Source organism: Oncorhynchus masou, chromosome 24 (genome assembly GCF_036934945.1).
Source record: "Oncorhynchus masou masou isolate Uvic2021 chromosome 24, UVic_Omas_1.1, whole genome shotgun sequence".
NCBI classification, from domain to species: Eukaryota; Metazoa; Chordata; class Actinopteri; order Salmoniformes; family Salmonidae; genus Oncorhynchus; species Oncorhynchus masou.
The window spans coordinates 39,860,244-39,929,142 of NC_088235.1; the positions used below are offsets into that span (position 1 = coordinate 39,860,244).

At 42.6% G+C, this 68,899-nt stretch overlaps 2 protein-coding genes across 2 annotated transcripts; both read right to left on the reverse strand.

Moving 5' to 3' along the window:
- Positions 1-15,733: 15,733 nt before the first annotated feature.
- Positions 15,734-34,702, reverse strand: LOC135512166 (SMC5-SMC6 complex localization factor protein 2-like). The gene is made up of 16 exons (XM_064933887.1): positions 34,647-34,702; positions 34,015-34,052; positions 31,157-31,692; positions 30,008-30,065; positions 29,370-29,532; positions 24,110-25,703; positions 23,644-23,723; positions 23,272-23,394; positions 22,924-23,091; positions 22,703-22,805; positions 22,294-22,523; positions 21,947-22,211; positions 20,452-20,775; positions 19,967-20,131; positions 19,745-19,813; positions 15,734-18,111 (listed from the first exon to the last, which is right to left on the reverse strand). Exons 3-16 carry the CDS (start codon positions 31,616-31,618, stop codon positions 17,515-17,517), a joined length of 4,401 nt encoding a protein of 1,466 aa, XP_064789959.1. The 5' UTR covers positions 31,619-31,692; positions 34,015-34,052; positions 34,647-34,702; the 3' UTR covers positions 15,734-17,514.
- A 3,301-nt stretch (positions 34,703-38,003) lies between these two features.
- Positions 38,004-53,045, reverse strand: LOC135512167 (phosphoglycerate mutase 1-like). The gene is made up of 4 exons (XM_064933888.1): positions 52,774-53,045; positions 51,030-51,304; positions 44,203-44,383; positions 38,004-39,521 (listed from the first exon to the last, which is right to left on the reverse strand). The coding sequence occupies exons 1-4, from the start codon at positions 52,910-52,912 to the stop codon at positions 39,352-39,354; spliced, it is 765 nt and encodes a 254-aa protein (XP_064789960.1). The 5' UTR covers positions 52,913-53,045; the 3' UTR covers positions 38,004-39,351.
- Between the last annotated feature and the right edge of the window lie 15,854 nt (positions 53,046-68,899).

Genomic DNA, 68,899 nt, shown 5'->3' on the forward strand with positions numbered 1-68,899 from the left:
CCGAACGCTGTTTGAACAACGAGAGAGACCAACTCCGGCGGCAGTCGTGACCCCCACATTGCGTGGACAACATTCCTTTACTCCACTAAATGAACCAAACAATATTTGCCAGTCTTCCAGTCTCAGGCCATGACCATGAGCAACTGATCTTCCATCAGGGAGACAATAGGCCTACTTTGGCCCTTGGCTCTTTAAGTATATCATGGATACCCCCTAAGAAGGATGTGCATCTATGTTATCAGGTTCATCGCACCAGCAACATCAGCAGATTCTTCAGGCGGTTAAAAACAAGATGCGTGTTGCAGATATTTTGTTAACTGTATAATAGAAAATGCATGATGCTCTTTTCATGGGGAGCTGGCCTAGGGAACAATGTCCTTACTAGGCTTAACAGGGTACTTCTAAAGTCACTGATCTGGATAAGCTCTGAACACTCCCCAGGTTAGTTTGTTAAATGAAGGCTCCAGCTATAAAAGCTGGAGTTATTTTATAGCTGGAGCTATAAAATACTTATTACCTTTTGTTTATCAATCAGCTGTGAGCCTTTCTGGGTAAGTCTCTAAGAGCTATGTACACCTACAATATTTTTCAGTGACACCAACCATGACGCAGGGCTCAAGTAGCTTGTTAGCTACAGGGATGGTGGTCTTCAGACGTCTGGCCAGAAGGCGTTGCGCTGGGCTGCTGTTTTCGGTGGGTGTGTTCCTCCACTGTAAGATGGCTCTCCAGGGGTTGTTCCTGTTACGCAAAGCCTTGCGTAACAGTTTTTTTGCAATCTTGACAACTGACTCTGCCTTGCCTTTTGCCTTTGGGTGCCTTGAAGAGGAGGTCATGTGGTCAAACTCCCATTCTGAGGCAAAACACTTGAACTGTGCAGTGAATTGTGGGCCATTGTCCGTGATGACCTTGTCAGCGGTTTATGTCCGTCTCTGCAGACAAGTCAGGGAGCAGTTCAATTTCCCAAAACTCAGAGTAGTGTTCAACGATGAGAAGTTAGTCCTTTTGTCTGTGGCTGCATCAATCCATGCTGACGATTTGCCAGGCCCTTGTGGGAAGTTTGTTCGACATCATGGTTTCCTTTTCCTGATCATGAGCGTACTCATTGCATGTGGTACAGCTGCTGACAAAGTCTTTAATTTCTGCTTGCATGTTTGGTGAGTATAATGTTTGTGTGCCTGGCGGTGGCATGCGTCACATCCAACGTGACTGCAGTGTATGCGAGTAAGCATCTCTGTACGTAGTGATTTGGGGATCATGACCTTCTGACCTCTGAACAAGATGCCATTTTGTTCACTGATCTCATCTTGAAAGGTCCAGTATTCTCTCAATGTGGAAGGTGTCTCCTCTTTCAGGTATGGCCAACCTGTGAGAACCATGGACTTCAGTGACTGTAGGTTTTCGTCCTTGTCAGTGTGTTGCCTGATCTAAGCTAGGCGGTGATCTGTGACTTTTAAGTAGTCCACCTGATTGATCTGTTGAACATCTTGTGTTTCCTGCTGTAGCGAACAGATGGCATGCCGCTGATAGGCAGTGCTTCTGCCTGTACATTGTTCTGTTGCCCTGCTTAGTGTGTTGCTGATGTACATCTCTGGTCCTGGCTTGTAGACGACCTTCAGGCTGTAGTTTTGTAGAGTCAGGAGCATGCTTTGAAGCCTATTGGGCACGTTGAGGAGAGGTTTACTGAATATGGCAATGAGTGGTTTGTGGTCAGTTTCAGCGGTGACCAGCTCTCGACCATATAAATAGTGATGGAAGTGCTGGTAGGAGTGAGTGCTCTCGAGGCAAATGCAACGGGCTGGCCTTCCTGCATAAGGCAGCATCCAAGTCCACTTTGGCTGGAGTCGCTCTGGATTATGACAGGATTTATAACGTTGTAGTAGCGCAACACTGGCATGGATGAAGCTAGAGATTTCATCTCCTGCACCGCTGCCTCGTGTTTGGGTAGCCAGTGCCATGGTATGTTTTTGTCCAGCAGCCAGCGCAGAGGCTCATAGACTGCTGATAGGTGTGGCATGAACTTTGCAAGATAGTTTGCAAAGCCGATGAGACACAGCACTCCTTTTGCATCAGACGGATTTGGCATGTCGAGGATCGCTCTGATCTGGGTCCAGCTTCAGGCCTTTGGCTGAGAGAATGTGGTCATGGAAGTGGGCGTCTTTCATCTTGAACTGATTGGCAGTGCTCCATCAGTGCTCGGAGCTTCACATCGTGGTCACGTTCTGCTTCTTTGTCTGTGTCACCACAGCCTACGATCAGGACATCATCAGCTATGGGTTCAATGCCCTTAAGTCCAGCGAGTAACACATGCTGCTGGCGTTGGTATACCTCAGGTGCCACAGACACACCAAACGGGATTTTGAGCCAGCGTTTCCGACACCAGGGTGTCCAGAAGGTAGTCATGAAGCTGCTATCTTCGTCCAGCTTGCATTGCAGGAATGCATCTCGGGTGTCCATCAATGGGAAAATCCTGGCCTTGGGAAGCTTGTAGAGGACTTCCTCCAGTGTCGGTATGATGTTGTGGGAGTATTTCAGTGCTTGGTTCAAATGCTTTGGGTCGATGCAGACCCTCATCTTCTCTGGCTTTTTCACTATGACCATATTTCTGATCCAGTCAGTCAGTTCAGTCCAGTCACAGATGTCATGTGTCCATCAGCCTCATACTTGTCCCGCTGGGCCTTCATAGCTGGGCCTTCATTGCAATGGGCACATTGCGAGGAGCACACTGGACTGCAGTGACGCTCTCATCCAATTCAAAGTGTACCTCCCCAGGTACTGATTCAACAGACCTGTTGAATACATTGTCATATCTGCTGAGTAGTTGTTCTTTGGACAGGGGTCCATGCTGGACATGCTCCACGATTTGCAGGTAATTTGGTACAGTGCACTGCATCAGTCACAGGCGTGTACATGTAGAGCCTGAGAAGAGAGGATGTTGACTGGATGTTGACAGACACAAATGTCAAGTTCAATAGCAAGTCCCTACATACGGGGTCCAGGGAACAGCCCAGCTAGTCGATTACCTATCAACTAGACTTCATACCAACCTTTATCTTTGTAGTGACTGGGTGTATTGATACACCATCCAAAGTGTAATTAATAACTTCACCATGCTCAAAGGAATATTCAATGTCTGTTTTTTCCATCTACCAATAGGTGCCCTTCTTTGCAAGGCATTTGGAAAACCCCCCTGGTCTTTGTAATTGAATCTGCATTTTAAATTCACCGCTCAACCGAGGGACCTTACAGATAATTGTATGTGTGGGGTACAGAGATGAGGTAGTCATCTCTGACTTGCTAAGCAAATGTTTACTCCTTAACTTATTTAGGCTTGCCATAACAAAGTGGTTGAATACTTGACTCAAGACATTTCAGATTTACATTTTAACCTGATTTGTAAAAAATTCTAAAAACATCTTTCCACTTTGACATTATAGGCCAGTGACAAACAACAACATGTGGAAAAAGTCAAGGGGTGTGAATACTTTCTGAAGGCCCTGTACATGCTCCTGCATTGTTGCATTATTCAAGAGTAGTATGGTTTGGTGGCATTATTTAATAGTGTAATATGTTTTTGAAGAAACGTTTCATTGTTGAATAGTTTGTGCTTATTGTAATATTTATGGTCAGTTTGAGCTGCGGAGTAAGAATGTTGCGTTACCAGGCACAACGAAAGGTAAGGCAAAGATGAAATGTGAATTGAAATGTAGAAATCACTTTCAACACCCCACTCCTCAGATTCCTTCATATCTCGTATTGGGAATGAGGCCAGAGATTTCTACATTTCAATTCAAATTACAACCTTGTCTTACCTTTTTTTGTGGCTGGCAACGCAACAGTATTGGTCCGCAGCTCAAATTGACCGTAAATATTACAGAATACAATGAGGATTTTATATTTGTATTTATTGAGGATTCCCATTAGCCGCTGACAAAGCAGCAGATACTCTTCATGGGGTCCAAACACATTAAGGCACTTACATCACACATAAAACAAAAGATAAAACAGTACATCATATAACATTATTACACCACTAAATATCTACAATATAAAATGTATAATACCACCATACAACAATAGTACAATGTACAGTATGTGTGTGTAGAGTGCGTGTGCTAGCATGTGTGCATTATGCCTGTCTGTACCTATGCGTGTGTCTCTTCACAGTCCCCGCTGTTTCATAAGGTGTATTTTTATCTGTTTTTTAAAATCTGATTCTACTGCTTGCATCAGTTACCTGATGTGGAATAGAGTTCCATGTAGTCAGGGCTCTACTTAGTACTATGTGCCTCCCATAGTCTGTTCTGGACTTGGGGATTGTGAAGAGACCTCTGTTTGTATTGTGGGTTATGCATGGGTGTCCGAGCTGTGTAAGGTGATGGTAAGGTGTCACGACTCCAACCGAAGGTGGCTGTCCTTCACGTTCGGGTGGCGCTCGGCGGCCTACTCGCTACCACTGATTCTTTCCTCCCCCTCCTTATGTGTTTATTGAGTACACCTGTTTTGTGTTGGGTATAATTAGGGAGGCTTTATTAGTCAGCCGGCCCGCCTGGTTCTTTGGGCGGGATTAATTATTGTGACCTTCTGTTTGGTAGTAGAGGAACATGTTTGTTCCTGGTCATGTATTTTTGGTTGTGAGCACACTGTTGCGTTTTGGTGCATTAAAGAGCACAGCATCGCACTCTCTGTGTCCTGCGTCTGACTCCACACCCACGACACCCGGAGCATTACATAAGGATTAACTGAGCTGGGCTTGGGTCATTGATAAGTCATTGTCTCAATGCAGAATTGAAATGTGTGGGCAGAGTCCATTAGCCAAGATGATTTGGATGGACTCTGTCATTCATGTCTGTTTCCAAAAGGTGTCAAAGTTGTCTATAAAAGTGATTCCAACAGAGCTAATGTTATCTTTTATCCATGTTTAATGCCAGTGGCATTAAATCCCCTTGGCATTTTTCCTATTTTGTTGCCTTACAACCTGGAATTAAAAAATATTTTGGGGGGGTTGGTATCATTTGATTTACACAACATGCCTACCAATTTGAAGATATTTTTTCTTGTGAAACAAACAAGAAATAAGACAAAAACAGAACTTGAGCATGCATAACTATTCATCCTCCCAAAGTCAATACTTTGTAGAACCACCTTTTGCAGCAATTACATCTGCAAGTATATTGGGGTATGTCTCTATACGCTTGGCCATCAAGCCACTGGAATTTTTGCCCATTCTTCAAGGCAAAACTGCTCCAGTTCCTTCATATTGGGTGGGTTCCGCTGGTGTACAGCAATCTTGAAGTCATACTACAGATTCTTAATTGGATTGAGGTCTGGGCTTTGACTAGGCCATTCCAACACATTTAAATGTTTCCCCTTTTACCACTCAAGTGTTGCTTTAGCAGTATGCTTCGGGTCATTGTCCTGCTGGAAGGTGAACCTCTGTCCCAGTCACAAATCTGGAAGACTGAAACAGGTTTCCCTCAATAATGTCCCTGTATTTTGCACCATCCATCATTCCTTCAATTCTGACCAGTTTCCCAGTCCCTGCCAATGAAAAACATCCCCACCGCATGATGCTGTCACCACCATGCTTCACTGTAGGGATGGTATTCTCAGGGTATTCTCAGGGTGAATATTTGCTTGTTTTTTCTTTCAGCAATTGCTTTTTTTTCTGGCCTCCCTTCCCTAAAGCCCAGCTCTGTGGAGTGTACGGCTTAAAGTGGTCCTGTGGACAGATACACCAATCTCCGCTGTGGACCTTTGCAGCTCCTTCAGGGTTATCTTTGGTCTCTTTGTTGCCTCTCTGATTAATGCCATCCTTGCCTTGTCTGTGAGTTTTGGTGGGCAGCCCTCTCTTGGCTGGTTTGCTGTGATGCTATATTCTTTCCATTTTTTAAATAATGGATTTAATGGTGCTCTGTGGGATGTTTAAATTTTCAGATATTTTTTTATAACCCAACCCCAATCTGTAATTCTCCACAACTTTTTTCCTGACCTGTTTGGAGATCTCCTTGGTCTTCATGTTGCCCCTTGCTTAGTGGTGTTGCAGACTCTGGGGCCTTTCAGAACAGGTGTATATATACTGAGATCATGTGACAGATCATGTGACACTTAGATTGCACACAGGTGGACTTCATTTAACTAATTATGTGTCTTCTGAAGGTAATTGGTTGCACCAGATCTTATTTAGGGGCTTCATAGCAAAAGGGGTGAATACATATGTATGCACCAGTTTTCAGTTTTTTATTTTTTTTATTTTTTGAAACAAGTTATTTTTTTCGTTTCACTTTGCCAATTTGGACTATTTTATGTATTTCCATTTCATGAAATCCAAATAAAAATCCATTTAAATTACAGGTTGTAGTGCAATAAAATACGAAAAACTCCAAAGGGGATGAATACTTTTGCAAGGCACTGTATTATACACACTTTTGCAAGGCACTGTATTATACAATACAGAGGCACATGGGGTGAGGGTTTGGAGGGAGTTGAATATGGAGGTTAGGAGTTGGGCTGGTAAGGCCTCCAGGTGTGATATGAAAGATGTGGTGGTCTGGAAGGGAGATACAAAAGGAAAAACATTAGGACACATCAACATAAAGGTGCAGACATGACAAAGTTGTGAAATAGTGCTCAGAGAGAAGCATGCTGCTTGTATGGGGAACAGAGGTTTGAAAAAGGCAAGAGAGGTGATGAAGGGAGTAGGAACAGGTATGAAGGGAAAGGGGATGCCTAGTCAGTTGCACAACTGAATTAATTCAACAAAAATGTGTCTTCCGCATTTAACCCAACTCCTCTGAATCAGAGAGGTGCGGGGGGCTGCCTTAATCAATGTCCACTTCATCAGCACCCAAGGAGCAGTTGTTTTGGGGGGGTTAACTGCCTTGCTCAAGGGCAGAACGGCAGACTTTTCGACCTTGCCAGCTTGGGGATTCAAACCAGTAACCTTTTGTTTACTGGCACAGTGCACTTAACTGCTTGGCATGGCCTATGGTAATTGGAAGCAATTGGAGTCCTGTAGGGCTGCCATGACCCTTCACAACAAGACTGACACTCAAATTTCTGGTAAAAAGTCTTTAAAACTAGTATAAAAAAAGACATTTTAGCTGTGAAATTTCTCAGCTAATACATGTTTTACTGTGACAGTGTTGGCTCAACAAGATAATACACTGCCCTGCTTAGAGGGGGGTAGCTGTCGGGCTAGTGGCATGCCTCCAGAGGTAGTGGTCGAGACTTGAGAAGTTTGCAAGTTACATTGCAGTAATAATGTGTAGCCGAGGGTATTTTTGTGAAATGTCTAGTCAGTGTGAAGACCCTCTTAATTGCGTAGTGATGAGTATTACTTTCATTTCTTTTCAATTGGTTATCTAGTGGACCACATGCCACATCGAGATTAGAAAAGGGTTGGTCACTAAAATAAAAAAATATGGAGGCAAGGTCTATGTGAATCAGAGTATGTGAGTGGAGCTGAGAGGTCTGAAATCCCGCTCATCACTCACTGAGTGATGCTTGCTGCTCCCAGCACCATGTCCTTTCCAACAGCTCCACTAAAAACCACTCTTCACTCAGGAAAAAAAACTGCCACTCCAAATTAGCTCCATTAATTAAAATCTCAATTTAGCCAACACACATCTATTTTTTGACTACCTGGACCTAACATTTGGTTTTGTACTGAAGTATTGAAACCAAACCATACGAATTGAATTTAAAAAGTATTTTAATAAAAAATATGAAAAGGTGACTAACAAGCACTCATCATTTCAAATAACCTACATGTAATATTATACAGCATATACAGTGGGGCAAAAAAGTATTTAGTCAACCACCAATTGTGCAAGTTCTCCCACTTAAAAAGATGAGATAGGCCTGTAATTTTCATCATAGGTACACTTCAACTATGACAGACAAAATTAGAAAAAAAATCCAGAAAATCACATTGTAGGATTTTTAATGAATTTATTTGCAAATTATGGTGGAAAATAAGTATTTGGTCACCTACAAACAAGCAAGATTTCTGGCTCTCACAGACCTGTAACTTCTTCTTTAAGAGGCTCCTCTGTCCTCCACTCATTACCTGGATTAATGGCAACTGTTTGAACTTGTTATTAGTATAAAAGACACCTGTCCACAACCTCAAACAGTCACACTCCAAACTCTACTATGGCCTAGACCAAAGAGCTGTTAAAGGACACCAGAAACAAAATTGTAGACCTGCACCAGGCTGGGAAGATTGAATCTGCAATAGGTAAGCAGCTTGGTTTGAAGAAATCAACTGTGGGAGCAATTATTAGGAAATGGAAGACATACAAGACCACTGATAAAAAATTACAGGCCTCTCATCTTTTTAAGTTGGAGAACTTGCACAAATGGTGGCTGACTAAATACTTTTTTGCCCCACTGTACATGCTAAATAGGTCAGGCGAAGGAAAGAAAATGTATTATTTCAGCCAGGTCACCCTTGATACAAGTCAGTATTCGATGTCCATCCATGTCCGAGGACATTGGGAGATTATACAATAGACTATCATTGATTTTTTTTTCTCCATAGATAGGGTTATTTTGCCTAAAAACCTTTAGGCCTATCAAAACGGGAAAACTCCTTGAAAAGAGGTAACATGTCAGGCATATTGGGCAAAAATCTATGATCAAATCAAATTGTATTTTTCAAATGCTCCAAGTACAACACGGTAGACCTTACCGTGAAATGCTTACTTACAAGCCCTTAACCAACAATGCAGTTTAAGAAAGAGTTAAGAAAATATTTACGAAATAAACTGAAGCAAAAATAGTGAAATAAAATAAAAAGTAAGACAAAAATAACAATAACGAGGCAATATACAAGAGGTACCAGTACCGAGTCAATGTTCGGGGGTACAGGTTAGTCAAGTTATTTTGTTGGTGTCAATGTAAATAGTCCGGGCGGCCATTTGATTAATTGCTCAGCAGTCTTATGGCTTGGGGGTAGAAGTTGTTAAGGAGCCTTTTGGAGTAGACTTGGCGCTCCAGTACCGCTTGCCGTGCAGTAGCAGAAAGAATATTATGACTTAGATGACTGGAGTCTTTGACAATTTTTTGGGCCTTCCTTTGACACCGCATAGTATATAGGTCTAAGATGGTAGGACACTTGGTGCCAGTGATGTACTGGGCCATACGCACCACCCTCTATAGCGCCTTACGGTCAGATGCGAGCAGTTGCTAGGCAGTGATGCAACCGGTCAGGATGCTCTCGATGGTGCAGCTGTAGAACTTTGAGAATCTGGGGACCCATGCCAAATCTTTTCAGTCTCCTGAGGGGAAAAAGGTGTCATGCCCTCTTCACGACTGTCTTGGTGTGTTATGACCATGATAGTTCATTGGTGATTTGGACACCAAAGAACTTGAAACTCTTGACCCGCTCCATTACAGCCCGGGCGATGTTAATGGGGGCCTGTTCGGCCCACCTTTTCCTGCAGTCCACAATCCGCTCCTTTGTCTTGCTCACATTGAGGGAGAGGTTGTTGTCCTGGCACCACACTGCCCGGTCTCTGACCTCCTCCTTATAGGCTGTCTCATCATTGTCAGTGATCAGGCCTACCTAGGCAAACTTAATCATGGTGTTGCGTCGTGTTTGGCCACTCAGTTGTGGGTGAACAGGGAGTACAGGAGGGGACTAAGCACGCACCCCTGAGGAGACCTGGGGTTGAGGATCAGCGTGGCAGATGTGTTGCTGCCTACCCTTACCACCTGGGGGCGGCCCATCAGGAAGTCCAGGATCCAGTTGCAGAGGGAGGTGTTTAGTCCCATGGTCCTTAGCTTAGTGATGAGCTTTGTGGGCACTATGGTATTGAACGCTGAGCTGTAGTCAATGAACAGCATTCTCACATAGGTCTTCCTTTTGTTCAGGTGGGAAAGGGCAGCGTGGAGTGTGATTGAGATTGCATCATCTGTGGATCTGTAAGGGCAGTATGCGAATTGGAGTGGGTCTAGGGTTTCTGGGATGATGGTGTTAATGTGAGCCATGATCAGCCTTTCAAAGCACTTGGTGGCTACAGACGTGAGTGCTACCTTCGCTTCCTTGGGCACAGGGACTATTGTATAGATAATAAAATGAACAAAACTTTTAAGAGATCAGATTTTTTGCCTTTGAAACTCACTCTGCACTCAAATTGGGCTCGCTCCACTCCTCACTACGCTCTACTCACATACTCTGGTGTGAATGAGAGTGAAGGTCGCCCCCATGTTCACTCCGTGTCATGACACCTTGTGAATTGACAAAAGCCTGCTTATAAGAATCCTGATGACCCAACAGTTAGGAATGCTTCTCTCTCTCAGAGATTACTTAGATCAATTTTTACAGGCCACACATTATCTCATCCACCAGACTTCTCTCTGCCATCAACTAGCTGATTTATCCAGAAAAGAAGCTAATCATGTTTCAGTTTGGAGCTGTCTTAACACTACTATCTCCTCTACTCCCTTGGAGGATCTTCAAGGCATATTGCCGTTTTGAATTTCTGCTGACCAAGGTGAATGAAGTGTTAATTTCTTCTTAAAAGAACAAAGGCCCTGGTCTTGATCGGGTTAGGGTTGATTGGGAGTTGTCCAGAGGCACTCATTAAATGAAGGCCAAGCAAGAGGAGAAGGGTCATCCTTCTTGTTTGACCCTAATGTCTCTCTAACACACTCTAACATGTCCTGGGAGAGATGTTTTACAGGAGGCTAGCGGGAAACCTTACTTCAGTAATAACACAGTATCACAGAACACACACAAACGCACAAGGAGAGAAATCCTAGATCACTAATAACACACTACTTCATTCCCTCTCCTGTGGGATGACTGGAGTTATTTTACACAGCATAAGCAAAACAAGAGAGAAAGTTCACATTATACCGACTGAAAATTAGACGATAACCTGTTTATGTCCTGCTGTGTTTGGTTGTTTTTGCACGTTCAGGGAACACTCTTCCTTGGGTTACAGAACAGATCCCTTCTGTGTGGGCTCTCTGTATTCCCCTGGCTGCTGCATTGCTCGCTGATCTATTGCCTCTTATTGTATTAAACACAGGCGCTGGACCACTTAAGATGCTGATGGAGCCCAATCTGACACTGCCAATAGCAGCACTAAGGAACCATCTTCTGTTAAGGAGACTCTCAAGTTGGGCCCTTCACTTAAGATTTCCTTAGTGCTGTTATTGAAACTATCTGTCTGGGCTCTGTCATGATATGTGGTTCTGTATGGCTCAATTGGTAGAGTATGGTGCTTGCAATGCCAGGGTTGTGTGTTTGATTCCTTGGATCACCCATATGTAAAATGTATGTGTGCCTGACTGGAAGTTTCTGTGGATATAACTTTGTGCCCCTGGATTTGTTCAATGTTGTTGAATGTGCTTTAAATATGCTATTGTAATAGCAATGGTTAGAAGGGAGTCGTGGCTTCAGTTACCACAAAAATGTCACCTCAACATTGCTGCATCAACATGCCTTTCACCAAAGCCATACACAGTATTTATTTTATACCTACTTTCAACATTATGAAATCATCTGTCTTTAACTGGTATTAAAAGTTGATATTGCTCAGTCTAATTGTGTGTCTAGTCACTGGCTGATTCCAAATTTCATTCAAAATAATTTATAGGAATTTGAGTCAGTGTTATACAATGCTAAAATCAAAACCATACCGTGATAAAGTTCAGTGAATAATGTGAATTTGGCCTTCATTCATTCCACCTGCAGTAGTGTTCCATGTGGTCTTTGCCCATTTGCTTATGAGTCTATGACTGCGTTTAGACAGCAGCCCAATTCTGATCATTTTTTTTCACTAATTGGTATTTTTGAACAATCACATCAGATCTTTTCAAATCAGATCTTTTTCAGAGCTGATTAGTCAAAAGACGAATTACTGAGAAAAAAATACCTGACTTGGGCTGCCTGTCTAAACGCAGCCCTCGAGATGCCTCTGTATTGGGGTCTGTCTGTATTTTGGTTAAGGACACATTGTCGGTTTTATGTAACAACTGCACCACCATGTGGAAAAGTATGAAATGGCATTTTTAAAATCCTAAAACACGCACACACCAGAAGTTATGGCTTCATAACAGGATGATAGAACTCTTTAAGATGTTGCAGCACAGAGTACAGGAGAGATAGTCAAGGGCCGATAGGAAAGTGCTAATATCACCCCAAAATACCGTCCCGACTGATTATCGGTCGATCTCTAGTTGGCAGCACATTTTACTGTTCCTTATTCTTTACATATAGGTGTGAAGATATGAAAACTATTTCCACTACATAGCAACAGTGCAACCAATGAGGGTGGGGAGGAAGAGAGAATGAATGATGTGTTATTTAGCCGTCAAAGAACAATATTTTAGTTCACACATGCAAGAGTACATGTACACAATCCAAAATTGATCCAATACCTTTATCCTTTCTCGTGAGAACAGCATCTCTACTTCTTAATGTATTCTTACCAGTGACGATCTTAGCATGTAAATCTTGGGTGGGGCAAAATAAAAAAGTGGGATGCATGCCAGAAAATGCACTACACAACACAACACAACACTAAACAATACATTAATTGCACTTTAACGGTGACAAACGGTGCCCACAAACTGTTAGGGCCTACATAAAGCTGTCCCAACATCTTACCGCTGCTACACCTGGCTGTCAGCAGAGCCTTATCTGGCAGCGAAACAGTTAATTCAGTCTAATTTACTGCCTTTTAAAAATACATAGCTGATATGGCTGACTTGCTTAAACCAATGAGGTTTCTAATGAAAATTGAGATGTGCAAAATATGGCATAAGGGGATGACAAGCGGATAAGAGGCAATCCTTAATTTCAATTAAGACATTAATGAGCGTGCTAGGATGGAAGTAACGTTAGTCAATAACTATTTGTTTAGCACTTTTGAAATGTACAGTGACAGGATTCAGAACATGGGCCATTCTAACAGTGTTCTCCCTGTACCCCAAGTCAGAACCGTAAGATAAATAAAGGGGGTATATAAGCAGAAAACGAAAGCTCTTACAATATTAATTTCTCTAAAACAGGTTATAGGCTACAGCAGAACATTCAGAATGGTAGGCAAAATGAAGAGGGGTAAAAAGACCAAATTATTAGGGTGAGGCACATGGGCTACTAACATCTTACTACAGAATATACAGTTGAAGTCGGAAGTTTACATACACTTAGGTTGGAGTCATTAAAACTCATTTTTCATCCACTCCAAATATTTCTTGTTAAAAACTATAGTTTTGGCAAGTTGGTTGGGACATTTACTTTGTGCATGACACAAGTAATTATCCAACAATTGTTTACTGACAGATTATTTCACTTAATCACAATTCCAGTGGGTCAGAAGTTTACATACACTAAATTGACTGAAAATTCCAGAAAATGTCATGGCTTTAAAGGCTTCTTATAGGCTAATTGACATCATTTGAGTCAAATGGAGGTGTCCCTGTGGATGTATTTCAAGGCCTACCTTCAAACTCAGTACCTCTTTGCTTGACATCATGGGAAAATCAAAAGAAATCAGCCAAACGTATAGACCTCCACAAGTCTGGTTCATCCTTGGGAGCAATTTCCAATGGCCTGAAGGTACCACGTTCATCTGTCCAAACAATAGTAAGCAAGTACAAACACCATGGGACCACGCAGCCGTCAACCCGCTCTCTTAGAGTGAGGAACATACTTTGATGCAAAAAAGTGCAAATCAATCCCAGAACAACAGCAAAGGACCTCATGAAAATGCTGGAGGAAACAGGTTCAAAAGTATCTACATCCACAGTAAAACGAGTCCTATATCAACATAACCTGAAAGGCCGCTTACCACTGTTCCAAAACTGCCATAAAAAAGCCAGACTACGGTCTGCAACTGCACATCGGGACAAAGATGGTACTTTCTGGAAAAATATCCTTTGGTCTGATTAAACAAAAATAGAACTGTTTGACCATAATGACCATCGTTATGTTTGGAGGAAGAAGGGGGAGGCTTGCAAGCCGAAGAACACCATCCCAACCGTGAAGCACGGGGGTGGCAGCATCATGTTGTGGTAGTGCTTTGCTGCAGGAGGGACTGGTGCACTTCACAAAATAGATGGCATCATAAGGGTTGAAAATGATGTGGGTATATTGAAGCAACATCTCAAGACATCAGTCAGGAAGTTAAAGCTTGATCGCAAATGGGTCTGCCAAATGGACAATGACCCCAAGCATACTTCCAAAGTTGTGGCAATATGGTTTAAGGACAACAAAGTCGAAGTATTGGAGTGGCCATCACAAAGCCCTGACCTTAATTCTATAGACAATTTGTGGGTAGAACAGAAAAAGTGTGTGCGAGCAAGGAGGCCTACAAACCTGACTCAAGTTACACCAGCTCTGTCAGGAGGAATAGGCCAAAATTCACCCAACATATTGTGGGAAGCTTGTGGAAGGCTACCCGAAACGTTTGACCCAAGTTAAATAATTTAAAGGCATTTCTACCAAATACACTTAATTAGTATGTAAACTTCTGACCCACGGGGAATGTGATTAAAGAAATAAAAAGAAATGTGATTTTCTGGATTTTCTTTTTCTCATTTTGTCTGTCATAGTTGAAGTGTACCTATGATGAAAATTAAAGGCCTCTCATCTTTTTAAGTGGGAGAACTTGCACAATTGGTGGCTGACTAAATACTTTTTTGCCCCACTGTATCTCCCTGGCATATTACATAATTTATGCAGCAGCATACAATACATTTTTGGACTCACCTTGTGTAGTGCTCACTTGAACAGGAAGGTGACGCGGCAGTCCTTGGTGGGAAAATGTTATCAAAGCCTGACATTCTCTGGATTTATGATGCTTTCAAAACAACTGGAGGCTGGATTTACAATTAGTAAATCTAGTTAGTTGACCGTTCAAAACAGATTTTCCCAGTTGGAGCTTGTTTATTCCGTTGTTTTGAACTCACCGAAGTGAAGTCAAGTTTTCGCAGTTCCGAGTTAGTCGTTTTGAGCGTGGCACAAATCATGCTTCATTGACAGCATGGCTAATGTTAAATGTTTATCATTTTACTTTGAAAAGAGCCACTTAATCCCAGATTTGGGACCACACAGCCAGTCACTGATTCCTTCCAAACCACTCGTTGAATTTGCGATTCCCAATTTGTGTAATGTTTATGTCCAATGGCCTTTGAGGACCGATATGTTTTATCTATAACTTCTCTTCATGTGACAAGGATTAGCCAGTAGATTATCAACTTGATTCATGATGATGACTATTAGCTAATATTGTGAAAGTATTTACCTTTATTTAACTAGGCAAGTCAGTTAATAACAGATTCTTAATTTCAATGACGGCCTAGGAACAGTGGGTTAACTGCCTGTTCAGGAGCAGAATGACCTTGTCAGTTTGGGGGTTTGAACTTGCAACCTTCCAGTCACTAGTCCAACACTCTAACCACTAGGCTACCGTGCCACCTTAGTATGTTGACATGATCAGTCCAATCAAAGCTACTTTACATATAACATGATTTAAAGTAATTTTATCTGTGGTCAATGACCTTGAGCCTTCTTGGATGGGCACCTCTAATATAACACCCGAAGGGAGAGAATTTAAGGTCTCCTCTTACACTTGGCAGTGATGTAGTCCCCATGAGTGACAGAACACTGAGCCAATCACGGCGCAACGCTCCGTAATTGAAAGCACTGAACTAGGCTGAAACACCTGCATTTGGAGCTGCCTTACTCAATAAAACAAAAAAGAAAACAAAGGAGACCATGTTAGTATGTGGCTTTATTAACTCTGATATATTATTTTTTACATTGTTTGCAAATTATTATGTGACACATATGAATGCAAAAACAACGTGTTAGATTGTTGAAGAGGGAAAGATTGAAGTGTAGGGTCATTGAGGTTGGATGGGATTTTGGGGATGGGGCCAGGGCCTATATTTTCTCAGAAGTACTGAGTTAGGTAGGAGGATTTTGACATTTGGAGCCAATGTAAACCGTGAACGACCACACACTCCAGTAAAAAGTAGGTAGCAGCATGCACCTTTAATGTTTGTTTGCGGACCGCCATTATCATTACTGAATAAAAATAAACGCAACATGCAACAATTTGAAATCAGTCAATTGAAATTAACATAACATTTTCTGACAAAAGCTCTGGTTGACATAACTGCAATCAGCATGCCAATTGCACACTCCCTCAAAATTTGAGACATCTGTAGCATTGTGTTTTGTGACAAAATTGCATGTTTTAAGATGCCTTTTAGTGTCCCCAGCACAAAGTACACCTGTGTAATGATCATGCTGTTTACTCAGCTTCTTGATATGCCACACCTGTCAGGTGGATTAATTATCTTGGCAAAGGAGAAATGCTCACGAACAGGGATGTAAACATTTGTGCACAAAATTTGAAAGAAATAAGCTTTTTGTACGTATGGAACATTTCTGGGATCTTTTATTTCAGCTCATGAAACATGGGACCAACACTTTACACATTGCATTTATAATTTTTTCTTCAGTATAAGTTGTCGAGTCAAATATACTGTCTACATTTAGCAAAATTGAATATTCTTATACATTTTGGGCAGTTAGCTGGCTAACTCATTGGAACAGCGCCCAGTTAAGGTGTTCTCATTCATAGGTTCGGTTTGCTCCAAGCAGAACTCGGCTAGGCAAAGTGAACGGCTGCGCTCGCATATTCCGTTAGAATACATTCATTTGAAAAACGAGAATAAGGTGGCAATATTACTTTTTGTCACTCTTAAGACGCCATAGCCAGTACATTCCTCAAATTAGTCCGAATGAATCTAAGATAACTCAAATGTGTAATTTATTTTCCAGAGGTCTTAGTTGCGCAACTTTTCATCCAAGATGATCGGTACAGTATATCTCAAGTGAAAAAATGTCCATGAACTAGTAGTCTGCAATTGAATGACAACACACTTCATTGAAGACTCCCTACTGTTGACCAATACAGACGAAGGGGCATAGACTTCGGCTAGCAAACTTCAGCTTGCCACAAGAAAACTTTGGTTGAACAGTCGGGAAAAAAACCTGCCGAATGCTGCTGAACACCAAAATGAACAAAAACGTCAAAAACAATTGTCATATATGCAAACTGTTTAACGTTGGGTGACAAAAAATAACCAGAGGGGTCACAGTCAGCGAACGGTTCTAAAAACAGAAATAACTTCAATCGAGTGCAAATAAAAATAGAAAACAAGTGCAAATAGTAAAATGAATTAATAGAACTGCCTCAGTTTCTGTAGATAGGATTTGTCTTTTGCATTGTGCAACAAAGTGCATGAAAAAAAAACTAATAATGTAACGTTTCTTCACTTGAAGTGATTTACCTGAGAAAAAAACACGCAGACAGTTGGGTTAATGGCACCCTATTCCCTGGTCAAAAGGGAATAGGGCTCCATTTTGGATTCAGCTTTAGTCCACAGTCTAGATGAGTTGGCCTAGACCGGTACAATTATATATGGATGCAGCCGGGTTGTCTTCCGTTGCAGTCTTCTTCTCTGGTTTCTCTCAGTCTCCATTCATTCTTCACCTTTCTCCTCCATCTCTGAATCTTTCTCTAAATTGCCTCTCTCCTCAGTCTCTCCTTCAGTCGGTCCTTTCCTTCCCTCCTCCACTGCTGCTGCTTCCCTTTTTTCTGTGACCCTCTCCTCCATCTTGACTACTGTCCATTTTTCCTCCATCTTTCGTTCCTCACCTGACTCCTCTAACGTAAGTTCCATCCGCTCCTCTTCCAACTCATCCATCTTCAGCAACTTCTCCTCCCCTCCTAGAATCTCCTTCTCCATGGCAAAGTATTTTTCTGGCGTCTCTCCTCTTTCATCCTCCATGGCCAAAGCCTCTTCTGCAATCCTCTCCTCCTCTTCTCCTTTCCCCTCTTCATCCTCCATGGCCAAGTATTTTTCTGGTGTCTCTCCTCTTTCATCCTCCATGGACAAAGCATTTTCTGCAATCCTCTCCTCGTCTTCTCCTTTTCCTTCCACCCCTTCTCCCTCCAACTCCATGACTGTCTCCTCATCCTCTCTCTCCTCTTCTCTCTCCCTGTGGGAGTGTTTGCTCTCCTGGCTGCTGCTCACTGCGTCCTCAGGCAGAGGCTGCCAGTAGTCATACAGTTTACCCTGGAGGCAACAGAAATATTGCATTACTATAAAACACATCACACTGCTATCAAACATGAATTACTACAGCTTACCCTGGAGGGAGGGAACATTATTAGAGCAGTTTCTCTCTGCAATAATAAATACACAGAATTAAACCAAACACAGCTCTGCGATACCATAGTTTACCCTGGCAGTACTTCCCAGCAGTATATAAACTCAGCAAAAAAAGAAATGTCCTCTCACTGTCAAGTATTTTGGCTGCGTTTAATTTCAGCAAACTTAACATGTGTAAATATTTGTACGAACATAAGATACAACAACTGAGACAAACTGACAAGTTCCATAGACATGTGACTAACCTGAAATTGGATAATGTGTCCCTGAACAAAAGGGAGGGGGGGTCAAAATCAAAACTAACAGTCAGTGTCTTGTGTGGCCACCAGCTGCATTAAGTACTACAGCGCATCTCCTTCTCATGGACTGCACCAGATTTGCCAGTTCTTGCTGTGAGATGTTAACCCACTCTTCCACCAAGGCACCTGCAGGTTCCCAGACATTTCTGGGGGGGGAATGGCCCTAGCCCAAAATGAGCAGTATGGCTGGTTGCATTGTCATGCTGGAGGATCATGTCAGGATGAGCCTGCAGAAAGGGTACCACATGAGGGAGGAGGATGTCTTCCCTGTAACGCACAGCGTTGAGATTGCCTGCAATGACAACAAGCTCAGTCCGATGATGCTGTGAAACATCTCTCCATACCATGACAGACCCTCCACTTCGATCCCGCTCCAGAGTACAGGCCTCAGAGTGAAGCTCATTTCTTTGACGATAAACGCGAATCCAACCATCACCCCTGGTGAGACCAAACCGCGACTATTCAGTGAAGAGCACTTTGTGCCTGTCCTGTCTGGTCCAGCGACAGTGGGTTTGTGCCCATAGGCGACGTTGTTGCCAGTGATGTCTGGTGAGGACCTGCCTTACAACAGGCCTACAAGCCCTCAGTCCAGCCTCTCAGCCTATTGCAGACAGTCTGAGCACTGATGGAGGGATTGTATGTTCCTGGTTTAACTCGGGTAGTTGTTGTTGCCGTCCTGTACCTGGTCCGCAGTGTGATGTTTGGATGTACTGATCCTGTGCAGGTGTTGTTACACGTGGTCTGCCACTGCGAGGACGATCAGCTGTCCATCCTGTCTCCCTTTAGCGCTGTCTAAGGCGTCTCACAGTACAGACATTGCAATTTATTTCCCTGGCCACATCGGCAGTCCTCGTGCCTCTTTGCAGCATGCCTAAGGCACGTTCACACATATGAGTAGAGACCCTGGGCATCTTTCTTTTGGTGTTTTTCAGAGTCAGTAGAAAGGCCTCTAATGTCCTAAGTTTCCATAACTGTGACCTTAATTGCCTACCGTCTGTAAACTGTTAGTGTCTTAATGACCGTTCCACAGGTGCATGTTCATTAATTGTTTATGGTTCATTGAACAAGCATGGAAAGCAATGTTTAAACCCTTTACAAATGAAGATTTGTGAAGTTATTTGGATTTTTACAAATTTTCTTTGAAGGACATGGTCCTGAAAAAGGGATGTTACTTTTCTTGCTGAGTTTAGAACACTTCTAGCTATGTCTTTATGTACTGTAGTTATGCCATGGTCTACCTGGAGAGGCCTTGTTCTCTGGACCAGCACCTGCCACTTGGTGTAGATCCTGGCTACAAAGTCTTTCACCTGTAGAGAGGGGGAGGGAGAAAGAAAGAGCGGAGAGAGGAAGTGAGCGAAAGGAGGGGGGGGGGGTTAAGAGCAGTTTAACCAGAGAGATCATATCATTAATGCGGGTTACAGATCCATTGAAATGTCTATATGGAAGGCGTGACCACATACCTTGCTCCTGTATAGCATCTTCTCACTCTCCCTGATGTCACACTTGATGTGTTTCTCCAGCTCAGCACATAGCAACAACAACTGGTTCTTCTGCTCCGGAGGGAAGAACTCAAAGTTGGTGGCTTCGTTAGCCAGGGCCAGGAGGCTGTAGCAGAGGTAGTAAGCCTGAAAACAACATGTTCATTAGGCACCAAACGGAAGTACACTGACTGAACCTGGGAGGGACTACTTGGATTATTGGTCCAATAAAAAAATATTTTTGTTGAAATCACTGTTCATTGTCTGCCCTAATGAACAAAACTTTAGTACTCCTGATTTACATGAACAACAGTGGTGTACTAATTAGGAACCAGACGGAAGCAAACAAACCTAAGCTGGGAGTGACTAGCTGCTGCACTTGTCCAATAAGAAACGTGTTTTGTTGCATAAACATTTTCTGTTGCAAAATGACCCTTATATACCCTGGTAAATAACCCTTTGCTGACCTGCTGGTCCAGAGAGGCACAGTCCTCTTCCTCCTCTTCCCTCTCTCTGTGTGCGTTTTGACTCCTCCTGAAGGAGGTGGCCAGGCCCCGGAGGAGTGAGGATGGGCGCATGCGGGGGAGGTACCGACGCAGGTCTGACAGCTGGAACTCTGTATTGGAGGGCCTGTAAGTGCATCTGATGTTCAGCAGCTTGGAGATGGCCGACACACTGAGGTGTCTCCTGAGTTGCTTGCCGCGTATGTTGTCTGGCAGTAGCTGGACCAACCAGCGCAGGTTGTGGTGATCATCACTCAGGTCAATCAGCGACATGCAGATCCTGGGCAGCTATAGGATGAAACAGGAGATAGATCAACATCAGAAAAAAAACACACAAAAGTGACATGAGTTTACCAAGCGAAGGAAAGAAAGGTCAACCTAGAGAAAGAACAAAATTGTGACATTGTCTTGGTTTAGGAGGGGAATTCCCTTTTCAACCTCATGTATTAAATCACCAGTGTCTACTTTTGTGAAAATTGTGCATGTCTACATTCAGCAGCTAAAAAGGATAAGGTCCTAAACAAGTCCTCGAAGACATGATCATAGAGTAGGATTTTTTTAAATGTCAGCGTCCAAAATCGGTCTTGCCTACTACTTACTGAAACTACATGCTGTGTATCATACAACATAGGCTACTACTTACATCGTACTTTGGAGTTAAATTGAAAGCAGTAAGCAACACATAACATACGAGGCTCATTCATTCTGAGAATGCATCAAATGTGCAATTGCATCTATTCCTGCCATTTGTTCATTTTGGTATAGCATGTCATCCTGTGATTATCAGCTGTTGTCAGCTTACCTTTATTTAACTAAGCAAGTCAGTTAAGAACAAATTCTTATTTACAATGATGGCCTAGGAACAGTGGGTTAACTGCCTGTTCAGGGATAGAAGGGCAGATTTTTACTTTGTCAGCTCAAGGATTCGATCTAGCAACCCTTTGGTTACTGGCCCAACGCTCTAACCACTAGACTACCTGCCACCCCAATCACATGTGGGTCTGGAAATAATTATATTCCTCCATATTGTGCTCCACATTCTATTAGATGAAAAGCCGAAATGAGTATGACATCCTGGAATTTAAAGTACTCAAACATCTAAATTTGACATACGATAAAAACAAATCAATTTTTGCATTCCCAAAATGCCTACTATTTATAACGGAAGTACGAGTATTCAGACATGGCCAGTGATTTTCAAAACCCGCAATGCCTTCCAGCCAGAGGGAGGGCATTTCCCTGCTCCCCATGTAACCACACGTTTATTCAAATGTTTTTACTTTCACCACATCATATTGAACTTTTTCACTTTGGGCTCGCTTAATTAGACGGCGGACACAGGCAAGTCGGAGATTTAGTTTGAAAGGCTGAGGCGGGGACTGAACCCACAATCATCGGGGTTGTACATGACTGTTTTCTACTGGACCACGCAGGAGAAAGAAATGAAAGGTTGACTGACCATGACGTCCCAGTCCCTGATGCTGCTGATCAGGTTGCGAAGTAGAGAGCGGAGGTGCTCAGTGGGCTGGAGGGTGAGCTGTGTGTCCAAGCCCACTCTGCTCACCACCGTCAGGAGTAACAACAGTTCTCCGTCACTGTAGGCCCGCGGGCACAACGACGTACATTGAGACAGGTACTTGATGACGCTATCAAAGTTGTGTTCAGGGAAAGTGCTGAGCTCCTTCTTACTGGACAGGCTCTCTGTGCTGATCTGGAAGCCCTCTCTACACAGACAAACACACAGGTAGTTATTATCAGTCTTTCATCACATTTTTATGAACAAAGTTTATATTGACACATGCTTACAGCAGATCTCCCTCGGTGAAGGGGGGTTGTAGGTTCTCCAGGGGGAACAGGGTGACGAAGGGAACCCCCATGTTCATGAAGACCAGGGTCACGTCTCCAACACTGGGCACCCACACCTCAAAGCGCTCATTCTTATTCAGCATCATGTGTTCCGCAGCGGAGCAGGCAATATCTTTGAGGGCCTTTAGTACCTGATGACAGGTCAGCTTGTCTGAGTGGACTGACACCATCTACAGGAGGGAGGGAAAGATAGATAGTCAAGTCTTTCTGTAATAAGCCATCCTCATTTGATTAACCCCCCTCCCATAAAAACACATTGCATACCACGAGAGAGAGAGAAAGACAGATCCATCCATTGATAGATTTGTTTGAATTAAATGTATTTGTAAAAGGGGGTGTGGAATAGTACCTGGAAGAGCCAACGGGCCACCTGGGGAGGGCAGGGGGAGGAGCGGTAGGCTCTCTGGATCAGCTCAGAACTGACATGGGACCTGAACTGGTCTGGAGTGGACCTGCGAGATACAAAGGGGAGGGAGAAAGAGAAAATGAGGGTGATGGGAGCAAGAGAGGTTAGAACTAAACATTGAACTGCCTCTCTTTCAGCCTGTTCACTCACACAAAAAGTCTTACCAGAGTAGTGTTTTCTGTGCGGTGTCTCGAGGGGAGACGTTACAGTGTCTCAGCTGCAGTGTGTGTTGGCTGAAAAGACGGCCAAAGTTGTCCAGGCTAAACATCGCTTCGCCGGGGTGCAGGTCCCGGATGGCACTGGACACCACCGAGAAACGCTGCAGGAACTCCCTGGGCGGAGAAGAATGTGGAATTGTGGTCATTTCACCCTTTCCCAGTGGTCTCCAAACTGTTGTTGTCGTGCCTCCTCTGTTGTTACTTTTGTTTGTGGAAAATGGCCTCTTCTGTGTTCTTGGTGCTCTCGTACTCTGCATTTAAGTGTGTGTGTGTGTTAAGCGTATGTGCTGTTACCTCTGCTGGTGGGAGATGGCTGCCTCCATGTTCTCTGCGCTCTCATCCTCCTCCTCCTCCTCCGCCAGTCTCAGCAGGTTCTCCTCACAGGACAGACGCAGCTTGGTCTCCATCTCCTTAGACCTCGGGGGAATAACCATGACATTGCACACATTATGACATAGTACGCATACGATATGACATTGCATTGCTTCAACAAGACTTCTGAGACCTCTACATCTCCTTAAACAAGGGGGGTGGGGGGTGGAGACAACAAGGACAGAACAATGTCATGTCACGTTGTCATTTTAAAGCAATGCAGTGATTTTGCCAACACCTTGGCCCACATGGAGAAAATAGCACCTATAATAGTCAGGTGTGATAAAGCAATACCTTTGAATGCTCTCCTTTTCCTTCAGCATCTCGTCCAGGTTGTTCCTGTAACTCGTGGGTTTGGCTTTAGACGTCACAGGCTGCCAGAGAGAACACACAAACGTCATCACCTCATTTAGACCGAGTTCATACTAGTGTAACACACTGTAATATTCTTAGTGACGACTTGGGATATGTAGTCCACTATTTTTCTGCACCTCAAATGAGTAATTTGAATTTTTCTAACCGTCTACTGTAGGTTAACGAAACACAACCACAACGACATGCTAGAAAGTAGCTGCTACATTGTTGCTATACTGCACATTTAAGCCTACTTCAAAACTGGAAAATTACAATGAGTAAATACACATTTAAACAATAATCTTGAGTCCCAAATGGCACCCCATTCCCCACATAGAGCATTACTTTTGACCAGGGTCCATAGGGACACCATTTCGAACACAGCCCTAAGAAAGTAGCATTTTACCAGCTGGCTGTGGTGTCGGGGCCCAACAGGGGTGCTGGGTGCAGTAAAGGTTCCTTTCTCTGGGGTGTCTGGGGGGCGGGCAGTACGGTCCAGGATCTGCTGCAGGGATGGCAGCTCGTCCTCACTGCTGCTGCTGCTGCTGCTGGCCTGTGATAGCTCCAACTCTAGACCCAGATCGAGGCCTAGGCCCAGCTCCACATCCAGAGGGTCCTCCTCCAGAAATATCAGACTTTTCTGGGGATTGTCCATCTTGCTTCTTTTTTCTCCTTCCTCAAGGAATGATGAACTCTTCTGGTCTCCTTCCTTCCTCTTTTCACCCTCCTTTCCTTTTCGGTCCAGTCGTGAGGTGGGAGAAGAGAGGAAGGGAGAGCTGGTGCTGGCTTTGAAGTCTGCAGTCCCCATGTTAAACGACTCGTCCTTACACAAGGATGAGGACTTTGCGGAGGCTGAGAGGGGGATAGTTTTCAGGGCGGAAGACTCATTCTTGAGGTTGGCATACTCGTCCATAGGTGACTCCAAGCCTGCTGAAGGAATACCAGGAGATCTGGGTCCTGCCTCTGTCTTAACAGACTCATCCGCAAACAGTCTCACAGCGGGAAAAGTAGGACTCGTTTTCAGTTTGGACGCGACATCCTCCATCGTAACAGACTCATCCTTAGGGGATGATGGCTTCCCTGAGGAAGTGCAGGTGATGGTCCTGTACGAGGCGGTCTTTAATTTAGTCAAGTCAGTCCCGCACGACTCCAGCCTTAAAAAAGAGGGAGAGTAGATGTTAGGGCCCAGGAGTAGTTTAGAGGGGTCCACTGCCGGTACCTTACAGGGAAAGATATTGGGGCCAGAGATTCGCTCCGAGGGGGAGATTTTGGGGATTTCTCTGGGGCTTGTTACAGAGGTGGGCCGCAGTCTTTTAGAAGCACCACAGACTGTAGCCGACACACCAGACACAAGAACCTTGTGTACAGAGGGCGACCCGTCTCCTCTCTGGGGACTGGAGGAAGAGGTAATCGCTGCTCTCGACAGGCTAGAGGTTATGGGGTCAGGAGTGAAAAGGTCATTCAGGTCATCCGACGTTCCCCGGGGGCGAGTGACGTTTCGGTTCTGTGCCAATCCAAAATGGTGCAGAGAACTAGAGCAGCTGGAGTATGAGCTGTGAGACCTCGAGACAGGTTTGGGGGTTCTTCTGTCGGTGCGACCTGTCGGTTCTCTTCCTCTACTCTCTGGCGCTCTTGCTCTGCCCTCTTTCCCTCTGCTGCATTCTCCTCTACTAGCACTTTTGACAGGCAAGTTCGCTGGGTGGCCGGATTGGAGATTACTACCACTATTAACAGATTGAGGGTTGACAGATTGGTGATTCATTCCACTGTATCTACACTGAGGATTGCTATTCTCCCTCACACTGTTCTTGCATGGTGGTTGTCCTCGGTTAAAGACCTGCCTCACAGGCTTGGGTGTGGGCAGTGGAGAAGTAGGAACAATCTCCATCCCTCTCGCCATCCCTCCCCCCGTCTTCTTAGGGGTGAGACACTCCTTCAAACTCAGAATAGGACCTGAGTTCAGACTGTTTTTCATGAAGACTTTCTTCAGGTAGGATGGGCTGGGGGGGTGGTATTTACAACAGAGCATTTAGCCATCGCAAACCAGACTAAATATACAATATCACAATCAGCAAGATGTACAGCTTTTCAATCATTATTTCAATTGATGATATATTCATTGATTCATGTAAAAAAAAAAAAATTTTTTTTTTTAGAAATGCCTTATGAGCCTAGATAGTACAATTATCTAACCCAAAATATAAGGTTGGCTTACTCCATTGTCTGTCTTTGTGTAGCAATTTTCAGCAAGTACACTTCATGCAAAGTTAACCCTAATAGTAAATTGCCCAATGGGGACAAATCAAGTTTTAAAATGTTTATTTCACCTTTATTTAACCAGGTAGGCCAGTTGAGAACAAGTTCCCATTTACAACTGCAACCTGGCCAAGATAAAGCCAAGCAGTGCGACAAAAACAATAGTTACACAAACAAGCGTACAGTCAATAACACAAAAGAAAAATAGAAAAGTCTATGTAGTGTTTGCAAATGTAGAAGAGTAGAGGGGTAAGGCAATAAATCGGCCATAGAGGCGAAAATAATTACAATTTAGTATTAATACTGGAGTGATAGATGTGCAGATGATGATGTGCAAGTAGAGATACTGGGGTGCAAAATAGAAAGAGGGTAAGTAAATAATATGGGGATGAGGTAGTTGGGTGTGCTATTTACAGATTGGCTGTGTACAGGTACAGTGATCGGTAAGCTGCTCTGACAGCTGATGCTTAAAGATTTTTGCAATTCGTTCCAGTCATTGGCAGCCAAAGGAAGTGTTGGCTTTGGGGATGACCAGTGCAATATACCTACTGGAGCGTGTCCTACATGTGGGTGTTGCTATGGTGACCAGTGAGCTGAGGTAAGGCGGGGCTTCACCTAGCAAAGACTTGTAGATGACCTGGAGCCAGTGGGTTTGGCGATGGATATGTAGTGAGGGCCAGCCAATAAGAGCATACAGGTCGCAGTGGTGGGTAGTATATGGGGCGTTGGTGATAAAATGGATGGCACTGTGATAAGACTACATCCAGTTTGCTGAGTAGAGTGTTGGGGGCCATTTTGTAAATGACATCGCCGAAGTCAAGGATTGGTAGGATAGTCAGTTTTACGAGGGCATGTTTGGCATGTGAGGCTGTGTTGCAAAATAGGAAGCCGATTCTAGATTTAATTTTGGATTGAAGATGCTTAATGTGAGTCTGGAAGGAGAGTTTACAGTCTAACCAGACACCGAGGTATTTGTAGTTGTCCACATATTCTAGGTCAGAACCGTCCAGAGTAGTGATGATAGTCGGGCGGGATAGTGCGGGCAGCAAATCGGTTGAAGAGCATGCACAGTTTTACTAGCATTTAAAAGCAGTTGGAGGCCACGGAAGGAGTGTTGTATGGCATTGAAGATCCTTTGGAGGTTTGTTAACAGTGTCCAATGAAGGGCCAGATGTATACAGAATGGTGTCGTCTGGGTAGAGGATCACCAGCAGCAAGAGCGACATTATTTAGTCACCAATTGTGCAAGTTCTCCCACTTAAAAATATGAGAGGCCTGTAATTTATCATCATAGGTACACTTCAACTATGACAGACAAAATGAGAAAAAAAATCTAGAAAATCACACTGTAGGATTTTTTATGAATTTATTTGCAAATTATAGTGGAAAATAAGTATTTGGTCAATAACAAAAGTTTCTCAATACTTCGTTATATACCCTTTGTTGGCAATGACAGAGGTCAAACGTTTTCTGTAAGTCTTCACAAGGTTTTCACACACTGCTGGTATTTTGGACCATTCCTCCATGCAGATCTCCTCTAGATCAGTGATGTTTTGGGGCTGTTGCTGGGCTACATGGACTTTCAACTCCCTCCAAAGATTTTCTATGGGGTTGAGATCTGGAGACTGGCTAGGCCACTCCAGGACCTTGAAATGCTTCTTACGAAGCCACTCCTTCGTTGCCCGGGTGGTGTGTTTGGGATAATTGTCATGCCGAAAGACCCAGCCACGTTTCATCTTCAATGCCCTTGCTGATGGAAGGAGGTTTTCACTCAAAATCTCACGATACATGGCCCCATTCATTCTTTCCTTTACACGGATCAGTCGTCCCCTGGTCCCTTTGCAGAAAAACAGCCCCAAAGCATGATGTTTCCCGCCCCATGCTTCACAGTAGGTATGGTGTTATTTCAATGCAACTCAGCATTCTTTGTCCTCCAAACACGACGAGTTCAGTTTTTACCAAAAAGTTATATTTTGGTTTCATCTGACCATATGACATTCTCACAATCTTCTTCTGGATCATCCAAATGCTCTCCAGCAGACTTCAGACGGGCCTGGACATGTACTGGCTTAAGCGGGGGGACACGTCTGGCACTGCAGGATTTGAGTCCCTGGCGGCGTAGTGTGTTACTAATGGTAGGCTTTGTTACTTGGTCCCAGCTCTCTGCAGGCAATTCACTAGGTCCCCCCGTGTGGTTCTGGGATTTTTGCTCACCGTTCTCGTGATCATTTTGACCCCACGGGGTGAGATCTTGCGTGGAGCCCCAGATCGAGGGAGATTATCAGTGGTCTTGTATGTCTTCCATTTCCTAATAATTGCTCCCACAGTTGATTTCTTCAAACCAAGCTGCTTACCTATTGCAGATTCAGTCTTCCCAGCCTGGTGCAGGTCTACAATTTTGTTTCTGGTGTCCTTTGACAGCTCTTTGGTCTTGGCCATAGTGGAGTTTGGAGTGTGACTGTTTGAGGTTGTGGACAGGTGTCTTTTATACTGATAAGTTCAAACAGGTGCCATTAATACAGGTAACGAGTGGAGGACAGAGGAGCCTCTTGAAGAAGTTACAGGTCTGTGAGAGCCAGAAGTCTTGCTTGTGTGTAGGTGACCAAATACTGATTTTCCACCATAATTTGCAAATAAATTCATAAAAAATCTTACAATGTGATTTTCTGGATTTCTCTCATTTTGTCTGTCATTGTTGAAGTGTACCCATGATGAAAATTACAGGCCTCTCTCATCCTTTTAAGTGGGAGAACTTGCACAATTGGTGGCTGACTAAATACTTTTTTGCCCCACTGTATATACAGAGAAAAGGAGTCGGCCCGAGAATTGAACCCTGTGGCACCCCCATAGAGACTGCCAGAGGTCCGGACAACAGGCCCTCCGATTTGACACACTGAATTCTATCTGAGAAGTAGTTGGTGAACCAGGCGAGGCAGTCATTTGAGAAGCCAAGGCTATTGAGTCTGCCGATAAGAATGCGGTGATTGACTAGTCGAAAGCCTTGGCCAGGTCGATGAAGATGGCTGCTCAGTACTGTCTTTTATCGATGGCAGTTATGATATTGTTTAGTACCTTGAGCGTGGCTGAGGTTCACCCATGACCAGCTCATAAACCAAATTGCATAGTGGAGATGGTACAGTGGGATTTGAAATAGTCGGTGATCTGTTTATTAACTTGGCTTTCGAAGATTTTAAAGTCAGGGCAAGATGGATATAGGTCTATAACAGTTTGGGTCTAGAGTGTCTCCCCCGTTGAAGAGGGGGATGAGCGTGGCAGCTTTCCAATCTTTGGGGATCACAGACGATAAGAAAGAGGTTGAATAGGCTAGTAAATAGGGGTTGCAACAATTTCAGCTGATCATTTTTTAGAAAGAGAGGGTCCACGTTGTGTTGAATGTCTACCCTTCTCACCTGGGTGTTCCATAGGGTGGGTGACTGGTACAGATAGGGGCTGGGCTTGAGTTTGGCCTATAGTCCTCCGGACGCAGTTTCTTACTGGCCATTTCCTCCCCTTTCGTTCTCTCCTCCAAGTCTGGGTTTCTACCCCTCTTCTGCGACAGGGATTTGGTGTCTTCTGGTGGGAGAAAGCAGCAGCAGCAGCATCAAAAACAACAACTCTAATAGTTCAAAAAGTAAAATACTATAGAATGAGTAAGTGGGTTCTAGAAAGGCCCTTCAATAGATGTGAAAATTACATTTTTTCATAAAACGAGAGGAAAAAGTCACATTACAATAAAATAGAGTCCCACTAGATGACAACTCTATTTTTCCATCAGCTAAGTGCTGCACTTCATGCGAAGTTAGCCAGAATTTACATGGTTTACTACTCAACAAATCATTAGTCAAATGACAGAGGGGCATCAGACACTACTATACTTGTCTGCATCAGCATTGTTTCTGTATAAAAACAACAGTGAAACATCATTTGGAGATGGTTACCCTACTGATTTGTTCATAGACTACATTTACACAGGTTCAGTAATCTATTCAGCAATCTAAGAGGTCTAGGATGTGCTCGTTATTTTACATAAGTTAGGTATAATTTGTACCTGAAGTGAACAGTTTGCTAGTTTGAGTGGTTCCTCTGTAGTCCAGGGAACCACCACTCTGCGGAAAAACAAACATATTAGTCATTTATATTATACAGGGCGACTTAGGTGTGAGTGCGTACATTTTTGTACTGGTCCCCTGTGGGTATCGAACCCACAACCCTGGCGTTGCAAGCACCATGATCTACCAACTGAGCCAATATCAACATCAGTAGATGGGTTTCCCTCCAAATGGTGACAGATTTCATGAAAATATTCTCAAAACTGCATTAAAACCAATAGTCACATTTTTCCAACAGAGATGTTTCCATCCAATTGACTTGTTGCCGATAAAAAGGCTGTGCGTGACGACGTTGTGCACATAAAATATACAAGTTAAATGGGTTTCCATCGCATTTGTCATAACAAATGTTGAGTTATATAGCAAAGGTGCCCACTCTGGTCTTGATAGGTGGTCTCAAACCCAGACTGTGGGGCGGGGCACAGTGTGTCATGAACAGTGCTTGTGCCCATAGAAATAGATGTGGGGTGCTGGATGTTCCCCAATGCTGGAAGGGGGACCTGGGTGAAACATTTTGAGAACCCCGAGCCAACAGCTTGCAGATACAGTGCAGGTAGGTTGCCAACGTGAGATTATTTTTATTTGTCAAACCGTAGCCAAGCATCAAGTCACCAGAATAAGACTTAATATTTATTGGCAAGGAGCACCAAGCTCATCACTGTGCACTTTCACCACCCTGTGAAGTTCATCATAACTTATTTTATCTGTAGCCTAATAAACTGCATGCTTTCCCAAGTCATAGAGGGAGGACCAGACATGTCATTGCCCAACTCCAAATTTACTTCGATATGATGGTTATTACATCAATATTAGTGCATAAAGGAGTTTCCACCTCCATTTCACAAAAAGATGCCACCTTGTATTGCGTATTTTGTTTTATCAACATTTGGAAAGTTTACCGACATGTGCTGTTTCCATCAAGTCTGTCGTGAATATTTTTTTATTCCACATAAAAAAGGTTGGATGGAAACCTTATTATTGAATTGTAATTATTGAACTGTGTAAGGTGAGAGTTTAGATTATGGTCTGTGTGTGTATCTGCTGCTGACACTACGTTTCGGGATCAATATAGATCTTTATCCATCTACCTGCTGTGGATTGACAGTGCTACACATGGTGTGTGACAGTGGACAACCGTTCTTCATTATGGCCTTCCTGTCGTCACCTGCTGTGTACTGGGGGGTAGACTGGAGGGGCAAGCCAGCAGTAAACAGAGCGCTAGAGCTCCCAACATCACTGATGCCTGTTCCCGTACCAACCCTAGGGTTCAAGGTTATACTCCTAGAGGGGTTAGGGGTCACAGGGCTGTGGGAAGGCTGTATCTTCCTGGTGATGGGGTTTGTTAAGTTGGCCTTGCCATCCTTGGCTTCATCCCCACCTCCACCCCCAGAAGCTCGGTGGTGCACCCCTGTCGATTGGGGAGGGTGAGGTCCAGGAGAGGGCTTGGGCCTCACTGGGTCCAGTTCTGGGCTTGTCAAGGGTGGCACTCGTTTTGGCAGGGGATGAGTGTTCAGGTTGGACAGGCATCCGCGGGGCTGAGAGGGTTTCATGGGGGTCACCTGGAGGTAGGAGGCGGCCGAGGAGGGTTTGGGACCAGGCAACCCTAGAGGGATGACATCTTTGACTGCAAACACAGGAGGAAGAACGACACAGGTGTGAGCAAATAAACCAGCAGAGATATAACCCAGCACCATATGGATGAACCATCCCCTCCCAGTGCACCACAAGTTCTCAAAAGAAAAACGTACAGCCCAAAAGCATTTTGTGGCCCACCACTATACGAAGGGCAACAAGATAGCATAAATTGGTTAATAATAACTCAAATCAAGTATTTTCAGAATACAGGGAAAGTGAGCAAGTAATAGTTCTGAGTTTGAGCCCAGAATAATCATATAAGCTATATAGTTTGTTATGGTTATTGTGCCAAGGTGTCAAACAAAATCCACAAAGCCAGAGACAAAGAAACAGACACCACGCAGAAGCAGCCAGGGTTTTGACGCAGTTCAAGGGTTAGTGTAACCATAACACCAAATGACACAACAATGAAGCATTATGCTGTAGCCTGTTATTGCTCCAAGTCACATCCCAATAAAAAAAACAAAGACATCTGTTTCTCACCTGCATTGGGGCAGAGTAGCCTAGTGGTTAGAGTGTTGGACTAGTAACCCGGAAGGTGGCAAGTTCAAATCCCCGAGCTGACAAGGTACAAATCTGTTGTTCTGCCCCTGAACAGGTAGTTAACCCACTGTTCCTAGGCCGTTATTGAAAATAAGAATTTGTTCTTAACTGACTTGCCTAGTTAAATAAAGGTAAAATAAAAGATTATATATACAGCTGAAGTCTGAAATTTACATACACCTTAGCCAAATACATTTAAACTCAGTTTCACAATTCCTGACATTTAATCCTAGTAAAAATTCCCTGTCTTAGGTCAATTAGGATCACCACTTCTTTTTAAGAATGTAAAATGTCAGAATAATAGTAGAGTGATTTATTTCAGCTGTTATTTCATTCATCACATTCCCAGTGGGTCAGAAGTTTACATACACTCAATTAGTATTTGGTAGTATTGCCTTTAAATTGTTTCACTTGGATCAAACGTTTTGTGTCGCCTTCCACAAGCTTCCCACAATAAGTTGGGTGAATTTTGCCACAACTTTGGAAGTATGCTTGGGGTCATTGTCCATTTGGAAGACCCATTTGCAACCAAGCTTTAACTTCCTGACTGATGTCTTGAGATGTTGCTTCAATATATTCACACAATTTTCCATCCTCTTGATGCCACCTATTTTGAGAAGTTCACCAGGCCCTTCTGCAGCAAAGCACCCGAACAACATGAAGCTGTCACCCCCGTGCTTCACGGTTGGGATGGTGTTTTCAGCTTGCAAGCCTCCCCCTTTGTCCAAACATAACAATGGTCATTATGGCCAAACAGTTCTATTTTTGTTTCATTAGACCAGAGGACATTTCTCCAAAAAGTACAATCTTTGTCCCCATGTGCAGTTGCAAACCGTAGTCTGGCTATTTTTATGGCGATTTTGGAGCAGTGGCTTCTTCCTTGCTGAGCAGCCTTTCAGGTTTTGTCGATATAGGACTCGTTTTACTGTGGATATTGATACTTTTGTACCCGTTTCCTCCAGCATCTTCACAAGGTCCTTTGCTGTTGTTCTGGGATTGATTTACACGTTTTGCACCAAAGTACACCATCTCTAGGAGACAGAACGCGTCTCATTCCTGAGCGGTATGACGGCTGCGTGGTCCCATGGTGTTTATACTTGCGTACTATTGTTTGTACAGATGAACGTGGTACTTCCAGCCGTTTGGAAATTGCTCCCAAGGATGAACCAGACTTGTGGAGGTCTACAATTTTTTTCTGAAGTCTTGGCTGATTTCTTTCGATTTTCCCATGATGTCAAGTGAAGAGGCACTGAGTTTGAAGGTAGGCCTTGAAATACAGCCACATCTCCAATTGACTCAAATTACGTCAATTAGCCTATCAGAACCTTCTAAAGCCATGACATAATTTTCTGGAATTTTCCAAGCTGTTTAAAGGCACAGTCAAATGAGTATGTAAACTTCTGGCCCACTGGAATTGTGATACAGTGAATTAATTTGTCTGTAAACAATTGTTGGAAAAATGACTTGTGTCAAGCACAAAGTAAATGTCCTAACTGACTTGCCAAAACTATAGTTTGTTAACAAGACATTTTTGGAGTGGTTAAAAAAACTAGTTTTAATGATTCCAACCTAAGTTTATGTAAACTTCTGACTTCAACTGTAAGTACAATCTCACTCCGTTACATTAGCATGTGACAATGCCTGAGGCAGCCACACAAAGCAGCAGGAACCACAGTTATCTGTGTGTAGTGAAATCATGTGTGTTTGTATATAGATAGGTTGCCTGAGTTCAGTGTTGTTTCATCAGTTATCAAGATCTGAAACTCACCAATACTGCCTTTTGGAGACAAGTAGTCTGCAATTGATCTGTAACAACAGACACAAGTCAGTCAAGAAGTTATTCCCCAAAACATTATGCTGTATTTTAGTCAATTAAACATTGAAAATGGCATACAAGTCATTCATACAATAGAAAGAGCAACATGACCTTGGAAAAATATTTCATTTTTTATTTAACCTTAAACTAGGCAAGTCAGTTAAGAACAAATTCTTATTTAAAATGACGACCTATACTGAAGTAGATGGCTTAAACCTGTCAAACCTGTCTCGCTCACATACTTCTGCATTAACTAGGACACTAATAGTAAGTTGGCTAGTTAGGCCTAATTGACAATAACACATTAAGTCGACAAATCAGTGTCTCACTCGTTAACTTAGTCTTAGCATTTAAAAGAAAATCGTCTACAACGCAACACGTTTGGGTTTTTAGCAACCAAATATTCTGTCGACTTGTAATATATTGCTATCTACTGTAGCTAGCTAGCACTCCACAAGCTAGGTGACGTTAGATAGCTCCCAATGTTAATTAGACTTCCGCCAGGAACATCTAGCAAGCTAGGTTACACATCTGTATGTGAGATGACTAACTTGCAAAGCTAGTAATTACTAGTTATTACTAACAAGTCAAAAAGTTTTGACAAGCTCACAATGGTTAGCTTGGTGGTTAGTTTATGTTGCACAATACCGTCACAGATAGAACAATGAGACAGATGTTTCACCGGATGTATAAATCTGAAGCATCCGGTTGACGTTTCCACTGAGGAAGACCAGTGGGCAGAGTGGGATAAATTGATTTTGGCCGTGCTACAAATGTTATCATCGATGAAACATTTGATCTCGATACAGTTTTTCTCTAGCCAAAACTACCTGTTACGAACATAATGGGCAAAGTTTAGTAGACTTTACCCTTTGCCAAATTGTATAAAAAGTGCGTTGTTTAGGAGTGCACGTTCCAATTGGATTATTGCACACATCAGACTAGGCGTTCCCTAACGGAAATGTGCAACGCCCCAATAGGATCTCGCTAGCTCGTGCTTGGCTCTGCCCACCAGCTTGCTTGTTCTGCCCACTATCATTCATGTGCTCCCATTGGAAAGGACAGTTAGTGGTATATCTTTTGTTAGTTATAAACAATCTTAGGTAGCGTTAGCTAGCATTATTTAGCTAGCTAGCTATATCTTCTGGAACGGAGTTAGTTTCTTACCTCCCATTTCATTCAGATTGTATTTTTCCCATTATGACAGAACAAGTTAACATTTAAATTGACTTCGCTATGTATTTGTTTCCGTATCAGACTATCAATAATGATACTTTACTTCCTTTCACTCTCCCGCCTGCAGTAAAAGTTGTTATGATACCCGCCATTTTCGTTAATTTCCACAATGGGTGGGTCTAAACATGAATGCGGATTGGTTAAAACCGCATTTAAACCAGTGTCTATTCCACAAATGACCACCGGCTAAATCTATTATATGAAAATGCCTATTTACGCTGTTCCATCTGACTGCGCAATCCACTGTCTCATCATCACATCCAGGCCATTTATAAACTTGATCTCCAATGTAAAAACCATTTAGACATTTTCACATTTCGATTTCAAATGCGGAGATTTGTATAAAACTTGCTGTCTGTCTCTTGACATTTGCTACATTGTTTCAATATTTAAATTAGATCTCCAGCTGTTGCATAGTAATGAATGTGTCTGGCAGTCGAAATCATGATTCAGCATAATTTTTATGGATATATACAATGAAATGACGTGACTGTAAATTCGCCGTGGTTGGCTAGCTAACAAAGCAAGGGATAAGAACGTTACCAGCCAGTATGGCAATGGAACATTTAGGACGAACAACTGGGTCTTGTCCATAGATACAGAGCAAGAAGATTTGACTGGGTCGTGTCTCTTGGGTAGCATCCCTAGATTTCTGTCGGGATTATACCTTGTGGAAGGATGCAATATACTGAACAACAATATAAACGCAACAATTTCAAATATTTTGCTGTGTTACAGTTCATATGAGGAAATCAGTCAATTGAAACAAATACCGTAGGCCCTATTCTATGGATTTCACATGACTGGGAGCCAGGCCCAGCCAATCAGAATGCGTTTTTCTCTGACAAAGGGGCTCTATTACAGACAAAAATACTGTTCAGTACCCCACCCTCCCTCTCTGATGATCCCACAGGTGAAGAAGCCGAAACTGTGTGCAGGCTTTTGTTTCAGCCCAGCACTAGCACACGTGATCTGACTAATTCTGTTCATGAACAGTTGATGATTTCAAAACAGGTGTATTAGTGAAAGGCTGTAACAAAACCCTGCACACCCTGTGGCTCTCCAGAGATCACTGTTCTCGGTCCTGGGCTGGCGTGGCTACACGTGGTCTGTGGTTGTGATGCCGATTGGACATACAGGCAAATACTCTAAAATGACTTTGGAGACGGAGACTGCTTATGGTAGGGAAATTAACATGTAATTATCTGGAAACAGCTCTGGTGGACATAACTGCATTCAGCATGCCAATTGTAAGCTCCCTCAAAATGTAAGAAATCTGAAGTATGAAAAACCTGCACATTTTAGAGTGGCCTTTTATTGTCCCCAGTACAGGATGCACCTGTGTAATAATGCTGTTTAATCAGCTTCTTGATATCCAACACCCATCACGTGGATGGATTATTTTGACAAAGGGTAAAATGCTCACAAAACAGGGATGTGTACAAATTTGAGCACAAAATGAGAGAAAGCTTTTTGGGTGCATTGAAAATGTCTGGGATTTTTTAATTCAGCTCATGAAACATGGCACCAGCACGTTGCGTTTATATTTCTGTAGTGGTGGAAAAAGTACCCAATGTCATACTTGAGTAAAAGTAAAGAGATCTTAATAGAAAATGACAAATGTCACCCAGTAAAATTCTGCTTGAGGAAAAGTCTAAAAGTATTTGGTTGAAATAAAATTATAAATAATTTCAAATTCCTTAAATTAAAGCAACCCAGATGGCACAATTTGTTTTGTTTTTAATTTACAGAAAGCCAGGGGCACACTAACACTCAGACACAGTTTACAAACAAAGCATGTGTGTTTAGTGAGTCCACCAGGTCAGCGGCAGTAGGGATGTTCGGTTGATAAGCGCGTGAATTTGACTATTGTCCTATTCTGCTAAGCATTCAAAATGTAATGAGTACTTTTGGGTGTCAAGAAATGTACAGAGTAAAAAGTACAATATTTTAAGGAATGTAGCGAAGTAAAAGTAGTCAAATATAAATAGTAAAGTACAGATACATTTTATTAGTCGCATGCGCCGAACAGGTGTAGACCTTAGTGAAATGCTTACTTATGAGCCCCTAACCAGCAGTGCAGCTTAAAAAAAAACCAGAAAAATACCCCCCCAAAACTACTTAAATAGTACTTAAATATTTTTACACCACTATTTATTTGTGTAGTCTGAATAAATTAATGAAAATGTAAAAATAATTATTTGAATATGTCGGTAACCAGTATAAAAAAAAGTGATAATGCATGGTTTGCCTGCCCTCGACAACACATCCTCCAAACAACGGCTTCTCTGGCATTATCACTTAACTGTGCATGTTCAGTAGCCAAACGTTGTCGAATAGAGCCTATACATGACTCCTTGTTCTACATATCGGAGGTGGTTCTCTTCTACATAACATCGTTGTCTGGACGTTACAAAAGAAACATGGTCCTGCTGAACACGACTGTGGGATGTATTCATTAACTCTTGCAACAGAAACTGAGTGTTTAAGAACCAAACAGAGCGAAAACGAGCAGGGACCCACCTACATTTGTCCAATAGAAACTCTTGTTTTTGTTGCAAAATGTTTTGCAACAGAATCAGAGTAATGAATAAACCCCTGCAGTGAAATTCATACTAAAACAATCATTCGATTTCGATAACATTTCTAAAAGATATAAAATTAAATAAAAATACAATTTAAAAAAAGGTAAACTGACCAAATCATGTTTCTTCCCACACACATTTATTGGTTCAGCACAGGTTTCAGTGCTGTACATCTAAAAAGTACATTGCAATTTTTACATTATTCCAAATTCTTATTTTCAGTCATAAGATTGCCAACAATTTCAAAAGAGAAAGCCTTGGGAATGGGTGGAGAAGGATAAGCGGCATATCCTGTAGGAGCAGGTACCTACACTGCAGTTTCCCCATTTAGAGGGGTCCAGCAGCATACAGGGTAGCAAAAGTAAACTTATAGTAAATTGCATGTTCCACCATGAAGCCTATTCATAGGTTGTGGAATGCTCAAAGTTGCAGATAAAAATGTAATGTTTAGAATCAGCTCGCTTGGACATAGAAGAGTAGAGTTGGTCTGTCGTGTGCAATCTATTTCGTGCTGTGAAATATGAATGTTTAGCCCTGAATGCCACTGATGAAGCAGAAACAGACTGACATAGCAGGTACCAAACATTTGATCCCACTGACAAAACAGTAGCCATGTGCCACAATAGTCACCAGGAAATGGGATGGAAAGACATGTTACACACAGTAGTACTAGACATGTAAACGACACACAGAAGTAGCATCCAAGGCTAGGGGGGCAGAGGAGAAAGGGGTATATAGTCTCTGCCATGGCTCTCGAAGGAGATGGAAACAGTCTTCTAACTACTGATACAGTGGTTCTACAGAGAATTGTACGACCAGAGAGAGCACATTGGAAAATAAAAGAACCAGTACAACCTTACGTGTTTAGTGTAAATAACTGTTTACTTTTAAAGTGCGAATATTCTTCTAACATTAAATATATACTATTTTTTAGCGAGACTAGGAAGTATGGTAACGCAGGACTAAATATTTTCAAATAAATTAGGCTTCATCATCACATTCGTAATCTCAATGATCCATTGTTAAACAGGGAAACAGACACAATAAGCCAGTGGAATGATGACGGATTTGATAGTGTAGTCAGTTGTCCCCATAGAAGTGGCTTGGTCAATATTAATCTATACTAATTTATTAGTTACTTTATAATCCACATTTGTTAGACTTTCTATGCACAGTAGGGTTGAATACGAACACATTCTTAGTAGCTATGTTTCTTGGACTGCAAGCACAGTGTGTGTGTGAGCTCCTTTGAGGTCTGTAGTATTACTAACCTCCTCCAACTCATATCCCTTTACCCCTACTCTGTGCCACATGGAGTAGAATGAAGCTTCCCAGAAACACTGATCTAAGGTCAGTTTTACATGCTTCCTCCGGAAGGTTAGGAATTGATGGGAGGCTAATATAAAATCTGACCCTAGATCTGTAAATAAGCACAACTTCCGACTCCACGATGCACAAAGTGCTCCCTCTATTTTTTGGCTTTGCCCTGGGCTGCCACAGCCTCCATAGCCTTCCTGACAGTTTCCTCATCCCCCAGGAACTGCATGGGCTTGACAGGCTTCAGGTTCTTGTCCAGCTCATACAGGATAGGGATGCCTGTGGGCAGGTTCAGCTCCATGATGGCTTCCTCAGACATACCTGCAGGGGGCAGCACATAGGGGTTATGGTTAATCAGTGACGACAACATAAATTAAACAATCACAACAAATAAAGTGTCAACAAAAACAATAAGGAGCACACAGATGGACACACATTTCATATGTGCAGATTAGAATGTGTAGGAAGTAAAACGATACTACCACAGACCAGTACTTCCTAGAAACCAAGTGTTACGAATCCCTTTTGGCCCGACAGTCTAGGGGGGATGGTAATGAGACTCGTAACATAACTCATGCAAATTATTATTGTGACAAAGGAAAAGTGTGAACGAAGTAAGCACGACAACTGAAATCTACCGTCAAACTCTAGGTTTATTTATAAACACACGGTAATGGGGGGAGCAGGAAAAGGGGCTGAGCTGGACCCAAGGAAAGAAACAATAAGTATTCAAAAACACCCCTAAGCTAGACTAGCCTACTTTAACAACAGCTAACGAACTAACCAAAAATACAGTGGGTGGTCCGCCCAGTTCTAACTAGTGTATTTAACAATGTTCACCTACGGGTAGTGTATGCCCATGGGCGACTTGTCTTGGTTTCCCCCTTTTCCACCAGCAATCAAACACAAACACCATAACCAAAAACAATACTCACAGGTGATGACAAAGTGCTATGAGGTGCTTAAACAAAAGAGAGGTTAAGACACAAAGCGAGAGTGAAACACAGAGACCTACAGACATGGCATTTACAGAGAGATTGAGCTGAGCTGGGCTCTAGAACAAACAAATGGGGTTTTTAAACCATGGGGAAGGAACTGTGATAGGTCAGGAAATTGGAGGAGGTGTGTCTTCTGATTGATGATTGATTGTTGACTGATAGGGGAGTGATGATTTTCACCTGTGAGGGGAGAAGGAGAGAAAAGAAACACACACACAGGATACACACACAGGATAACTGTATCCGTAACACTCCCACCCTTAAAAGAGCAACCCTAGGGGTTGCGACTACAGTATTTCAATTAATACTCCCAACAAAGCAACAACCTTGCAAAACATGCAGAAATCATTTTCACACACAAGACAAAGCATCTGCCAACACATTATCAGAACCCTTTTTGTGGCGGATCTCCAAATTATAATTTTGTACAATCAGCGCCCAACGCATAAGGCGCTGGTTCTGGTTGTACATTCGGTGGAGAAAAACTAAGGGGTTATGGTCAGTATATACAATCACGGGTAGGGCACTGGAACCAATATATACTTCAAAGTATTGCAGAGCCAACAACAAAGCAAGAGCTTCTTGTTCTATTGTCGCATAGTTTGTTTGACATTTATTAAATTTACGTGAAAAATAACAAACGGGATGATCCACTCCACTCTTGTCCTGCTGCAGTAGAACAGCACCAGCACCTCTGGCACTAGCATCTACCTCAAGTTTGAACGGTTGTTCAAAATCAGGAGCAGCAAGTACAGGTGTACTACATAAGAGTGCTTTCGCTGATTCAAAAGCTCTCTTACAATCAGGGGACCACTCAAATGATCTAGCCGGACTAAGCAAATCGGTCAATGGAGCAACTACCGCAGAGAAATTTTTACAGAAGCTACGGTAGTAGCCAACCATCCCTAAAAAGCGGAGTAGCTCTCGTCTGGTGGTAGGTGCAGGGAATGCAGTTATAGCCAAGACCTTGGCATTAACAGGGCGCACCTGCCCATGCTTCTCAGAGGGATCACACAATCCATCCTCTTGATCAACCTCTTTGAACAGAACAGTGTTCGACAAATCTCTCTCATCACCCTCTTGTCGTGCCTGAGCACGAGTGACAGCACAAGCGGGGAACACATGTGGATAATTCTGGGCCAGCTCATTCGAGAGAGAGTGGTCACTTTTATCCAACACTTCCAATACGGGTACTACATTTCCTCCGGCAATATCGTTACCCATTATGAAGGTCACACCTTTCACTGGCAACATAGGGCGTACCCCCACTCTGAATATTCCACTGATTAACTCAGAGTGTACTTTCACAAAGTGCAATGGCACTGGGACAAAACCCATTTCAATACCCTGCACTAACACACTGGAACCACAGTATGTATCGTCAGACAAGGGCAACACATCAGACAATATAAACGACTGCGCCGCACCAGTATCTCTAAGGATTTTAACCGGTCGTTGAGACGCTTCATCATTCGTTAGGGACACAAACCCCTCGAAAATGAATGGTTCATAACTGCGGTCGGGGACTGAGACTTTCAAACTACAGTTACCCTGAGGCACCTGTTTTGTTGCAGACCTCACAACCGTACGAATTAGAGCAACACCTGTTGGTGGCTTGGCACGAAGAGACATCCCTTGTTTGCGTTTAAGCAGGAAGCAATCATTAATCATATGTCCTACTTTATGACAATAGAAACATCGACGCTCATTCTTCTGGCGTGCTTGACATACTACTGCTGGACGACTAGGGCTAAAGGTAGGAAACTCAGTGGCTCTACTCTCAGTTTGAGCCGAAAACACACTCTTGTGCGTCAACACAAACTCGTCTGCCAACACAGACGCTTCTGCCAGGGAGGATACTTTCTGTTCGTTTAGGTAAACTACAATGCGTTCGGGTAAGCAATTTTTAAACTCTTCCAACAAGATTAACTCCCGGAGAGAGTTGAAATCAGTTACCTTACTAGCAGCATGCCATTTATCAAACAGATTTCCCTTATCTCTAGCAAATTCCACATAAGTCTTACTAGAAGACTTTCTATGAGACCTAAATCTCTGTCGGTATGCCTCAGGCACAAGCTCATAGGCACGAAGAACAGTAGCTTTGACCACTTCATAATTCAAACTGTCCTCCAGAGGTAGCGCTGACAAAACGTCTTGGGCTTTACCAGTTAATTTACACTGAAGTAATAGGCACCAAACCTCTTCAGGCCATTTCAATGCTACGGCTATACGCTCAAATACACAAAAATAGGATTCAACCTCTGACTCTCTGAACAAAGGTACTAAGGCAATCTGCCTACTAATGTCAAACGTGTTTGAGGACACAGCAGGTGAGGACGGCTCACAAACAGGCACAGTAGGACCGGAGGCTAGCCTCGCTGTCTCTGCCTCAAGTTCCATCTGGCGCATTTTGAACTCCAACTGCCTTTGTTCTCTGTCTGCCTCAATTTTACACATCTCTAAATGCCGTTGTTCTCGTTCTTTTTCTGCCTCTATTTTACACATCTCCAACTGGAGAGTCTCTCGCCTAATTTGGGCTCTCTCTTCCACCTCCAGTTGGAACTGTGCTAAACAGACATCCCTCCTGGCATCACCATTTGACAGTGGGGAGAGTGGATCAAAACGGGACAATGTGGCTGGTGTTTTAGCCTCTCCCTCATTATCAGACACCAATGGTCTTACAGGAGCAGCAACATCCGCTACAGGGGTAGTAGTCTCAGGCAGCGGTAACACAAGCACCTGCTCTTCCAACAATACATTTAATACTAGCCGTTTCACCTCCGCCTTAACTAAACTCTGCGGAATCGATACTGAATAATGGTCAGCCAAGGTCATTAAATCAACTCTACGACATTTGTCAAAAACCTCCCACGAAGGGTTATCCAAAAAAGATTTCAAATCAAAAGTAGTCATTTTTACACTACTTCACAAGTGCCAAAGAAAATAGCAAACACTAAGGCTACTTCAGCTATGACGCTCAACACTGAACTATACCACTACAACAATCTACATGAGCGGCATGGGTGTCAGTTATGACAGATCCCGGACGAGGCTCCACTTATGTTACGAATCCCTTTTGGCCCGACAGTCTAGGGGGGATGGTAATGAGACTCGTAACATAACTCATGCAAATTATTATTGTGACAAAGGAAAAGTGTGAACGAAGTAAGCACGACAACTGAAATCTACCGTCAAACTCTAGGTTTATTTATAAACACACGGTAATGGGGGGAGCAGGAAAAGGGGCTGAGCTGGACCCAAGGAAAGAAACAATAAGTATTCAAAAACACCCCTAAGCTAGACTAGCCTACTTTAACAACAGCTAACTAACTAACCAAAAATACAGTGGGTGGTCCGCCCAGTTCTAACTAGTGTATTTAACAATGTTCACCTACGGGTAGTGTATGCCCATGGGCGACTTGTCTTGGTTTCCCCCTTTTCCACCAGCAATCAAACACAAACACCATAACCAAAAACAATACTCACAGGTGATGACAAAGTGCTATGAGGTGCTAAAACAAAAGAGAGGTTAAGACACAAAGCGAGAGTGAAACACAGAGACCTACAGACATGGCATTTACAGAGAGATTGAGCTGAGCTGAGCTGGGCTCTAGAACAAACAAATGGGGTTTTTAAACCATGGGGAAGGAACTGTGATAGGTCAGGAAATTGGAGGAGGTGTGTCTTGATTGATGATTGATTGTTGACTGATAGGGGAGTGATGATTTTCACCTGTGAGGGGAGGAGAGAAAAGAAACACACACACAGGATACACACACAGGATAACTGTATCCGTAACACCAAGCAGAATAAATTCCAGTCCTGGGGAGAAACTGTGTGCAGGCTTTCGTTTCAGCCCAGCATAGGCACACCTGATCCGACTAATTCTGTTCATGAACAGTTGATGATTTCAAATCAGGTGTATTAGTGAAAGGCTGTAACAAAAGCCTGCACATCCTGTGGCTCTCCAGAGATCACGGTTCTAGGCAGTTTTTACTACTTACCCTCGAGATGCTTGACAATGCCCCTGAGGCTATTGCCATGGGCAGCGATGAGAATCCTCTTGCCCCGTTTGATCTCGGGCACAATCTCGTCATTCCAGTAGGGCAGTGCCCGGGCGATGGTGTCCTTCAGGCTCTCACAGGATGGAAGCTGCTCTTCCGACAGGTCTCCATAACGACGGTCCTAAATAAAAGATGGAGATATTTAGTATGTCAACAAACAGAAAAATGCCTAACAGCAACCTGGGCCTAAACCCTCATACCACCATATTGCTTTCAGTCAATCAATTGCATTTATAAAGCCCTTTTTCACCCAATTCTGATATTTTGCCCAATTATTGGCAAATGAACTGATGGGTCAAAAGACCAATTAGTAAGATATCAGAATTGCACCCCAAATATCAGGGGGTACAAATAACTTAATGGTTATGACTCCAACTTCCAGCCATCATGCTTAAAATTTGTTCATTTTTCTGCATACCTCTTGAGCCGTCTGTATTCTACTGAATGGGGTATTATTTATTTTTTTTCCAAATATGCTTCTGTTCAAATCTGGTTAGGAGATTGAAAGGAATGAGAGTTTTATTCAGTAATTTCTTGCTTTTCTAAAGTCTACCAACACTTTACATTTTAGTAATTTTGCAGATGCTCTTATCCAGAGCGACTTACAGTAGTGAGTGCATACAGTTTCATACTGGTCCCCTGTGGGAAATCAAACCCACAATCTTTGCGTTGCAAGTGCCATCTCCACCAACTGAGCTGGACAACCTTGCCAGCAGGCATGCCAGCTAAGATAGACAAGCTAGCTACTAACTCAAGTTGATTGACAGCCTGAAATGGCTAGTTATAAAATTGCTAGGTGGCTAGAGGTATCATCCCAGTTTCCAAATGGCTCATTCGTCCCCCCCCTCTTCCCTGTAACTATTCCCCAGGTCATTGCTGTAAATGAGAATGTGTTCTCCTACTACATATCTGATAAATTAAGGGTACAATAAAAGAATGAAACAATTTGGGGGAAGGAAGACACCAACTGTCCAGTGCTTTTGGACATTGAACAAGTCAGACAAATTCATTGCATATTTCCATACGTTTAGCATATAAAGATCAGTAGGCCCATGCCTCTGCTAGTCCTACTTGGTGATTTTTAAACACGACCCGACAGTGCAAATGACGCTGTCACCAATTGATTCTGATCTCACTCCTCTGCAATAGATTAACTCAGAGTTGAAACACCAAAAGACCTTGTGATATACAAGAGCACCATGAATACAATAAATAAATATATATATATATATATACACACACACACACAGTATCACAAAAGTGAGTACACCCCTCACATTTTTGTAAATATTTGAGTATATCTTTTCATGTGACACTGAAATGACACTTTGCTACAATGTAAAGTAGTGGGTGTACAGATTGTATAAGTGTAAATTCGCTGTCCCCTCAAAATAACTCACACAGCCATTAATGTCTAAACCACTGGCAACAAAAGTGAGTACACCCCTAAGTGAAAATGTCCAAATTGGGCCCAAAGTGTCAATATTTTGTGTGGCCAACATCATTTTCGAGCACTGCCTTAACCCTCTTGGGCATGGAGTTCACCAGAGCTTCACAGGTTGCCACTGGAGTCCTCTTCCACTCCTCCATGACGACATCACGGAGCTGGTGGATGTTAGACCTTGCACTCCTCCACCTTCCGTTTGAGGATGCCCCACAGACGCTCAATAGGGTTTAGGTCTGGAGACATGCTTGGCCAGTCCATGACCTTTACCCTCAGCTTCTTTAGCAAGGCAGTAGTTGTCTTGGAGGTGTGTTTGGGGTCGTTATCATGTTGGAATACTGCCCTGCGGCCCAGTCTCCGAAGGGAGGGAGATCATGCTCTGCTTCAGTATGTCACAGTGCATGTTGGCATTCATGGTTCCCTCAATGAATTGTAGCTCCCCAGTGCCGGCAGCACTCATGCAGCCCCAGACCATGACACTCCCACCACCATGCTTGACTGTAGGCAAGACATACTTGTCTTTGTACTCCTCACCTGGTTGCCACCACACACGCTTGACACCATCTGAACCAAATAAGCTTAGCTTGGTCTCATCAGACCACAGGACATGGTTCCAGTAATTCTTGTGCATCATCTTTAGAAGATGCCTCCTTCTGGGACGACAGCCATGCAGACTAATTTGATGCAGTGTACAGCGTATGGTCTGAGCACTGACAGGCTGACCCCCCGCCCCTTCAACCTCTGCAGCAATGCTGGCAGCACTCATACGTCTATTTCCCAAAGACAACCTCTGGATATGACACTGAGCACGTGCACTCAACTTCTTTGGTCGACCAAGGCGAGGCCAGTTCTGAGTGGAACCTATCCAGTTAAACCGCTGTATGGTCTTGGCCACCGTGCTGCAGCTCAGTTTCAGGGTCTTGACAATCTTCTTTATAGCCCAGGCCATCTTTATGTAGAGCAACAATTCTTTTTTTCAGATCCTCAGAGTTCTTTGCCATGTTGAACTTCCAGTGACCAGTCAGTATGAGGGAGTGTGAGAGCGATGACACCAAATTGAACACACCTGCTCCCCATTCACACCTGAGACCTTGTAACACTAACGTGACACTGGGGAGGGAAAATGGCTAATTGGGCCCAATTTGGACATTTTCACTTAGGGGTGTACTCACTTTCGTTGCCAGCGGTTTAGACATTAATGGCTGTGTGAGTTATTTTGAGGGGACGGTGAATTTACACTGTTATACAAGCTGTACACCCACTACTTTACATTGTAGCAAAGTGTCATTTCTTCAGTGTCACATGAAAAGATATACTCAAATATTTACAAAAATGTGAGGGGTGTACTCACTTTTGTGATACTGATATATATACATATACATACATACACACACACACTTTCATTTTGTTAAAGGCCCATCGCAGTCAAACAATTTTTATATACACTCAGTGGCCAGTTTATTGCCCAGTTCACAAAAATTGTTTGCTCCTATAGACAGTAAGTCACGTGGCCATCACTTGCTATATGAAGGCATTGAAGCAGTCAGTTACTGTTCGATTTAATGTTAGAATGGGCAAAAGGAATGACCATGAGCATGGTATCATTGTTGGTGCCAGTCGTGCCGGTTCCAGTATCTCAGAAAAGGCCGGCCTCCTGGGTTTTTCCACACACAGTGTCTAGGGATAGCGAGAATGGTGTGACAATCAAAAAAAATAAGTCAGCAGCAGTCCTGTGGGTGAAATCAACGAGCTGTTGAGAGGTCGAAGGAGAATGGCAAGAATTGTGCAAGCTAACAAGAGGCCACAAACAAGCAAATAATGGCGCTGTACAACAGTGGTGTTCAAAACGGCATCTTGGACCGCCTAATTCGTCATCCTTGTCACAGATGGGCTATTGCAGCAGACAACCACACCGGGTTCCACTCCGATCAGCTAAAAACAAGAAGCGGCTCCAGTGGGTACGCGATCACCAACACTGGACAATTGAGGAGTGGAAAAACGCTGCCTGGTCTGACAAATCCCGGTTCTTGTTGCGTCATGCTGATGGCAGTCAGGATTTGGCGTAAGAAGCATGAGTCCATGGCCCCATCCTGCCTGGTGTTAACGGTACAGGCTGGTGGGGGGGGGGGATGTTTTCCTTGACACCAATTGAGTAACATGTCCATGCCCCAAAGAATTCAGGCTGTTCTGGAGGCAAAGATACCTAATAAACTGGCCACTGAGTGCATATTTCCACACTGAGATTGGAATAACTGTGAATATGGTGATAATGCCCTTTTAGTGTGAAATTGGTTTGAAAAGACGGCCTTTAATTTCAGCTCGTTTTGGTGGGATGGAGTTTTGGCCTGTCTGGTGACATCACCATGTGGTAAATTAATTAAGACCAATAAGAAAGAGTTCCAAACCTCTGGGGAGGGAAAAACTAGCTGTTATTGTCACTCAGACCAAAATTCTTGCTTGAGAAATTGCTCCTGCCAAGAAGCAATTATTTATTGTTAACCATTGATGAATAAAATCACAGTAATGTACTTAATTGTTACCCAGAAGTGATTTGATTGAGATAAAAGCAGATGCATTGGGCCTTTAGAATATGCATGTACGTACAGTGCACTTAGAAAGTATTCAGTTCCCTTGACTTTTTCTACATTGTTATTACATTAGCCATATTCTACAATGGATACAATAATTCTTTCCTCAATCTACACACAACAACATGAAGAGGCGTTTAGAAATGTAAAAAACAAAACAAACAGAAATACCTAATTTACATAAGTATTCAGACCCTTTGCTATGAGACTCGAAATTGCGCTCAGGTGCATCCTGTTTCAAATGATCATCCTTGAGATCTTTCTACAACTTGGAGTCCACCTGTGGTAAATTCAATTGATTGGACATGATTTGGAAAGGCACAATCCAGTTTATGAAGTCCCACAGTTGACAGTGGATGTCAGTACAAAAACCAAGCCAAGTCATGAGGTCGAAAGAATTGTCTGTAGAGTCCGAGAAAAAACCAAGCCATGAGTTGGAAGACATTGTACGTAGAGCTCCTAGACTGGATTGTGTCGAGGCACAGATCTTGTGAAGAGTGCCAAAAAATGTCTGCGGCATTGAAGATCCCAAGAACAGAGTCCTCAAATATTCTTAAATGTAAGAAGTTTGGAACCACAAAGACTCTTCCTAGAGCTAACCGCCCTGACAAACTGAGCAATCGGGGGAGAAGGGCCTTGGTCAGAGGTGACAAAGAACCCGAGGATCATTCTGACAGAGCTCCACTGTGGAGATGGGAGAATCTTCCAGAACGACAAACATCTCTGCAACACTCCACTAAATCAGGCATTTATGGTAGAGTGACCAGACGGAAGCCACTCTTCAAATCCAATTTATTGGTCACATACACATGGTTAGCAAATGTTAATGCGAGTGTAGCGAAATGCTTGTGCTTCTAGATCTGACCATGTAGTAATATCTAACAATTTCACAACAAAGGAATGAATAAGAATATGTACATATACATTTATGGATGAGCGATGGCTGAACGCCATAGGCAAGATGCAGTATAGAGTATAGAGTACAGTATATACATATACTTTCCTGACACCACACTCCGAGGGAATAGCTACACTGTGTGTTCGTTGATGTTTCCGGTCGCCTTGCCCTGTTTAAAAGCAGTGGTTCGCGCTTTCAGTTTTGCATGAATGCTGCCATCAACCCACAGTTTCTGGTTGGGGAAGGTTTTAATATTCACCGTGGGTACAACATCGCCGATGCACTTGCTAATTAACTTGCTCACCGAATCAGCGTATACATCAATGTTGTTGTTCGACGCTATCCAGGAAAATATCACAGTCCACGTAATCTAAGCAATCTTGAAGCGTGGAATCAGATTGGACGGACCAGCATTGAACAGACCTGAGCACGGGCGTTTCCGGTTTTAGTTTCTGTCTATAGGCTGGGAGCAACAAAATGGAGCCAAGGTCAGATTTGCTTAAAGGAGGGCGAGGGAAGGCTTTGTGTGCATCGCGGTAGTTAAGAGTAACATTGATCCAGGATTTTGCCAGCCCGGGCCACGCATTCGATATGCTGCTAAAATTAAAAGGGAGCCTTGTTTTCATATTTGCCTTGTTAAAATCCCCAGCTAAAATAAATGCAGCCTCAGGATGTGTGGTTTCCAGTTTACATAGAGTCCAATGAAGTTCTTTCAGGGCCGTCGAGGCTTGGGGGGGGGGGGGGTGTACACGACTGATTATGATCAAAGAAAATTATCTTGGTAGATAATGCGGTCGGAATTCGATTTTAAGGAATTCTAGGTGAGGTGAACAAAAGGACTTGACTTTGTATGTTATGATTACACTACGACTCGTTAATCATAAGGCATACACCCCCGCCCTTCTTCTTACCAGAGAGATGTTTGTTTCTGTCGGCGCGATGCGTGAAGAAACCAGGTGGCTGTACTGAATTGCGAGTGAGACATATTTCCATGAAACAAAGAATGTTACAATCTCTGATGTCTCTCTGGAAGGCAACCCTTGCTCAGATTGAATCTACCTTGTTGTCAAGCAACTGGACATTGGCAAGTAGTATACTCGGTACCGGTGGGCGATGTGCCCATTTACAGCGCCTGGCCAGAAGACCGCGCCGTCTGCCCCTTCTGCGGCGCTGTTGTTTTGGGTCGCATGCTGGGATCCAATCCATTGTCCTGGGTGGTGGACCAAACAGAGGATCCGCTTCGGGAAAGTCATATTCCTGGCCGTAATGTTGGTAAGTTGACATTGCTCTTATATCCAATAGTTCCTCCCGGCTGTATGGAATAAGACTTAAGATTTCCCGGGGTAACAGTAAGAAATGACACATAAAATAATTTTAAAAATACTGCAGTTTCCTAAGAACGCGAAGCGAGGCGGCCATCTCTGTCGGCGCCAGTAAAAGTACATGACAGCGCGCTTGGAGTTTGCCAAAAAGTAAATAAAGCTCTCCCCTCGCAGACCACACAATCCATAACACTGGGTTGCCATGACGGATGCCTTGCAGCCCATACTCTGATCATCTCTCCTGTTAAGGCGCCGGTGCATCAATGAACTGGGCAAAACACATGGTGATACTTTGAGATGTGCTTTACTGTAGCCCTCAAACATACTAGCACAGGGAGAAACCCAATCGTCAACAACATTTAAATCTGTCAAGACTTCCACTATAGGCTCTTCCCAATGTGAGTGAGCTGGCCTAAATAAATATTTATATTCTGTTGTTGTCTGATGTCATATATCAGGCAAATGCTTATCCATAATAGTGAGTGTATGTGAATGCGTGTCTGTATGTCCCTCACCTTGCTGATGATAGTGTAGAAGTCATGGTCTGGGTCCATGGAGGGAGGAGGGATATCGAAGCTCCGCCTCCAGATCTTCACCTGAGCCTCTCCATGCTTGGCAGCGGTCTCTGACTTGTTTAACCCCGTCAGGCCACCGTAGTGGCGTTCATTGAGGCGCCAGGTCCGGTGGACAGGAAGCCACATCTGGTCAATGCTGTCCAGACACAGCCAAAGAGTGCGGATGGCCCTCTTCAGAACTGAGGTGTAGCATACGTCAAACTCATAGCCAGCATCTGAGGAAGAGAAAGGTTGTGATCGCTTTTGATTCATGATGATTTGTGGGTGGGTGGATGGACAGATGGATCAACAGTGTAAGACTAGGAAATCAACCAATGGTCAAGTTCTGGGTTGGGACAAAAGCTTATGCTAGGTCTACAGGACCAGGAGTGGATATGATGGAGAGTACAACACCTGGACACTGCTGTAGACTATTTTTACATAATTCAAGCAAGCAATGTCATCATCCATCACTCCAGTGTTCATTTGCTAAATTGTAAATACTTTGCTTCTATGGCCTATTCATTGCCTTACTTCCTCATGCCATTTGCACACTGTATATAGACTTTATATTGTGTTATTGACCGTACGCTTGTTTATTCCATGTGTAACTGTTGTTGGTGTCGCACTGCTTCGCTTTATCTTGGCCAGGTCGCAGTTGTAAATGAGAACTTGTTCTCAACTAGCTTACCTGGTGAAATATAGGTGAAATAAAAAATACATTTAAAAAAACATCGCTGGTTAAATTCATCAGCTGACATAGCATGGGTTACTAGGTCTTCGTTTTGGGTCAAATATGACTTTAGTCAAACACCACATATTTCCGTAACCAATACCATAAGGCTAGATTTTATTACTTGTACGAAGCAGCACGTCAAGAACTGCAGGTTCACATCCTTCGGAAAAGCTCTGACGTCAAAAGCGGTGGAGTCGGGACCTCCGTTGCTCATTTGTCCACAGTGAAAGGGGGCTGAACTAATAGGCCACCAGAGGGCATTCTATTAATATCCCGAGCGAACCGGGTTAGCGTTTGTTTGCATTCGATTTGGAACCGCCTGCGTCCGGGCGTGAGCCAGGTGACCCCGTTTTGGCCACCAACACGTTGAGTAATGAGTAGGATTCTGTGTTTTCACATGCAAAAGTGATTGCATTTGATACAAAAGCTTATCTGCCTTCCCAGTGAATCATGCTGCCTTGTTGACAACATGAACGAGAGCCGAAGATTGCTGTTTGATTTGAGAAAGACGCTCCTTCCTCACTGCTTTTGACCATTCACGTAATAGGCCATAGCCGGGTGCACTTAATGGACTCCTTATTAGATCCGGGCATGGTCAAAGTGGAAATGAGGGCGTGATTGACAACCGGGAGACCACCAAAACACACCTCCATCCTATGTCAAATCGATGGAGTTGTCACGTAACGTTGCTGGTAATGGTAAAAAGTCGTTTCACATCTACATGTTTGATTGTAAATCATCAATAATAGTTGAGATCCCTTCAAGCCGCAAAAAAATGTCAAATGTGCAGGAACTCAGCCTTTGAAATTGCTGTAGTCGCTGCTGCCACAGGACTTTCGATAAACAGAGAATGGAAATGTACAAATCAGTCAATTGCATTAGTGAGGACACATTTGATGTGTTGTGTCTGGTATAGTATCCTACAATGTAAGTAACTAGCTGGTCAAATAAAATAGAACTAGAATCCACCTTTCAGGGCCTGTCCTCCTCTCCTCGCCTCCCGTTCTCCAGTCTCGCTCAGATCGGCGTCGAACCAGCCACAAAATCGGTTCTCCTGGTTCCAGTTGCTCTCGCCGTGGCGGATCAACACCAGCTTGTAGGCGGCCATAGTGATAGAAGTATCTTAATTTGAACAAGCTCCGTATATAAGGAGGAAACGCCGCTGTTCAAGTTGAAAAGAAGCAATAGAATGGCAGGACCCAGCTTGCTACGTTTGAAGCTAGAGGACATGAGTGATGCGATTGGATATTTTCTCACTCTGTGTTTCACACCAATCCAATGGGATCCCGCTGCAGTAGACCTACTTCCTGAATATTTCTCGACCAATGAAATAAAGGTAGGCGGGCACAAGGTCCCATGACCTTCATAGGGAACAGGTATTTTATAGCTGTTTTGTAGTTTGATACCGATAATGTGACTACTACCACATTTAAGTGGCATCAAAAACAACCACTGAATTTGGACTGAAAATGATGAAGGATTGTAAATGTTATGACAGAATACTTAACTACCAGCACCCCAATCTCGCCTGATTTGTCAAATTCCTTTGATCAATTGGGTGGATGATTCAGAATACGGATAATTCAGAATAATTCAGAGTCACCGTGACAGTTTAAGTAATTATCACTGCATTCTAAACCATCTTTGATGTCAAATAGGTTAATACATTTTTTTTATTTATAATTCCGTTTTACACTGAACAAAATTATAAACGCAACATGCAACAATTTCAAAGACTTTACTGAGATCATGCAACGAAAACAGTCAGTTGAAATAAACAAATTAGGCCCTAAATCTATGGATTTCACATGACATGGAATACCGATATGCATCTGTTGATCACAGATACCTTTAAAAAAAGGTAGGGATGTGGATCAGAAAACCAGTCAGTAACTTGGTGTGACCACCTTTTGCCTCATGTAGTGCGACACATCCCCTTCGAATAGATTTGATCAGGCTGTTGATTGTGGCTTGTAGAATGTTTGTCCCACTCATTTTCAAAGGCTGTGCGAAGTTGCTGGATATTGGCAGGAACTGGAACGTGGTCGTAGACTTCAATCCAGAGCATCCCAAACATGCTTAATGGGTGACATGTCTGGTGAGTATGTAAGCCATGGAAGAACTGGTAATTTTCAGCTTCCAGGAATTGTGTACAGGTCCTTGCAAGATGGGGCCATGCATTATCATGCTGAAACATAAGATTATGGTGGCGGATGAATGGCATGACAATGGGCCTAAGGATCTCATCACGGTATCTCTGTGCATTCAAATTGCCATTGATAAAATCATTGGGTTGTGCAAAGCAACAGTTTCATCAGCTGTACGGGTAGCTGGTCTCAAACGATCCAGCAGATGAAGAAGCCGGATGTGGAGGTCCTGGCATGGTTACACATGATCTGCGGTTGTCCTGCGTTGGAGGCGCCTTATGGTATAAAAAGGAACATTAAATTATCTGGCAAGAGCTGTGGTGGACTTTTCTGCAGTCAGAATGACAATTGCACACTCAATCAAAACTTGAGACATCTGTAGCATTTGGTTGTGTGACAAAACTGCACATTTTAGAGTGGTATTTTATAGTCCCCAGCACAAGGTGCACCTGTGTAATGATCATGCTGTTTAATCAGCTTCTTGATATGTCACACCTGTCAGGTGGATGGATTATCTTGTCAAAGGAGATATGTTCATTAACAGGGATGTAAATAAATGTGTTCACAAAAGTTGCGAAAAATTATATTTTTGTGTGTATAGAACATTTTGAGGATCTTTTATGCTAAAATTTCACAAACTCTGTTTGTTATTATGGGGTATTGTGGGTAGATTGTTTTTCCCCTCATCAATGTAATCCATTTTAAAATAAGGCTGTAATGTAAGAAAATTTGAAAAAAGTCAAGGGGTCTAAATACTTTTTGAATGCACTGTACGGGTTTCTAACTCCATTGAGAAAGGATAATCAGAATCAGAGATTATGCAACAGATTTGCTTCGCTAATAACACTGATTGAAAAGTGTTCAGAGACTCCGCCTATAACATCGACGAGCTAACATCCTCCATCATCGGCTTCATAAGGAAATGCATCTGCGACGTTGTCCCCACAGTGAAGGTTAGCTGCTTTCCCAATCAAAAGCCCTGGATTAACACAGAGGTTGGTGCTAAAATAAACGACAGTGCTACCACATGCAGGGCTATCGCAGACAACCCTGAGGCTACGGCTGAGGAAAGGAAAAAGCACAAGGTGTCCTGTTACGACCTCTGCAGAGTCATCAAATGAGCCAAAGGACAATATAGGAATAAAGTGGGTTCTGACGCCCGCCGCTTGTGGCACGGGCTATAGTCCATTACGGATTATAAAGGAATACCCAGCCACGATCTGCCCAACGATCTCTTCCAAATGAACTCAATGCATTTTATGTATGCTTCTGCAATAACGACGTGCGTGAGGGCCCCCACCCACCCAGGGGACTGGGTGATCGCGCTCTCCGATGCCGACATGAAGTCAACATTCGCAAAACCGCAGGACCGGAATATATTCCAGGACAGATTCTCAGAGCGTGCACATGTCAATTGGCAAGCATATTCAATGTAATTTTCATCCTCTCCTTGTCCCAGCCTATAATCCCCATGTCCCCATGTCTTAAAGTGACTACTTTCATTCCCAAGAACTCTAAGGCTTCATGCCACAATTACTACCACACTGTAGCACTCACATACATACTACTTTACTCATCTCATATGTATATACTGTATTCTATTCTACTGTATTTTAGTCACTCTAACATTCTAACATTGCTCAATCTAATATTTATATATTTCTTAATTCCATTTTTTCCTTTTAGATTTGTGTGTATTGTTGTGAATTGTTAGACACTACTGCACTGTTGAAGCTAAGAACACAAGCATTTCGCTACACCCACAATAACATCTGCTAAATATGTGTATGTGACCAATAAAATTTGATTTGATCTGTAATCATGTAATCATGAAGTGCTTTGAAAGGTTGGTAATGGCACACATCAACTCCACCATCCCAGACACCCTAGACTTACTCCAATTTGCATACCGTCCCAACAGATCCATAGACGACGCAATCTGCTGTATCTTCCACCCTCATTCCTACAGAACACATGATTGGGTAGGGATCACTAACCCCTGTAGATTCTTCCTAAACCTCCCAATTACATCTTCCTGCCAATGAACTCGAGATCTGAGGAAGAGCCAGAGCAGATCCATTCCCATTAACTGGGTCAATGCCTCTGCTGATCCTACAGCTATTGCATGCAGTAATCATATGCCTATGAACCAGAGTTATGCTGTTAGCACTGAGGAATTGTGCCCTAGCAAGAGGTCCACTGTGTGTAGTTCACCCTGCACTAACATAAATAACCTGACCATGTCCACCTCTGCAAAGTTTCCCAGTAAAGCAAGAAAAACATTCAAGCATCCCAGAAAAGTGTTAAAAATTGCCCATGTTAACATATGTAGCTTAAGAAACAAGGTTCATGAAATCAATAATTTGCTAGTAACATTCATATTCTGACAATCTCTGAAATTGACTTAGATAATACGTTTGATGATACAGTGGTAGCAATACATGTTTATAATATCTACAGAAAAGATGGAAATGCCAGGTGGAGGTATGGCTGTTTATATTCAGAACCACATTCCTGTAAAGCTTAGAGAGGATCTCATGTTAAATACAGTTGAAGTAATATGGCTTCAGGTTCATCTGTCTCACCTAAAGCCCATTCTGGTGGAAGCTGCTATAGACCACCAAGTGCTAACTGTCCGTATGTGAATTGCTTGAGAATGTATGTGATATCAATAGAGAGGTATATGGGCAATTTAAATATTGACTGATTTTCATCAGGCTTCCCACTCAAAATAAAGCTTCAAGCTGTAACTACTGCCTGCAAAGTGGTTCAGGTTATCAATCAACCTACCAGAGTAGTTACAAACAGCACAGGAATGAAATGATCAGCATGTATTGATCACATCTTTATTAATGCTGCAGAAATTTGTTTGAAAGCAGTATCCAAATCCATTGGATGTAGTGATCACAATATAGTAGCCATATCTAGGAAAACCATGTTCTATAGGCTGGGTATAATATAGTGTATAAGAGGTCATACAATAAGTTTCGCAGCGATTCCTATGTTGATGATGTAAAGAATATTTGTTGGTCCGTGGTCTGTAATGAGGAGCAACCGGACACTGCACTTGACACATTTATGAAATTGTTTAGTCCAATTACAAATAAGCATGCACCCATTAAGAAAATTACTGTAAAACTGTTAAATCCCTATGGATTGATGAGGAATTTAAAAATGGTATGGTTGTGAGGGATGAGGAAAATAAATGGCAAATAGGTCTGTCTGTACAACCGATTGGCAAATGTACTGCAAATTGAGAAATCATGTGACTAAACTGAATAAAAAGAAGAAGAAGAAAATACACTCTGAAACAAAGACAATTGACATAAAGAATGACAGTAAAAAGCTTTGGAGCACCTGAACTTTTGGGCAAAAAGGCAAACTCCACCCCATCATTCATTGAATGACATCTCCAATCTAAAATCAAATCTTGAGTCGGCTTTCTATTCCGCAACAAAGCCTCCTTCACTCACGCCGCCAAACTTACCCTAGTAAACCTGACTATCCTAACGATCCTCGACTTCGGCGATGTCATCTACAAAATAGCTTCCAATACTCTACTCAGCAAACTGGATGCAGTTTATCACAGTTTTGTTACTAAAGCACCTTATACCACCCACCACTGCGACCTGTATGCTCTAGTCGGCTGGTCCTCGCTACATATTCGTCGCCAGACCCACTGTCTCCAGGTCATCTACAAGTCCATGCTAGGTAAAAGCTCCGCCTTATCTCAGTTCACTGGTCACGATGGCAACACCCACCTGTAGCACGCGCTCCAGCAGGTGTATCTCGCTGACCATCCCTAAAGCCAACACCTCATTTGGCCGCCTTTCCTTCCAGTTCTCTGCTGCCTGTGACTGGAACGAATTGCAAAAATTGCTGAAGTTGGAGACTTTTATCTCCCTCACCAACTTTAAACATCTGCTATCTGAGCAGCTAACCGATCGCTGCAGCTGTACATAGTCCATCGGTAAATAGCCTACCCAATTTACCTACCTCATCCCCATACTGTTTTTATTGATTTACTTTTCTGCTCTTTTGCACACCAGTATCTCTACCTGCACATGACCATTTGATAATTTATCACTCCAGTGTTAATCTGCTAAATTGTAATTATTCGCCTACCTCCTCATGCCTTTTGCACACAATGTATAGACTCTTTTTTTTCTACTGTGTTATTGACTTGTTTATTGTTTACTCCATGTGAAACTTTGTGTTTTTGTCTGTTCACACTGCTATGCTTTATCTTGGCCAGGTCGCAGTTGTAAATGAGAACTTGTTCTCAACTAGCCTACCTGGTTAAATAAAGGTGAAATAAAAAATAAATAAAAAATAAGATGGCTCATTCATCACAAAACCAGCTGATATTGCCAACTACTTTCATTGTTTTTTCATTGGCAAGATTAGCAAACTTAGAAACAAATGCTGACACTACACATCTAAGTATTTCTGACCAAATTATGAAAGACCAGCATTGTAATTTTGAATTCCATAAAGTAAGTGTGGAAGAGGTGAAAAAATATTGTTGCCTATCAACAATAACAAGCCACCTGGGTCTAACAACTTGGATGGAAAATTACTGAGGATAATAGCGGACGATATTGCCATTCCTATTTTCCACATATTCCATTTAAGTCCACTAGAAAGTGTGTGCCCTCAGGCCTGTTGGGAAACAAAGTTATTTCCCTACCTAAGGATAGTAAAGCCCCCTTTACTGGCTCAAATAGCCGACCAATCAGCCTGTTACCGACCTTTTGTAAACTTTTGAAAAAAATGTGTTTGACCAGATACAATGCTATTTTACAGAAAACAAATTGACAACAGACTTTCAGCACGCTTATAGGGAAGGACATTCAACAACCACAGCACTTACACAAATGATTGATGATTTGCTGAGAGAAATTGATGATAAAAAGATTTTGGGGGCTGTTAGACTTCAGTGTGGCTTTTGACATTAGTGATCATAGTCTGTTGCTGGAAAAACGTATGTGTTATGGCTTTACACCCCCTGCTATTCTGTGGATAAATAGTTATCTGTCTATCATAACACAGAGGGGGTTCTTTAATGGAAGCCTCTCCAACAATCAGGAATTTCCCAGGGCAGCTGTCTCGGCCCCTTACTTTTTTCTAACTTTACTAACGACATGCCACAAGCTTTAAGTAAAGCCAGAGTGTCTATGTATGCGGATGACTAAACAGTATACACATCAACTACCACAGTGACTGAAATGACTGCAACACTTAACAAATAGTTTCAGAATAGGTGGCAAGGAATCAGTTAATCCTAAATATTTATAAAACTAAAAGCATTGTATTTGGGACATACAGTGCCTTGCGAAAGTATTCGGCCCCCTTGAACTTTGAAACCTTTTGCCACATTTCAGGCTTCAAACATAAAGATATAAAACTGTATTTTTTTGTGAAGAATCAACAACAAGTGGGACACAATCATGAAGTGGAACAACATTTATTGGATATTTCAAACTTTTTTAACAAATCAAAAACGGAAAAATTGGGTGTGCAAAATTATTCAGCCCCCTTAAGTTAATACTTTGTAGCGCCACCTTTTGCTGCGATTACAGCTGTAAGTCGCTTGGGGTATGTCTCTATCAGTTTTGCACATCGAGAGACTGAAATGTTTTCCCATTCCTCCTTGCAAAACAGCTCGAGCTCAGTGAGGTTGGATGGAGAGCATTTGTGAACAGCAGTTTTCAGTTCTTTCCACAGATTCTCGATTGGATTCAGGTCTGGACTTTGACTTGGCCATTCTAACACCTGGATATGTTTATTTTTGAACCATTCCATTGTAGATTCTGCTTTATGTTTTGGATCATTATCTTGTTGGATGACAAATCTCCATTCCAGTCTCAGGTCTTTTGCAGACTCCATCAGGTTTTCTTCCAGAATGGTCCTGTATTTGGCTCCATCCATTTTCCCATCAATTTTAACCATCTTTCCTGTCCCTGCTGAAGAAAAGCAGGCCCAAACCATGATGCTGCCACCACCATGTTTGACAGTGGGGATGGTGTGTTCAGAGTGATGAGCTGTGTTGCTTTTACGCCAAACATAACGTTTTGCATTGTTGCCAAAAAGTTCAATTTTGGTTTCATCTGACCAGAGCACCTTCTTCCACATGTTTGGTGTGTCTCCCAGGTGGCTTGTGGCAAACTTTAAACGACACTTTTTATGGATATCTTTAAGAAATGGCTTTCTTCTTGCCACTCTTCCATAAAGGCCAGATTTGTGCAATATACGACTGATTGTTGTCCTATGGACAGAGTCTCCCACCTCAGCTGTAGATCTCTGCAGTTCATCCAGAGTGATCATGGGCCTCTTGGCTGCATCTCTGATCAGTCTTCTCCTTGTATGAGCTGAAAGTTTAGAGGGACGGCCAGGTCTTGGTAGATTTGCATTGGTCTGATAATCCTTCCATTTCAATATTATCGCTTGCACAGTGCTCCTTGGGATGTTTAAAGCTTGGGAAGTCTTTTTGTATCCAAATCCGGCTTTAAACTTCTTCACAACAGTATCTCGGACCTGCCTGGTGTGTTCCTTGTTCTTCATGATGCTCTCTGCGCTTTTAACGGACCTCTGAGACTTTCACAGTGCAGGTGCATTTATACGGAGACTTGATTAAACACAGGTGGATTGTATTTATCATCATTAGTCATTTAGGTCAACATTGGATCATTCAGAGATCCTCACTGAACTTCTGGAGAGAGTTTGCTGCACTGAAAGTAAAGGGGCTGAATAATTTTGCACATCCAATGTTTCAGTTTTTGATTTGTTAAAAAAGTTTGAAATATCCAATAAATGTCGTTCCACTTCATGATTGTGTCCCACTTGTTGTTGATTCTTCACAAAAAAATACAGTTTTATATCTTTATGTTTGAAGCCTGAAATGTGGCAAAAGGTCACAAAGTTCAAGGGGGCCGAATACTTTCGCAAGGCACTGTATAACCACCACACTGCGTTTTGGTCCGCCTCCTCTTCACCACAAGAAAACCGTTACACCAGAGGTCTCATCAGTCCTCCAGAACAGACAATGGGAGGCGCACAGTACTACATAGGGCCACGACTACATGGAACTCTATTCCACATCAAGTAACTCATGCAAGCAGTAAAATTTGATTTTTTAAAATTTTATAAAAACACACCTTCTGGAACAGTGGGGACTGTGAAGCAATACAAACATAGCCACACACACATCAAATCAAACTCTATTTATCAAACGCCCCAAAAACAACAAGTGTAGACCTTACCGTGAAATGCTTACTTACAAGCCCTTAACCAACAAGAAGAGTTAAGAAAGTATTCAACAAATAAACTAAAGTAAAAAATTAAATTACATAATAAAAAGTAACACAATAATGAGGCTATATACTGGGGGTACCGGTTAGTTGAGGTAATTTTTTACATGTAGGTAGGGGTGAGGTGACTATGCATAGATAATAAACGGCAAGTAGCAGCAGTGTACAAAACAAATGGAGGCGGGCTCAATGTAATAGTCTGGTGGTCATTTTATTCAATGTTCAGCAGTCTTATGGCTTGGGGGTAGAAGCAGTTAAGAAGCCTTTTGGTCCTAGACTTGAAAGCGGCAGCTCTAGCCTTTACCTCGATTCAGATGTTTCCTATAATCCAAGGCTTCTGGTTGGGATATGTACTGTTGTGTCTGGACTATTGTCAAATGTGAAGACCGTTATTTTTTCAAATCAATTCTCTTGGTGTAATTATTATTACCAATTAAACTAATAACATAAACTTTAATTAACTAGGAAGTTGGGGCACCATGAAAAAAAAATGTTTATAGAGTCTCTATTACCCGATCCTTCCCCCAGGGCACATCATGACAGTCCCCCTCTGGTGGATTGAAACTTGTGATTATTCTGCAGGTTGCAAACTAACAAAACAATTATGACCACGTGATGTCCTGGTTGTGGATCATTGTTGCGGTCCCCCCTCTAGTGGATGACATTGGTAGGCTCTCTGAAAGCGGAGCAATCCAACACAAGGATGGGCAGTGGATGTCCGGTTGGTGATCCCTGTTGTGGTCCCCCTCTAGTGGTTTACTTTGGACTGACGCCATTAGTGTCATTGTAAGGGGTGACAGTCTCCACAAAGCGGAGATGTATCCTCGGAAGCAGAGTACACTCTGCTCATCAATGCTCTTCTTGCTGAGATGGCCGCAGTGCTTGCGGAAGTGTCCGAAGGGCACGAGAAGTTAATCTCAATTACAGTATTGGACGACTTCAAGGAGGAGGGAAGTTGGTAATTCACAGATACAGCTGGCTCAAAATCATGAAAAGAATGATCAATCGGGTTTGCTGATGGAATGTGTCGAGATATTGTAATATGTCCTTGGATAGGATTCTGCACCAAGAGGTTTCAAAATGTCTTTTTCCCACAGGGTGCTTTCGACAGATACCCCTCGTGGATGACTGCATTGCAGCTAGCGTTAGGGGAGGACAATGTGGTCAGTGGAGAAGGCACTGGAACCTGTGACCATACATGGTTGGTTTTCCAATCAGATTTGAGGCTAGTAACATACACAGGGTGAACGAGCGTTACATCCTGGAAGTGTTTCAGCATGACTCTCACTGTGAGAGGCGCAGGAGTCTGAGTGAAACCTCAAAGTGTAATGTCACATCGTTCCACGTTTAACCAACGTTTAGTTGGCTTCAAAGCCCTTTTGAGATCATCAAACAATGTTTGAGAGATGAGTGATGTTGTCGCGCCCGAATCAATTAGTGCATGGCAAGTTAAGCAGTCCTCCAGGACTGTTTCCAGGTACGGCCATTTAGAGTCGCGTTTAGTGGACATATTCCCCACGGTGGAGTGGTAGTGCCATTCCTGTTCAAGGTGAAAGCTGATCGACTTTTTGGATTTTGAGTGGGTGTAACGGCATTAATGGTTTTGTGGTAGAAACCGTTCTTGTGCGTCATCTCTCAACGCTGCAATACCTGATAATGCACCCTCTAACTGGAGTGAGTGCTCCTGGTCAAACTTGAGTGCTCCTGGTCAGGGCTCTCGGCGTTGCAAGCTGTTGATGCCTCAAAAGCTGTGCTTGCAAGCTCTCTGAGTTGTAAGATAGGCAAGCCAACGGTGACAGTGACAGTGTTTGCCAGTGAGCTATTGTGTTTTGCAGAACCACTGAATTCTAATTTCAAAGCTGTGGCAAGTTTACCGTGGTCGTTTAGCACGTGTTGCTGTTATAGACGAATGGACCTCGTCACGTGTTTATTTGATGTTCGCTTCCATAGGTAAACCCTGTCAGAACCTGTAGTGTTCGGGTAGCCATCCAATGCGTCCTCTATGTTCCACTCAAAGGTGAGGAAATCTTTGACAAATTTGTCAAGGCGTTCCACACCAAGTGGGCAGAGAGGGTTGGCTTCATCTTATGGGGAAATTGGGGCAAAAGGAGAAGCCAAGCTTTGGATTTTTAATTTGACCTTTATTTAACCAGGCAAGTCAGTTAAGAACAAATTCTTATTTTCAATAACAGCCTAGGAACAGTGGGTTAACTGCCTGTTCAGGGGCAGAACAACAGATTTGTACCTTGTCAGCTCGGGGGTTTGAAATTTCAACCTTCTGGTTACTAGTCCAACGCTCTAACCACTAGGCTAGCCTGCCGGCTTTGCTGGCGAAGAGGTGCCATATTACTCAGTGCCGAATGGCCAAGCGGAGAAGACTGAGGGACACATGATGGAGGAAAAGTCTGAAACCTTCCATCTCTTCACTCCTTTGAGTACCGGGCTCTGGTTGCCTGGTTGGGTAGTCACGCTGTAGCGCGTAACATTTCTGGAATTCCACCAGATTGTCCCTAAGGGTGGTATTCTGCTGCATTGTAGAGTCCACTTGAGAGCTTAGAATACTAATTTTGCACACGTGAGTGTTGCACTTGCTCCTTTCGGTCTCAAACTTATCTGTCATGGTTTGCAGAAAGAGGTCTTGAGTACAGAGCGTGAGATTCAGTGATGATATTTCCTCTGCTTGCTTGAAATCCATATTTCCATCCTCATCACCTGTGTTCTCTCATCATTCATTTGGTCAGCGACATTAATGAGTTCTGCTGATTTGTCATCCAACTTAGTCATTGTGTTCATTAACTAATCGTCTTTGGTCTGCAGCATTTGGAGTAGAACATTGTTACTTAGAGTAACGTTCAACAAAACTGCCTGCATGTTATCTTGGAGGTGAATGAATTTGCAAAAGCAAATTGACTTGATTAATCATACCTGTATAGGCAACTGAACTTTAATTAACCTAAGAAGTTGGTTCATCTAAGTTAATATGGGAACGTTTAAAATGTCTCCTTTTAATTGGAAGAACCTGAAAATGTATGTTCGACAATTTAACTTATTAAATTGAATGAGACGATGATGTCCAATCAATTGAGATTGTCTGGATTATTATTAAGTGTGACCAGTAGAGCAAATGTTGGTACATTCACCACTAGGTTCACTTATCCCTAAGGCCGAAGCCACATGGGATTTCCGTGAAGGCGGTACTTCCTTCAGTACTGGGTAGTCCCGAATAAGCTTTGCAAAAGCAAATTTGACTGATTAATCAAAATTAAAGATAAATCAAACCTATATAGGCTATTTGGGATTTACACTTTAATGAACCTGAGAGAGTAGCTGTATCAAGGTTCATGTGGAGGAGTTTAAATGGTTTCATTTGTAGAAATCAATAAATTTGGAAATGATTTAAAATGTCCATTTGAAAAAGTTAGGCAATATTAATTTCGTAGTTAAATTGAATGAGACCGATATCCAATCAGTGTAGTTTGGCTGGATATCAGAAGAGTAACCACTTGTTAGCACTGTAGGACAACGGTGGACCTCAATGGAATATATACATATTTTAATCGATTCTGTTACACCAGGAATCACTTATCTCTGAGGGCTGAAACCACATGGGATTCCCGCGAAGGGGGGACCTTCATCAATACTGGTCAGTAATGTAGGAGTTGGATTAATGCTTGCAAACACAAATGTAATTGATTAATCAGTGTTAATGATAAATCAAACCTGTATAGGCTATTTGGGAATTCAACTTGACAATTAACCTGACAGCATTGTTGATCTAGGTTAATGTAGAAACCAATCACTTTGGATATTATCTAAAAGATCCACCTGAAAAGATTTGTTAGGCAATTTTAACTTTAGTTTAAAAATATATATATATATATATATATATTTATTTTTTATTTCACCTTTATTTAACCAGGTAGGCTCGTTGAGAACAAGTTCTCATTTGCAACTGCGACCTGGCCAAGATAAAGCATAGCAGTGTGAACAGACAACACAGAGTTACACATGGAGTAAACAATTAACAAGTCAATAACACAGTAGAAAAAAAAGAGTCTAAATACATTGTGTGCAAAAGGCATGAGGAGGTAGGCAAATAATTACAATTTTGCAGATTAACACTGGAGTGATAAATGATCAGATGGTCATGTACAGGTAGAGATATTGGTGTGCAAAAAAGCAGAAAAGTAAATAAATATAAAAAGTATGGGGATGAGGTAGGTAAAATTGGGTGGGCTATTTACCGATAGACTATGTACAGCTGCAGCAATCGGTTAGCTGCTCAGATAGCAGATGTTTGAAGTTGGTGAGGGAGTTAAAAGTCTCCAACTTCAGCGATTTTTGCAATTTGTTGCAATTCGTAACAAAATGGATGGCACTGTGATAAACTGCACCCAGTTTGCTGAGTAGAGTATTGGAAGCTATTTTGTAGATGACATCGCCGAAGTCGAGGATCGGTAGGATAGTCAGTTTTACTAGGGTAAGTTTGGCAGCGTGAGTGAAGGAGGCTTTGTTGCGGAATAGAAAGCCGACTCTAGATTTGATTTTAGATTGGAGATGTTTGATATGAGTCTGGAAGGAGAGTTTACAGTCTAGCCAGACACCTAGGTACTTGAATGAATGAGACATATTATTGTGGAAATAATCAGAATTTGTTGGTAACATAGGTAAGATGTTTTATATTCATCATATGTTTGTAAGTTACTTCTCATCAGAATGGTATTTTTGTATAATACTGTGGCGAGGTTGCAGTTATCTGTTCTATGTCAAGACTAAGTTGCATGGGCCGCAGAGAGGGGAGAGGTCAAAGTGTCATCATGTGTAAACATATCTTTTGCTCCACTGTGTGTGTGCCAGTCACACCCTACTTTTCCCATCGGGGAAAAGGAGGATGGCAGTGTCTGGAATCATTCTCATGCTCCCTTTTATCTTAACCTATAGCCTCACTCTCCTCTCCGTGAGCTTGTCTAGGATTGGTTGTATTTAGAATTGGTTGTATCTAAATGACAATTTGATATATGCCTGTTGATATGGAGGATTGGTTTATGGTTCTGAGTTTGAGAATGGAGACAAAGCTGAACAATGAATTATACCGATGCTGTCTTGTCCTGTGTATCTTCGCTATAAAGGATCCCATTTGCCATTGTGTGGGGACTCTCAACTTTTCATTAGAGATACTGAACTGTTGAAAGTCAAAATGCTATTGCAATGTGGAAGGGACTCTCAGAGAATTCATTGATAGACACTGAATTGATCTGAGAGTCACAGGATTGTGATAGAGCTCATATAATTAAAGATGGACTTTGATAACTAACTCTGACTTGTGTGTGTGGTTTGCTCCCATGATTTGGTAAATAGAGGAAATTTCCATGACAATATCCAAACAGTTTAAAGTCAGTACCCCATTTCAATACACGTGAGCATATGGTCGATATTGCATAGAACTAATTATTTAAAAATCAATATTACTGGTGATTCTTCACACCAGGAGTCAGTGATTGCAAAAAGCTGAAATCAAACAGAAATACAGAGGGCGGGACTTCCGTCGCCCAAGACGGAGGAATTTCAACATGAAACAGGAAATACAAAATGGCTGCTCAACTTGTCGGTCTAGCATCTCGTGCAAGCGAGTCCTACTTTGTACACTTTCAAGCATAACATAGGATCCCCTTAAACAAGGGTACGGTTTTACTAGAAACGTCTTACATTCAACCCTTTCTCAGCAATCTCCTTGGCTAGCCCTAAGTTACAGGAACTCGCAGTAATTTTAGGATGAAGATACGCCTGTGCCCTACCCACACTACTGAAAATGCAGGGGACTGAGAATTATTGCTTGGTCTGCTAATATGTCCTCAAAATTCAATCGGCTGCCTCTTTGTCCTCGCTCATGAAATAAATAATGACCGAGTCTACCCAGTTCTGAAACACGAGAGACAGAAACATGTATATTTGTCAAATTTCTATATAGCTGTATGATTATCCAAGTACTAGAAATTGAATCACTACTTTACAACTCATAAACCACCCTGACTTAATCAGATACACAACACCGGGACAACTATGGGCAACACACACACCAAACGGTTCTATTAGTATCTAACGCAGTCTGTTTGTAAAGTGATCTGTTTGCACAGTTAATATATATATACTTAATGCGCCATCTAATGTAAATATACACTCAGTCATGAAGAGGGCACGATACGTGCATACAAACACACAATAACATACGCACTATACACACACGTACACATGGATTTTGTGTTGTAGAAATGTGGTAGTAGTTTAGGGGCCTGAGGGTACACACTTAATACGTTGTGAAATCTGTTAATGTATTGTAATGTTTTAGCAGTAGCTAATAGGGATCAATAATACATACAAACAGTCCCCTCACCCTATCACCAACCACCATCGCCTGTCCAATCCCCATCCAGCAGAGGTGGGACTCAAGCTCCTTCACCACCTTTAAATACCCCCACCAGTCACTAATCAGTGTGCCAGACCTCACTGTTTCAGTTTGCAAGTGTTTTACAAGACACTTTTTCTCTTGTAAACCTTCCCTTTGTGTATTTTGGATGTTTATGACCAAGTTTGTTTTTATTTCTTCTTTTATATTACCAATTGAATAACTTTTCTTTTACTCATGTTTAAACCTGTAGCCTAAGGTTTTTTCAATGTAATATTATTGAGATCCATGAGTATATTTGTGGATCTGGACTTGATTTATATGAAATTTACATTTACATTTAAGTCATTTAGCAGACGCTCTTATCCAGAGCGACTTACAAATTGGTGAATTCACCTTCTGACATCCAGTGGAACAGCCACTTTACAATAGTGCATCTAAGTCATTAAGGGGGGGGGGGTGAGAAGGATTACTTATCCTATCCTAGGTATTCCTTGAAGAGGTGGGGTTTCAGGTGTCTCCGGAAGGTGGTGATTGACTCCGCTGTCCTGGCGTCGTGAGGGAGTTTGTTCCACCATTGGGGGGCCAGAGCAGCGAACAGTTTTGACTGGGCTGAGCGGGATGTATGTTTTTGTTTCCTAGTTAACCATCAATCCTTACATCTCAACCTTGTCATAATTATCTTCAACAATTAAACTGAAATAATAAACCAGATAATTGCCATTTGAACTGCTAACCACCATCTGTGTTTGAATGGTCACTCCACCACAATAGCCTTAACTCAAACCAACAGCTACAGCAAGATAGTATTTTTACCACAACCCTGATCAGTTTTCACAGGCTGTAAAAGTTCACTATTACCAGATTCCCCCCTCCAAACCACATTTCAACATAGTTGGTCCATAACCACATACAACTGGGATAAATCCATTTGAACTCCCCTCCAACTGGCAATTACTAGTGGAGGGGTCAAGCCTGAGCTCTGACTTCTCACACATGCTGACCTCTGAGGTCAACTACTCAGGAAATTACCTCGATAACAGCATTTTCGGCAGTTATTTGCAACTATAAAACATTATTTATAAAAATATATTGTTATGGTTTTTGAACGCTTTGTTTACAAGCATGAAAGCTGCACTTGTAGTTTATGGTTGACGCAGCGTTTCATAACGAGTTGATAACAAGTGAATGCATTCAACTGGTATTTAAGTCTTCACAACTGGTTATTGCTACCT

What these genes read in the sequence shown, in the direction of transcription:
- LOC135512166 (XM_064933887.1), bottom strand. Translation starts at nt 31,618, where the DNA reads ATGAAACCCTCTCAGCCCCGCGGATGCCTGTCCAACCTGAACACTCAT. An exon ending in TAGCAAACTGTTCACTTCAG is followed by an intron (nt 29,533 to 30,007) that starts GTACAAATTATA and finishes TTCTCCCACCAG; the next exon opens with AAGACACCAAATCCCTGTCG. An exon ending in TCAGGGACTGGGACGTCATG is followed by an intron (nt 20,776 to 21,946) that starts GTCAGTCAACCT and finishes TTCATCCTATAG; the next exon opens with CTGCCCAGGATCTGCATGTC.
- LOC135512167 (XM_064933888.1), bottom strand. Translation starts at nt 52,912, where the DNA reads ATGGCCGCCTACAAGCTGGTGTTGATCCGCCACGGCGAGAGCAACTGG. An exon ending in AGGAGGACAGGCCCTGAAAG is followed by an intron (nt 51,305 to 52,773) that starts GTGGATTCTAGT and finishes TCTCTTCCTCAG; the next exon opens with ATGCTGGCTATGAGTTTGAC. An exon ending in CATTGTCAAGCATCTCGAGG is followed by an intron (nt 39,522 to 44,202) that starts GTAAGTAGTAAA and finishes TGCCCCCTGCAG; the next exon opens with GTATGTCTGAGGAAGCCATC.